General features: G+C 35.1%; 1 protein-coding gene across 3 annotated transcripts; it reads right to left on the bottom strand.

The window, feature by feature from the left end:
- Positions 1-494: 494 nt before the first annotated feature.
- On the bottom strand, positions 495-43,954 carry TBC1D23 (TBC1 domain family member 23). Of its 3 annotated transcripts, none has more exons than XM_056793390.1 (19): positions 43,817-43,954; positions 40,246-40,351; positions 38,538-38,742; positions 35,413-35,536; positions 34,039-34,163; positions 33,894-33,940; positions 32,601-32,704; positions 30,133-30,255; positions 28,998-29,090; positions 28,083-28,253; positions 22,803-22,845; positions 20,496-20,605; positions 18,810-18,952; positions 16,419-16,463; positions 13,113-13,201; positions 12,119-12,254; positions 10,878-11,072; positions 2,125-2,253; positions 495-751 (listed from the first exon to the last, which is right to left on the bottom strand). In XM_056793390.1, exons 3-18 carry the CDS (start codon positions 38,729-38,731, stop codon positions 2,172-2,174), a joined length of 1,824 nt encoding a protein of 607 aa, XP_056649368.1. In that variant the 5' UTR covers positions 38,732-38,742; positions 40,246-40,351; positions 43,817-43,954; the 3' UTR covers positions 495-751; positions 2,125-2,171. The 3 variants fall into 3 exon arrangements, with proteins under 3 accessions (XP_056649368.1, XP_056649367.1, XP_056649366.1); XM_056793389.1 differs by having other exon boundaries at positions 495-1,622; positions 43,817-43,953; XM_056793388.1 differs by having other exon boundaries at positions 495-2,253; positions 43,817-43,953.
- Positions 43,955-60,591: the final 16,637 nt, after the last annotated feature.

The following is a 60,591-nucleotide window of genomic DNA, read 5'->3' as shown; positions in this document are numbered from 1 at the left end:
CGAAAGTCAGAAGAACTGGGTCCAAATTCCACCTTACATGCTTATTAGCTCTCTAACTGTACAAACCATTTAAGTATCCTGGTCTATTTTCCTTTTCTGCAAAATGTGGGGGTTTAGATTTGATGGCCTTTAAAGTCATTTAAATCTATTATTTTAGGATATACAGAATAAACTTAAGCATGCTATCCATTGATGTGATTACCACCCAAACAACACCTATTGTAGATATTAAGGTCCTTTAGGATGAGAAGTTTAGGGTGCTTCTGGATTAAAATGACACTCCTTTGCACAAGTTACATTTTGTTTGGAGGACTGGAATTTATGTCAATAGTTGTAACTAAATTGGTAAAAGTTCTATTTTTTATGTGAATTTTCTAGGTTCTATAACCTAAAAACTCATATTTCACTGGAGGAAGACCAGAAGTTTTAATTAATCTATAATATAGCAACTACAAAAACTTTTTAAAAAATGAAATATCTTCTGGAAGAACAAGTTATGAGCAAATTGTACTGGTTTTATTTACAGTTGTAATTTATAAACAGTAACACAAACATTTTTACATTAATATTATGGAAAAAATTCCATGGCTGAATTAGGCAAAAAGTCAAAGACTTTGGGAAAGTTCTGTAGGGGACCAGGAAAAGGAAAATGTAATACAACAGTCAAAAGGCAGGTTCATAAATACCAAGCTGTGTCCCAAGTGCAATTTCATGCAAATGTCTTCAACAATGCAATTCAGTTGGTTTTTATCTAGATAGTAAAGCAAATTAGTTCCTGAATTAAGGTGCTTTATAACCACTTGATTCCCATTCAAATAACTTAAAATAGTTGATCATTAGATTCTTCTCTCAACCCTCAAAGCACATTAGTTTTATATTTTATAACTTGAAAGACTCTATGGATTTGCTACTTTCCTTTTGAGGGAAAAAAAGATTCCAGAAAGTCATTCATTCCATGGCCCCAAACACATTCTAGGGATCCCCACCAAATGTGTTCAAAATGGATCCAAAAAGATCAACTAAGAAAACAGTAAAATAGAGATCACTTTATGTTTCATTGCACCAAGGAGGAAGGACATTTTTTTTTCAAAACTTTTGGACTTTGAAAAACAAAGTATACCAAAGGAAAATAGCATTACGAAGGAAGGACATGATGATAAGGCATTGCAACTATGTAGCACTCTGATTAGTAGCTTTTATTCAGTCTCATCACCCCAACCTCAAATGAGTGTAAAACAAAGTGCAATCAAACACACAGGTTTTGAAATATACAAAACTATATAATCAATTTTGATGGAGACCAATGACTCATGTTCAGTGCTCCAGTTTTATCCCTTTCAATATGAACTTCAAATTTAACACACTTATCCTCTAATAATGCTTTTACCCATTCCTTATTATTAATTTAAGACTAGAAATAAGTCTTAACTATTCTGTCAAATATTAATTCTGGATTTAGTATTTTAAAAACAGTCATTTATAAGTGTTCAAATTATTTCCCCCAATTGTGCATAGGTAAATAATGTTGTGGTTTAGAAAACATGTTTTTACACTTCATAGCAGGGTTGCATTATTCAATCAGCTGGAATCTCCATATCCACTGCATTGGTTGAATTCCAGTCCTTTTAAGAAGAACAAGAGTAGTAAGCAAAATGTTTACTACCCTGAGTAATATTTTTAGTCTTTGATAATATTCATGGGTAAAACCAATTATATGAACATTAGGTTTCCTAAGCTATTTCTATGAATAGTGTTCAAGGTCACTGAAGACACTGCAATTACACACACACACACACACACACACACACACACACACACACACGTCTAAATTGTTACCTGAAAAGTGCAGAATAGTCCTTAAAATGAGTTGCTCAAAACTGAACTGCATCTTGTATCCTTACTCCATAAAGGCGCAAGGTCAGCTACTCTAAAGCCACTTGATAAATGACCTTGATAATAAATGACTTGTACAAAACCAAAAATGCAAAAGGAAATTAAAAAATTTAAAAACTGTCCTGAAATTGATTATAATAATTTACCCTATCTTAAGCCTGCTACTCAGGCACTCCCATGAGTAAATAAAGTTTCTCAGGTTAATATTCAGTTAGGAAAGTGTGTTCACACCTCTCCTCGTTGCTCCATCTTCTTTGAAAATAACTAGTCTTTTGCTATTAGCTTTCCAAGGCATCCAGAACTTTCATGATTTGTTGTTTTATGGCTTTGGTGGCATCCCCTGCATTTGGAATCAAATACCTACAAAAACAAAAACTAAATGTTAATATAATGCTTTAATCAAAAAATATTCTTCATAATATATCTAATGGCTTAGAGGTTATTACTTTTCAAGGAAAAATAAGGAGCCAAGAAAGCATTAATAAATATGTGTTCAGTTCAGCAGCAGTCTCATTTTAATTACATTACTATACTGCTGAGATAATCCTAGTGAATTAATCTAATTTAGTTTGTCGTACCAATTTCACTATAGGTTTTGGCTGCAATGAGACATTCTAATAAATCCCAGTGAGCTCTAATGTGAAAAGTCTGTATTGAATGCTCAACAGAACTTCAACTGGGAAGAACCTTAAAGCATTTACTATCAGCCACTTTTCTGAAAATATATACTTAGGAAGTCAAAGACAAAAGAAAAGGCATCTGTATAAAAATATACATATATTTTTTATGATGGAAAACAACTAGAAGATTGTGTTTAAAATGATTTTTTAAAAATTTATAAAGGATAAGACTGGGAAATGCAAACTTCCAAGCATAATTATTTGTTAAGAGTTGGCTATTATAACAGATCAACAGTCGTCTGACCTCCTAGTTTGGTCAGGATCAAATGGATGATTTGCAGAGTTTAATTTTATAGTAAAAAAGAACTTACAAGTCATGGAAAATAAAAGTCTTAAGAAAAATATTTTTTTTGGACAAGAAGACACTTTGACCAGGCTGCTTCCTGGGGCTTCTTAAATTCAATTTTTCCATTAGTGCCAACTACTAGAATTTGGACATGATATGGAAACTATGATGGGGCTTGATATAGGCTAGGACTTTTTTTTTAACATTATTTTATTTGGTCATTTCCAAACATTATTCATTGGAGATAAAGATCATTTTTTCCTCCCCCCCCCCCACCTTTCCCCTAGCTGACATGCAATTCCATTGTGTATCACATGTGTTCTTGATTCGAACCCATTTCCATGTTGTTGGTATTTGCTCATTTAGAGTCTTTCCTCAGTCATGTCCCCTCCACCCCTGTAGTCAAGCAGTTGCTTTTCCTCGGTGTTTTTACTCCCACAGTTTGTCCTCTGCTTGTGGATAGTGTTTTGTCTCCTAGATCCCTGCAGATTGTTCAGGGACATTGCATTGAGACTAATGGAGAAGTCCATTACGTTCGATTATACCACAGTGTATCAGTCTCTGTGTACAATGTTTTCTTGGTTCTGCTCCTCTCGCTCTACATCATTTCCTGGAGGTTGTTCCAGTCTCCATGGAATTCCTCCACTTTATTATTCCTTTGAGCACAATAGTTTTCCATCACCAACAGATACCACAATTTGTTCAGCCATTCCCCAATTGATGGGCATCCCCTCATTTTCCAATTTTTTGCCACCACAAAGAGCACAGCTATGGATATTCTTGTCCAAGTCTTTTTCCTTATTATCTCTTTGGGGTACAAACCCAGCAGTGCTATGGCTGGATCAAAGGGCAGTCTTTTATCGCCCTTTGGGCATAGTTCCAGATTGCCCTCCAGAATGGTTGAATCAATTCACAACTCCACCAGCAATGAATTAGTGTCCCTACTTTGCCACAACCCCTCCAGCATTCATTACTTTCCTTTGCTGTCAAGTTAGCCAATTTGCTAGGTGTGAGGTGATACCTCAGAGTTGTTTTGATTTGCATCTCTCTGATTATCAGAGATTTAGAACACTTTTTCATGTGCTTATTAATAGTTTTGATTTCTTTAACTAAAAATTGCCTATTCATGTCCCTTGCCCATTTTTCAATTGGAAAATGGCTTGATTTTTTGTACAATTGATTTAGCTCTTTGTAAATTTGAGTAATTAATTAAACCTTTGTCAGAGGTTTTTATGAAGATTGTTTCCCAATTTGTTGCTTCCCTTCTGATTTTGATTACATTGGTTTTGTTTGTACAACAGCTTTATAATTTGATGTAGTCAAAATTACTTATTTTACATTTTGTGACTCTTTCTGTCTTGCTTGGTTTTAAAATCTTTCCCATCCCAAAGGTCTGACTGACATGTATACTATTCTGTGTTTGCCTAATTTACTTATAGTTTCCTTCTATATGTTCAAGTCATTCACCCATTCTGAATTTATTTATAGGGTGTGAGGTGTTGATCCAAACCTAATCTCTCCCACACTGTCTTCCAATTTTCCCAGCAGTTTTTATCGAATAGTGGATTTTTGTCCCAAAAGCTGGGATCTTTGGGCTTATCATATACTGTCTTGCTGAGGTCACTTGCCCCAAATCTATTCCACCGACCTTCCTTTCTGTCTCTTAGCCAGTACCAAATTGTTTTGATGACCGCTGCTTTATAATATAGTTTGGGATCTGGGACTGCAAGGCCCCCCTTCCTTTGTATTTTTTTTTTCATTATTTCCCTGGATATCCTTGATCCTTTGTTCTTCCAAATGAGCTTTGTTATGTTTTTTCTAAATCAGTAAAGAAATTTTTTGGAAGTTCAATGGGTATGGCACTAAATAGATAAATAAGTTTGGGTAGTATGGTCATTTTTATTATATTGGCTTATCCTACCCATGAGCAGTTAATGTTTTTCCAACTGCTCAAAATCTAGTTTTAGTTGTATGGAGAGTGTTTTGTAGTTGTGTTCATATAATTCCTGTGTTTGTCTCGGGAGATAGATTCCTAGGTATTTTATTTTGTCTAAGGTGATTTTGAATGGGATTTCTCTTTCTAGTTCTTGCTGCTGAGCTGTGTTGGATATATATAGAAATGCTGATGACTTATGTGGGTTTGTTTTGTATCCTGCAACTTTGCTAAAGTTGTTGATTATTTTGATTAGCTTTTTGGTTGAGCTTCTAGGATTCTTTAAGTAGACCATCATGTCATCTGCAAAGAGTGATAACTTGGTCTCCTCCTTGCCTATTTTAATCCCTTCAATTTATTTTTCTTCTCTAATTGCTACTGCTAGTGTTTCTAATACAATGTCAAATAATAGAGGTGATAATGGGCATCTTTGTTTCACTCCTGATCTTATTGGGAATGCATCTAGTTTATCCCCATTGCAGATGATATTAGCTGATGGTTTTAGATATATACTGTTTATTATTTTTAGGAACAACCCTTCTATTCCTATGCTTTCTAGTGTTTTTAATAGGAATGGGTGTTGTATTTTTATCACAGGCTTTTTCTGCGTCTATTGAGATAATCATGTGATTTTTGTTGGTTTGCATGTTGATATGGTCAATTATGTGGATGGTTTTCCTAATATTGAACCAGCCCTGCATCCCTGGTATAAATCCTACTTGATCATGGTGAATGACCCTTCTGATCACTTGCTGGAGTCTTTTTGCTAGTATCCTATTTAAGATTTTTGCATCTATATTCATTACGGAGATTGGTCTATAGTTTTCTTTCTCTGTTTTTGGCCTGCCTGGCTTTGGAATCAGTACCATGTTTGTGTCATAAAAGGAATTTGGTAGAACTCCCTCTTTGCTTATTATGTCTAATAGTTTGTATAGTATTGGGATTAGCTGTTCTTTGAATGTCTGATAGAATTCACTTGTGAATTCATCAGGCCCTGGGGATTTTTTCTTAGGGAGTTCTTTGATGGCCTGTTGGATTTCATTTTCTCATATGGAATTATTTATGAATTCTATTTCTTCTTCCGTTAGTCTAGGCAATTTATATTTCTGTATATATTGGTCCATATCACCTAGATTGGTATATTTATTGCCATATAATTGGGCAAAGTAATTTTTAATGATTACCTTAATTTCTTCTTCTTTGGAAGTGATGTCCCCCTTTTCATCTTTGATGCTGTTAATTTGCTTTTCTTCTTTCCTTTTTTTAATTAGATTGACCAGTACTTTGTCTATTTTGTTTGTTTGTTCAAAGTACCAGCTTCTAGTCTTATTTATTAGTTCAATAGTTCTATCACTTTCGATTTTATTAATTTCTCCCTTAATTTTTAGGATCTCTAGTTTGGTTTTTCTTGTGGGGGTGTTTAATTTGTTCGCTTTCAAGTTTTTTGATTTGCATTTCTATTCATTGATCTCTGCCCTCACTAGTTTGTTACTCAGGGATATGAATTTTCCTCTGATTACTGCTTTGGCTGCATCCCATAAGGTTTGAAAGAATGTCTCACCATTGTCATTTTCTTCTATGAAATTGTTTCTATGATTTGTTCTCTAACTAACCAATTTTGGAGTATCATATTATTTAATTTCCAATTGATTTTTAATTTGGCTCTCCATGTACCCTTACTGATCATTATTTTTATTGCCTTATGATCTGAAAAGGTTGCATTTATTATTCCTGCTTTTCTGCATTTGTGTGCCATGTTTCTGTGACCTAGTGTATCATCCATCTTTGTGAATGTGCCATGTGGTGCTGAGAAGGTGTATTCCTTTTTGTCCCTATTTATTTTTCTCCATATGTCTACTAACTCTAATTTTTCTAAGATTTCATTCACTTCTATTACCTTTTTCTTATTTATTTTTTATTTGATTTATCTAAATTTGATAGTGGTTGGTTCAAATCTCCCACTAATATGGTTTTACTGTCTATTTCCTCCTTCAACTCTCCTAGTTTCTCCATTAGAAATTTGGGTGATATACTATTTGGTGCATACATGTTGATTAGTGATATTTCCTCATTATCTAAAGTCCCTTTTAACAAAATATATTTACCTTCCCTATCCCTTTTAATCAGGTCTATTTTCGCTTTGGCTTTGTCAGATATCATGATTGCAACTCCTGCCTTCTTTCTATCAGTTGAGGCCCAGAAGGTCTTACTCCATCCTTTAATTCTGACCTGGTGAGTGTCTACCCACCTCATGTGTGTTTCTTAAAGACAACATATGGTAGGGTTTTGGATTCTAATCCATTCTGCTATTCATCTATGTTTTATGGATGAGTTCATTCCATTTACGTTCAAAGTTATGATTGTCACTTGTGGACTCCCTGGTATTTTGATATCCTCCCCTGATTCTGACCTTTCTTCTTTAGCTATAACCTTTTAAGCCAGTGATTTACTTTAAATCAGTCCCCCTAGTCCCCTCCCTTGATATGTTTCCCTTTCTAGCCCCTCCCCTTTTGTTCCCTCCCCCTCCCCCCTCTCCTTCCTCCCTTTTTTTGTTCCCTCTCCTCCTACCCCCCTTGGTTTTCCCTTCTCCCTTACCCCGTTGGATAAGATAAAATTCAAGATCCCAATGGATCTGGATGCTCTTCCCTCTCAGAGTTGATTTCACTGAGAGTAAGGTTTAAGTAAAAACTCTCTTCCTCTCCATCTTATAGAATTCTTCCCTTCCCCTTCCCATGTGTATCTTTGTGTGAGAAAGATTATTCTATTTAGTTTTTTTTTTCCTGTTTCTTGGAGTATATCTTAGTACAATCAACGATTCCCCCCTCCATTTTTCTTTCTATCACCTCCTTTCTCCATAACTTCTTGATCCCCCAAACTTTCCCTATGTGTGATTCTTCTTACTACTCTAATGATGCATACAATTTTTGAAGGTTACACATTACATTTTCCCCACATATTAATATATATATATAAATTGATATAAATGTAGTCCTTATAGAAGAGAGTTTGAATAAAAGAAAAAGATAACATTTTTCTCCTTTTCCCTTTCCTTCATATTTACCTTTTCATGTTTCTCTTGCTCTGTGTTTGGATATCAAACTTTCCACAGAGCTCTGGTCTTTTCTTTACAAAAGTTTGGAAATCTTGTATTTTGTTGAATCCCCATACTTTCCTCAGGAAGTATATAGTCAGTTTTGATGGATAGCTGATTCTTGGTTGAAGACCCAGCTCTCCTGCTTTTCTGAATATCATGTTCCATGCCTTAAGGTCGTTCAGAGTGGAAATTGCTAGGTCCTTTGTGACCCTGATTGGTGTTCCTTTATATTTAAATTGTCTTTTTCTGGCTTCTTGTAAGATTTTTTCTTTTGCTTGGAAGCTTTGGGATTTGGCAATTACATTCCTGGGAGTTGTCTTTTGGGGATTTAGTCTAGAGGGTGTTCTGTGAAGTCTTTCAATGAATCTTTTGTCCCCTTTTTCTAGGATCTCTGGGCAGTTTTCTTTGATGATATCATGTATTATGATATCAAGATTACTGTTTATCTCTGGTTTTTCGGGCAGACTAATGATTCTCAAGTTGTCTCTCCTTTCTCTGTTTTCCAGGTCTGTCACCTTGTCAGTGAGATATTTTATGTTGTCTTCTAATTCTTTAGTGTTTTGATTTTGCTTCATTAATTCTTGCTTATTTGCAAGATTATTGTCTTCCAGTTGCCTGATTCTGACCTTTAAAGACTGGTTTTCCTTTTCAGTTTGGTCTGACCTGTTTTTTGAGGCTTGGAGCTGTTTCTGCATTTGCATATTTTGGTCTCTCATATTGCTGAGTTCCTTTTGCATTGTTTCCCATTTTTCCTGCCAGAAGGCTTCTATCTTTTTGATAATTCCAGATTTAAATTCCTCAAGAGTTTGTGGAGAATTTCCATTTCCTTTGGAAGGTTTTGGAGCATTTGTTTGTGTTTCCTCTTCTATATCCTCTGTATTTTGCATTTTTGCTCCATAAAATGTGTCCAAAGTCACCCCCTTCTTCTTGCTTTTCTTGGTATTTGGAGGCTTTTGCCCTTCTGTACTGTTTGCCATCTCTGAGTGAGGAGGACTGGCTCTTAGTGTATCTGTCTGATGGTCCGAGGCTTTTGCCCCAGGCAAATTGTCCGTTCTCTGTAGCTGCACTGTCTTCCCGGGAAAGCCCAGGGTCTGCCCTCCCCTGCCTGCTGGCGTTTCAGGTGTTACTGCTCTCAATTCCCTCCAGTTGCTTCTCTGCTGCCTTACTTCCACGCTCTGAGCCTGGTACAGCACGGTCCGCAAGGTACCTTAGTGCCTTTGCCAGCCCTGAGGTTTCTGTCCTTTCAGAAGACCCTGCACTCTAAGGGGGGAGGGGTCCTGGCCTCCCTGAGCTCTGAGGGCTCCTGATGGGATTAGGTTCAACTAGGTTGGTCTGGATGTGCCCCGAAGCAAAATCCTCCGCTGCTTCCCTGCCCCCCCAAGACTGGCCCAGGTTACTTTCAAGGTGCGCCCTTTAGAGCAACTCCTTTGCAGGCCCCAAGGTTTCTGTCCTTTCAGAAGACCCTGCACTCTGAGGGGGTAGGGGTCCTGGCCTCCCTGAACTCTGAGGGCTCCTGATAAGATTAGGTTCGGCTGGGTTGGACTGGATGTGCCCCGAAGCAAAAAACTCCGGTGAGACTCAGATGGAGCCCCCCATCTCTCTCTGTTTCCCTGCATGTGTTGGACACCCGCGAGACTGGCTCGGGTTGCTTTCAAGGTGAGCCCTTCAGAACAGCCGGCCCTGAGGCCCTTTTGCTGGCCCTGATGTTCCCGCTGCTGCCGTGGGCTCAGCACTCTGGGTTGGGGGGGGAAGGGGTCCTGGGACCTTCCTTCTGCCTTCCTCTTAGACCTGAGTGATCTAGGATTCCGGCTTTTGGGGGGGCGTACCTTTTGATCTGAGTCCAGGAGGAGGGTTCCCCGGCTCTGTCCTGTTGTTAGGTTTGAATTTCAGACCCCTAGGAGCATTCAGTTTGTGATCGGTAAGGAAGGGTTTTCAGAGGTCTGAACTTTTGCTGCCTCTAAGCCACCATCTTGACTGTAAGTCACTGGCTAGGACTTATTGTGGGGGCTTGAGGCTGCTAGTGCAGCTAAAAAAAGGGAAGTCTCTTCTTGGCAGCCAATTATCAGAACAGAGAATTAAAATATAATCTCTATTAATCTAATATCTATTCTTATTCTTATAAAGATATATTTCTTACTTTATCTATTCCTAAATGATTAATTCTTTACTGAGTCTATAGGCAACTGGATCCTAAAGCAAACGGTTATATTAGTTTAACTTAGCTGCTAGATCTGGCCAACAACTAGGACTTTTACTAAATAAGTCATGTTTTATCCATTCAGTGAGTATCCACTGATTGGGCAATAGCTGGACAGACTGTGGTATAACAATGTAATGAATAATATTGTGCCAGTGGAGAGAGTTCAGGTCTCTGAGACAAGAGGTCCTAGGTTCAAATGCAACCTCAGATACTCCCTAGCTGGGTGACCCTGGGCAAATCACTTAATTCAAGTTGCCAATCTCTGACTGCTCTTCTGCCCTGAAACTGATACTGAGTATCAATTTGAAGACAAAAGGTAAGGGTTTAAAAAAAAAAGAAGTTCGTAGGAACTAATACAAAATAGAACCTAGAAAAAAAATTTCCATAATTGCCACATCATATGTAAGATAGTAATACTAAAAGACATCAGAACTCATAAATGCAGTGATCAATCTTGATTGATCAGGATAGCAGGATAGGAAAGAATTGAATAAATAAGCTGCTGTTCCTTTTAAAATGTACAACTCTCCAGACACTGATTTTTATAATTGCTCCCTTAAGTATCTAATGAGCAAATAAAGTTCTTTGGCACATAAGAAATATAATGGAATCCTAAAGTCTACAAACAACTCTGTATCATGGATTAATTTGTTAGAACATATTTGTATCAGTAGTTGTTATTGAAGAAGGAGAGAAAAGCAGGGAGATAGGAAAATAAATACTGATTATTCAAATACTTTATTGAACCAATTTAAAATAATAATTTGTTTGATAATCATATGTCCTCTTACCTTTCAATTGCCAAAATTTCTATCCCTGAAGTACTGCTGTTTCCATACTTGAAGGTAATTAGCTCAGGGTGCTTCTTCTTGGATGTGATTTTAACTACAGAATTTAGTGCTTGCCGAGACTGTATGTAAGCCAATCCTTTTCGTGAAGCAATTTCCCTTAAGCAGTACATGTGTGTTGCAGTAACCAAAAGATGGCTTAAAAGGAAAAAAAAATAACCAAGTATTAGAAAAAATACAGTTTTCATAAATTATACCAAAGCAGATGCGAAAAAGCTTCCCTTTTGCTAATACACTCGTAAAATCTAGGTGAGATTAGTTCTGCATTAGCCAGATTATCACATAAGGTAATATATATTACAAAAACTACATTGTAATTCCTGTCTCCTTAATTTTTTAAATTGATGTTCAGCTACTACTGGTTATTGCTATAAAAAAACTGGACCCAGTATAACATGCAAACCTATGAAAATAAAACCTATTAATTATGCTACAGCTAAAACAGAACTCTTTATTCATAAAGATAAAAATAGAAATGTATCTTATCCACAAGTACACATAAAAAAATATAGTCTATTTTCTGAAACCTTTAAATGATAACTGGTGAACTAATCATGCATAGTTCATAGGTAAAGATATTATTTTCTGCTAGATTATACTTTATATCACTCTTTATTTCTGACTCAGGGAATTAGGATCTCACTATGGCAGTATCAAAGGAAGACTATCATTTAATACACTCTGGCATGATATCAAAAAAGCCAGTGAGGACCACAAATTACACCAAGTTTCCTTCCATGACTGAAAGGAATGCAGTTTTGTTTATTTTTTTATTTAGGTCCCCAAATCATCAGTGTTTATAGAGCAATGATTAATAACTCTCTGGCTCAATTAGCCCTCTGATTGTTTTAAGCCCTTATCTTCTGTCTTAGAATCAATACAGAGTATTGGATCCAAGGCAGAATAATGGTAAGGGCTAGGCAATGGGGGTTAATTGATTTGCCCAGGGTCACACAGACCAATTCACTTTTGATGTATTTATAAAATACCATGAGCAATTTAAAAAATATGATACAGATATTGCAAAAGTTGATGAAAGTTATGGCATTTTGATTTACACAATAAAATTGTTATGGATTTAGGCATTTTTTAACCCACTTCTCATAATTATGAGTATATAATATCATACTAACATTGACAAATTTCATTTTATTTCAGAACAAAAAAAACTCTTGAAGAAATACCTAGGAAACATGTGTCCATTTTCTTTTACTTCGTTGCAAGGAAAATGATGCTTGATGTCTGGCTTATTTATCCAGGTTTGAATGTTCACAACCTCTTTCCGGTCATCATCTGACATTGAGGAACTATCAATTTCATCTATAAAAAATTAAAATTATTACACAAATGGAGATCATGCCTCATATAGATAGGCAACATGATATAGTAGGAAAAGCACTGAGCTTAGAATTATGAGAAAACTGGATTCAATTCCATGCTGCCATTTATAAACTATGTAACCCTGGGAAAGTTACTTAAGCTCTCTGAGCCTCAGTTTACTCATCAGTAAAATAGAGATATCATCTTTAGTTCATAGCTCATAGGCTATTCTGAGGATCAAATGAACTAATGGGAAATAAAATATTTTGTTAAAAACCATAATAGTATGATAAAAATGTGAGCTTTTATTATCATGAACAGTGGGTCCATTTATTTTAGCTAAATTTTATTATCTCCTTGACACCTACTAGATTGCTCAGAGCAAAGTTCAGATGTTTTCATGCAAAGAATAGTTTTGTGCCTTTTCTTTTTGTATTCCCAGTGCCTGGCACTTAGAAGTACTTAATAAATGTTTACTAACTGACTGGGTAGGTCTCTGATGTTTACTGAATTGAAAAAAACTGAGAAGAGTAAAACTAAGATGTTGATGAATAGCTACAAAAGGAAAGAAACAGAAACAAAGAATTGTAAAAAGCAGCACCTCTACCTTGTGGCTCTTTATAGTAACCACTGCTTTGGGCACACATGGTGGCAAAACCTTTTGCTATCAATCTGTTGGCTAGAAGAAATAAAGTTCCCAACCTCTGAATCATATTATGCCTATTAATAAACATATTATGCAAGATTTTCCTACATATTATAAAGTACAGGGCTACAATTTTGACACATCATATGTGGATAATGACATCTAAAGAATCCCACAACAAAAAGGAGTATTCTACAGATAATTGGCTGTACCTGTGTCATATTCTTCTTCATCCCCAATGCTGAATACAGGCTTCACACCACGGTAGGGCTTGCCCACTCTGTCACTGCTACTCACATGTCTATAATTATTGGAATGTGAGAAAGAAAACAGTTTTAAGATAACCATCATGCAATTTCCCCCAAGCACCATTTTAACATGCAAGCAAATACGAATATTATGCACCCAAGAAGAGCCCATAGTTTCAGAAAAGCTATGTTGAAAGTAGATAAGCCAACTATGTTAGTAAAAGTGGAGTACAGGATTTCTTTGCTAGACTAGATGTTCTTAAAGCTGTAAGAATGAAATTTAAAGGAGTTAAACATTCCTCCTAAATGCAATTCCCAGGATTCAGACAATGGAACAAAAGGTTCAAAAGACAACAAAACCAACTGGGCGTTTTTTCTTTCTAAAAGAGGACAGTCAGAGGATTTTGGGAAACTGATTTTATTTTCTCTTTAAACTTTTTTTAATGGACATAAAAAAACTATGAAGACTAAGGTTTTCTCTCAAAACATCTCAGGTTCCAACCCCATAATTTTTTTTTTAAGACAAATAAATGTTGTATACACAACCCAGATGTGTATGTAAGTTACCTCTGAATTGTATGTTTGTGAATATACCTGTTAATATCAATATCTCTGTAAACCATGAAAATAAAGTGAAAACACATCATCAATAATATATCACTCCACATTCATGAGGAAGCTGCATCACATTTTTAGAATAAAAACCAGAAAGATCATTTATTGTCAATGCTTGCTCTACATTTCAAACTATCTTATTTTTGCAAGATGTTCTTATATAGAAAAATTTGAATCATTCTGATCTTCAATTAGTTTTCTTAATTGGGTATGGGTAAATTCTCTAATGAGCATCCTAAATGAAGATCTAAATAGAAATCCATTCCTCTAGTCCCTTAATTTCTCTAAAGAGACTGACATTTTAGATCATATACTATATATACACATACACCCCCCCCCCATGTAAGTAGTTTTAGAATTGTTCCAAATATGGCCAGATATTCACCAAACCTGAGCTTATGTTATAATAACATTCCAAGGAGAACAGAAACAGTTTTAGACTCACTGGCTTCATCTCCCAGGGCTAATGTAACAGCTTTCTCAACCACACCCTGAGGACTTAATACAATCTCCACACATGGGAGTGGAGGAAGCGATCGCTTCTCAGCATACCTAAACTAGTGTCCTTCCAAAGAGGCTTGTAGTTTATTATCAGATTCCATACCATAGACTATGAATACTAGATTAAAATTTTCCTGTGAACTACAAAATAGGTTGTTTAAAATATATGTTATAAAGCTGGAATTTAAGGCAATCAAATAATCTAGAAATTAAAACAAACCTGCCTCCATATTGCCCAGTAAATTTATCAAAGTAGAACACAAATCAGCAAAATAGCTTCAGGGATAAAATCTAATTGTAGGAACATAAGGCTTAGAGCTAGAAGAGACCTTAGAGATTATCTAGTACCATCTCCTCATTTTTTAGATTAGGAAACTGTGGGCCTGAAAGACTAAGTGACTTGCTCATAGTCACATGACTCTGGGCCACATGAATAATAAGCACAGACATAGGATTTAAACTAAGGTCCTTGATTCCAAACCAGGACTTCCACTATACCATACTGTTTTAAGGCATTTAAAACTTTCTTTCTTTTTTTAAATCTCTCTCTCTCTGTCTCTCTCTATCTCTGTGCCTGTCTGTCTGTCTCTCTCTTTCTCAGCATTAATATCCAGTACTGGCTCCAAAGCAGAAAGGTGGTAAGGGCTAAACCATTTGGGTTAAATGACTTGCCCATGGTCACATAGCTAGGAAGAATCTGAGTTCAGATTTGAATTTAGAACCTCTACCCTCCAGGTCTGGCTCTCTATTCACTGAGCAACCTAGCTGCCTCCTAATTTTCTTTTAAGCCATTATGATTTAGAAAAAAAAGGAATGGGATATTTACATGAGTGACAATCAAAAAATAAACATAAGTAACAGTGACAATCTGAAAGCAAATTGTTAATTTGGACTATCAAAATATGTTTTTGCCAAGAAAAAAATAGAACACTTTGGGTAAACTTCAAAGATTTCAGCTATTATTAATTTTTGATTCTTAAAAATGCTAGTTATAATTACTGAAATTTCATAGAAAGGCCTTAAAAAACACATGCCAAAGGAAAAAAAAAAACAGAAAAACCAACCCCCAAAACTGATTTTTAACTCAGTATCTTTACAGAAGAATTTTTCATTAATTTCACTAAAGATAGAAAAAAATAACTCCTGTTTTCACTTCATCTAAATTCTATTTTGCTCAAACTCTTAAGATTTGTGATAGTTTCTCTATGATAATAATATGTTAATTAGGCCTCTCTATTGGAAAAAAATAACAGACAAAAAAAGGTTATAATTTGGATGATAAATTAGGTTAGAACTTGGAAGGAATGAAGATCAGCTAAATAAAATAACTAAAACAATCATTTGATAATAGGAAAAAAATAGAGATGATTATATTTTGGGGAGAATGTCTTTAGGAATAAAAAAACTAACCAATTATACAGTTAAAAAGAAGTGATTTCTCTAGGAAAAGATCTGGGTAAGAATCTCAGAATTATCTTGTACTGGCACTATGCCAGAACAGCTTTAAATGTGAAGTTTAAGCAAGGCGATTAGGAGATTAGCTTCCAAACAGAATGTTTCCAGAAAAGAAGCCAATTCTCTGCTTACATTCACATAAGTGGTCAGCTTTATTATTTAATAAAGGTTAATATTTCTAGAAAAGTATATATAGTATATAATATAATGGAAATGGGAGGGGGGAAAATCAGGCAAAGGCAGAAACAAATCTACATGCTATTTATTTTCTCTACTAGAACTAGGTAAAAGGTTAGACAAAGTCTCTTTCAACTGTATGAGGTTTTAAGCTTTTAAGAGATTGGGATCTCTCTCTCTCTGATGGCATATATAATCACACTGGAGTATTGAGTCTTGAATGAAAATTTTCATGAAAAATTAATTCTTCAAGAAAAGGTAGAATAAAAGGAAGTAGATTGAATCAAACCAAAGGAGCATGCATAAAGTAAAAAATGGAAAGCACCAAGCTAAAAATACAGCCCAAAGAGCAGCACTAGACAAATAAAAAGCAAAATGAAAAGAGGCTTCTGAAAAATGTAGCTTTTTTAATTGCTACCTGTAATCTCAGGACACATCAATGTAACTAATGCTTGCAAACAGGGTGAATCGTGCCAAAAGACAAGCATGGCTTATAGTTGGACTCTTCTACCCATGGCTTACCGCTCTGTACTTGTTTTGTCTGGCCAAGGAAGATTGAAAGACATTCTATAGTAAATTAAGGCAGAGGACAGAACAAAACAATTATAAAAAAATTAAAATCTATATATGTTTTAAGTGATCAATTTTTCCAACACATATCGTCACATGAAGAAATCATTATGAAGAAATTTTTATATTCTCAAGTACTAAGCACAGGAAAGTATGATTGGGTGGGGATGGGCGAGTGGGGAGAGGAGCAAGAGGGGAGGTAACATATTTATTTAAGACAAACCACACCACCAGAGTTTTGACCAACACAAACACACAGAAGGTAGCAATTACATTCCTACACCTAAGAGTACACAAAGAACTTGTGGTGAACTAACTTTGTCATATAACTAGACCCTTGAGAATAAAAGAACCACCATGAGACCCATTTCTTAAATAGCTAGATCTGATCATATAATCATAATATAATCCATTACTCCACATGTATGGATAATTTATTTTTTATTAACAAAAGTAAACCCATAGTATTAACTTCTATTTACATTTATTGCAGAAAAAGTACAAATTTCTATGAAATGCCAATTTTTTTCTTTCATATTTTTTTCTTTTTAAACCCATACCTTCCATCTTATAATCAATACTGTGTATTGGTTCCAAGGTAAAAGAGTGGTAAGGGTTAGGCAATCGGGGTTAAATGACTCATCCAGCATTACATAGCTGGGAAGTGTCTGAGGCCACATTTGAACTCAGGACCTCCTGTCCCTAGACCTTGCTCTCAATCCACTGAGCCACCCAGCTGTCCCCCCACCCCCAATTTCTAATATTCCGTTATATGTCACCGATTTCAACCATCCCTGGACATTGAAAGCAAAACTTAATGATTTATTGTCTATTTTCAAGAGAAAGGATGCTTAGAAACAAATCCTCATTTTTTCTTTCACTTCAGTAATTTTTACATATAAAACCCATGCCCATCATTTGGGGAATATCATTGAAGAAAGGATGGCTGAGAGAGATTCAGAGAAACACAGTAAGAATTATATACATTAATCCAGACCAAAATAAACAGGAGAGCAGTTTACATGATGACAACAATATGAAGAAAGCTAACAAACCTCACAACTATAATCAAAGCAAGAAACAATAGTGGCTTTAACGAGACTGATAATGGAATATGCCTTCTACCTTTTTACTAAGAGGTGCTGGATTAGAGATGTAGATTAACACATACATTCTCAGAAATGCAAAATGTGCTGATCTGTTTTTTTGGACTAAATGTCCAAAAGGTAGTGCTAGAGAAGCAAAAACAGGCTATCAATAAAATAAATTTTAAATGAAAAGAAAAAAATGCAAGAGACAAAAGTTTTGTTGTTTAGTTAAATATATGTATTTTTAGAAAAGAAGTATTATTTTTAAGAAATTTATTCCAAAAAAATTTTTTAAGGAGCAACATCCTCTACCTTACCTTCTGATTCAAAGTTATATGACTTCATATTTATAAAGCAGCTAGTTAAGCACACTTAAAGACAAGTTTCTAACAGCAATGTACTTTATAGGTAACAAAAATTGAAGAAAATAGTTGAGTGACAAAGTTGGGAGAGAGACTTTACTTTCTCCCACTCCAGTTATCTATAATTATTTAAATTCTGTAAAAAAAGTTTTATGAAAAATTAAACTCACAAATTGCAAAGAATAGGCCTGTGTTTTGTTTTTAAGCAAGGCAAAAACTTTATAGTCTAGGTTACAAATCTTGGGTGAAATGGAAAGGGGGAGGGGGATTTAGATAAAGAGTAGGCAAAGACATTTATTTCCCCAAAGGCCAGGCATCTTCTGTTGTGTATAAGACACTGAGAAAATATTCACTACATGTAGTGAATATGCACATATAGTATTAGTAGGTATTATTTTCTGAATGAATAAATGGTACACCAGCTATCTACCCTATTTTCAGGTTTTAAAAGAATGTAAGATACAAGATTTTCTAGTTCTTTCCTGTATTGTACAGTGAGTATCTCATGTTAATTTCTGTTCTTGGTGCTAATGGGGATGAACTTTGAGCCAAAATTTATTCCGTGAAATAATATGTGGAACTTAATGGAATATGATTATTTAACAAAAATGTATTTAAACAACTTTTCTGGAATATCTTTTTTGACTAAGGTATATACATACCAATTACAGGTTATAGATCATAGATATAACTTTGGAAGGAACTTGAGAGGTAATCCAATCCAACTCCCTCACTTTAAATATCAGTAAACGGAGGCCTAGTAAAGTTAATTTAAGTGTGCTAAAATTAAATCATAAACTTAGTAAACAGCAGAGCTGAGATCTGAACTCCAAATCTAGCACATTTCCTATTGCACAATGCTCCTACCTTAACCTTAAATTCTATAAACTCACCTGTCTACTGGAGTGGATGTATTCTCAATAAAACTGATAACTTTTTCTTTGACATTCACAGATTTTGTCTTTAAAGCAACAGTCATTTTGTTAACCAGTGACTTCATTCCTCGACCATCACTTGAACCATTAGGAGAATCACCCTGTAAGAAAAGAATTGATCTAAGGATTAATTGTCCCTAAAACATAAAAGCAGACAAAACTCATGACGAAGTTATGCAGGTATAAACTTTTTTTCTTTTAAAAATATTTTTTCCAATCACATGTAGAGATTATTTTTAACCTTTAAAAAATTTGAGTTCCAAATTTGCTCCTTCCTTCCCATCTTCCCTATAAAATAGGTTATAGGCATAAACTCCTTAAGAGTGGAAGACAATAGTTCAAGTTTTGACTTCTAGTCTCTCTAAACTGCAGAATTTTTAAAAAAGTGAGACTACTAACATGGCAAATGCTTTTTTTTTTACATATTTCTATCACATATGTTCTTGCTTATTTAACTATTTTCTCTTCTTTAAAAATTAAATATATGGACATAATGAAAATGTCTGATTTCAATGGCTAAACCCCCAAATTCATCAAATTATCAGTAAAAACAATCCCCTCAGACTCAAGTTCTTTCTGATTTGCGAATGTTTTGAAGTAGCTTCAGTAAGAATTTTTATTATACACACACATACATGTAAATATATACAGTATGTTCTGCCCTATCATTAACCTTTTATTTTTAGATAGTTGTTAAAGCAAAAGGTTAGAGGCCTTCTATTAGGTCTTTTATCTGTATTTCTCAAATTAGGAGCTAGGATGCTCAAAAGGGCTGTGCATTAGAAAAGCAGGTGAAGATAAGAGATAAGAGCTACTCAGCTCTGAAAAGATGCAGAGTATTGATAGCAGAAAACTGTAAAGCATTTGAATAAGGTGAGTCAGCCTTTCTTCCCAATCTATTGATTTATTTAAAATGGGTTATTTATATAAAATGGGTTATTGGCCCTTCAATAACCAAATCATTAAACTACAAATAAATTCATTAAAGTTATCCTTGATTGACAGGAGGCATCATCCACTTACTAAATGGTTTCTTTAATTTATGAAATAGTTAAAAACTAAATTGGGCTAAGACTAAGATAGCCCTAAAAAAAAGGAACTAGTGGCAAAGAAATTCACTGGTGTTTACAGTTTACAGTTCTACTTTGGTAGATAATCATGCATTAAAACCTGAGAATCTTCAGTCTTAGAGAAGAATATAATCATATTAAAAATAATGTTTTCAGCCTAATGGAATTTTTAGGAAAAGTAAGACATATAAGTCAGACAAACATCTGAAACTTTTCTTCAATTAAAGGTAATGACTAAAACAAACTAAGAATATATCTGTTCTAAATAAGACTTTTATTAAAACATACGTGTGGGGGCAGGTGGGTCATTTAGTGAACAAGACACCCAGGAGACTTGGGTTCAAACCTGGCCTCAGATGCTTCCTAGCTCTGTGACCCAGGGCAAGTCATTTAATCCAAATTGCTTAAATCTTATTGCTCTTTTGTCTTAGAAGTGATACTTAGTATTAAGGAGGTACAGGTTTAAAAACAAATAGCCAACCATGAAAACGACTTAATGAATTGGTTAATATTTGTTCCCCCTTTCTAGACATTCTTCTAGTTTTGGCAAAGCAATCTGTGTATATATACTTACATCAACAGAGGAATTTATACTACTCCTGGAGCCTGAGGTGCTAGCAATCCAGTGGCCATATCCGTTTTCTGGTCCATCCACATTTATGTCTGCTAAGTGCTGCTGGAGTGCTTATGGAAAAACAAGAAATAAAAACTGAGACATCAAAACTTTTTAGACAGTCATTATATAACTAATATTATACAAAATTGGTTCCTTCTTCAGCAGGAAACAGTAAAATAGTATGGCCCACAGTAAAAGGCCATAATCTAAAGAAAGCCTCTTCTTCCCATTAACTTCTTATCCTTGAGACATACAGGAAATAAGAGTGGTTTTAACATAACTTTGGTAAGTTTTACATTTCCCCTTTTCAGTTCTTTTAAGTTATCCATTGGTAATCTCAACTACAATATTATTTTATAGTCCAACATAAAAAAAAATCATGGGACAGCTTTTGCTGCTTTTCTTTGCAAAAGAAAATGTCAAGTCAGCTTTTCGTATAATGACTTAGCACCATTCAAAGTTAATTATTTAAAAAAAGAAAGATATTCATTTCCAATCAAAGCAAAGATTAGTAGGAAAAATAATTTGGCAAAAACTCAGCTCCATTCTATAGAACAATATACAAATGTTCAAAATATAAAAGAGTAGTGTTAATGAACATTTTTATTTAGTCATACAAGTTAATGATGAAAATAATTACTAGATCCAGGACCAATGTCTTTATAAAATACTTACCATAACCACCACATTGATCTAGCTATGAGTCACTGGCTTATCAGTGAACACACTGTGCAAGAGAAAATGATAAGCCATGCTAATATAGAGAGATTTTTTTATCTACTATTTTCTGTCAACTTACCAAGATCCTGAGCCAATTAGAGAAAATAAACTTCATTGTATTATGAAAAGGAATCCATGACTACTACCTGTTCTCTTTAGCATCCATAGGAATTGGTTATTATTACTAATTAAGGCTTATGGATCAACATTTTTCATAATCATTCTCTCTTCCTGATAAGACGAAGGTAATATGTCAATTCTCATTTAACTTTTAGATGTTATGTTAAAGTTTCATGAATTCTCAAAATCAGATAGCTATACATCCTGAAACAACTCTAACCAATTATTTTAGAATCTCAGGAAGCAAGCTAACAGCTTAGAGATATGAATATATCCAGTTTATTTAAACAGTTTCTCATCAGATATGAATTGATAGATGAATAGTTTAGAATTGAACAAAAAACTTTAAGATATCATTTAGCCAAACTCCTAATCTGACTGAGAACCACCAAGACTGGGGAACTGAACCACCCAAGGTAACAATGATGAGAATGCTGAGACTGGAATTTAGATTTCCCAATTCCGAGTTCAGGATTCTTTGACTATACCAGAAGATCTAAAAGGGCCAAGGGCTTTAAAAGCAGTTATCTCAAGAACAAGATTTTGTCCCTAAGGTTAAAAAAAAAAAGACTAATTTTTTCTTTCAAAATTTTGTCCTTTGTCTCTGGGATGACAAAGATATTAAGAGCTAAAGGCACTCTACCTCTCCAGAGAAGGTAGACTATGATTTCTGAGGCTTATACTTTCTTTTCTCTATCAAATATGTAATCAAGTCTTAGGGAAAGACATTTGGCATATTATGTACAATAAAATGTGAAATATTACCATTAATAATAATGAATACATATGCCAGTAAGGGGATCTAGTAGGTAATACAAAAGCATATATATGCATATACAATTATTTTTAGTTTAGAAAGTATAGTACTTTTTTCTGTAACAGTTACCTTTCTATAATTGTGTCTACATTAATATAATTATGAAATTAATTTGCAATGCTAAAATACACAATTGATGGTGACAGGAAGCTAGCCAAGAAAATTACTAATGGCAGGAGAGAACAAGACTGAGATTAAAATAAAACTGTAGACAACACATATATATATAGCTCATAGGTAACTGCAAGAACTTTACAATACAAATAAGGTCAATTAGCTATAGCTGTTTACGAAATTTAGTGTATTATTTCCCCCTGTGCTCCCATATCTTCTTCATAAATATAAATGACAAAAACTAATGTCTGCTTTGTATGTGTCTTGTATATACCTATATATTAATCTCCTGCACTGGAATGAAAACTCCTTGAAAGAAGGAACTATTTCACTTCTTTCTATTCTCAACACTTAGCACTATCTGGCAAAAATAGTAAGCATTTAATAAACATTCAATTGATTGATTAAATTTTCCACCTAAAATTATTTCTGCTGTCACCCCAAGGTATCCTCCTAGCAATGCCAGAGGTAAAGAAATAAAATTATAAACTTACCCATAAATCCTCCACTGGCAATGCTGACATATTCTTTGTTTTTCTGTCATAGGAAATAAATATGCAATGATTTTAAAATTCCCCAGTTTTCAAAATGTTGATGATGTTGGTTACAACTTATATTTCTGGAAACATAATCTAATATTTTTGTTTCATCCTTTTAAAAAAGCATCCAAAAGGCTATACACAAAACTACCAAATTTCTTCCTGAAATTCACAACTTTAGCACAAAGGCTCAGAAATCTGTCTTGAGGGTTCATTCCCTTCTACCCTGCTTCCTCCACTAAAAACAGTTACCTCCTAAAAGGTTAAATAATAGTTCAACATAAACAAAGCTATGATATAAAATACGCCACAGAATCACAATGATGAACAGAAACAACTAAAATGAAATTCTTCCGTGTTTTTAAAAAACCTTTAAAAATACTTTTAAAGAGGGCACAGTATGAACTCAAACCATACAAAATAATTTAATCTCCCCAAATTTCCCTCTAATTGCTAAAGTATGACAACACCAGAACATTTGTTAAACAGGATAACAGGTCACAGAAAAGAGAATAAATATGAGGAAAATGGCCTGGAGCCCTCATATAGTTACTGTGCATCTTACTCTAACCTTCTTTAAGTTAAAGAACTCAGTCCTCTAATCTCTTCCATATAATGCTTCAATCATTTTCTGATTCTACCCTCTCATCATTTCTACACTTTATTGAATCTGAGACCTCAGGAATGTAGCTACTTCCTTTCTCCTGATAGTGTGCTCACTATCTCTAGAGAAGCTCTTCTATGACCTCATCCATATTCTCCCCAGAAGACCCACTTGCAAGTGAGAAAATATCCACTAGGTCTTTTAAGAATTTTTTAAAAATTGTAAACATAATGACTTCAGTAAAAACAACCAAATAAACATACTAACCAAGAAGTAAAAATTTATACAAAACTTCCACTCTTTAGGAAGGCAAAAAACTAATAAAGAACAAACAAGCAAAGAAAATACATGTTCTGGGGCAGCCTTGAAGCTTCCCTAGGTTCCAACTCTTTAACCTTTATTTCCTTTCTTTTTTTTTTCAACTAACCATATCAAGTGTAGATACACTTAAAATCTCACTGATTCTGTTTTGCCATTATTTCAAACAGTTGCTTTTTTTATTTCATTGTGTTATTTCATAGTTCTTTTCTAGGGTAAAATAAATATTTTTTATGTTTTTGAAGACAGAATAGAATCAATAGGTTGAAAGGAAATTATCAGTTTTGTGATTCTTATGAAATATTAACATACTGCTTTCTAAAATGTTTGTACCAGGCTATAGTCCCAATAAAAATATACCAGGATATTGTGAATTTTAGATTTTCTTCACCCCGATTAAATCTTTAAAATCCTAACAAAGAGAAATGTCTACACCTCTACTTAAGGATTAAGTGTTGAGAAGGATGGCCTATGACAGACATGTGCTAGAAAGTGACAAATCAGAAACAACTGACAGACCCCCTGGGCTGTCCTAAATCAAGCATAAGCTACCATTGGTACATGTGAGAATGCAGGAAGTGATGTAAAAAACGGTTTGTTTATATATATATATATATATATATATATATATATATATATATATATATATATATATATATATATATATGTACGTATATATTGCGTCACTTCCTCTCTCTGAGCTCTTTTCGTGGAGAGGTGGCTCTTTTTGGACGGCGGAGGAGTTGAGCTCGGGGTCTCTCTCTCGGAGATGTTGGTTTCGACTAGCGGTTTGGCTCGTGGCAGTGTTTTGGTGTCTTGGCATCTTCCCTGAGCTCTCTGAGTTTAGACTGATTCCTTTTTTTTTTCCTTTACCTTTCCTAAAACGCTATCCTCCTAGGAGGCCCCTCATCTCAGAGGATCAGAAGATCTCTGAACTCCCCTTAGCTCAGGCTAGGTCAGAGAAATCTTATACCCTTTTCCCTCTTCTTCTTAATTCCTTCCCTCTATATTAATTAAAACATCATAAAATTCCCAAACTGACTTGAATATTTTTATTGGGATTTGAAATTAATCCCTGGTGACCATAAGGATAATATATTAGTCAAAAAACCCTAAATTTACCCCTTACAATATATAGCCTTGTCAACATTGAATTTTGTTGTTTTCTTCGGATCTTTGCCTTTCTAATAAATATAAGTTATCTAGTAAGTGAATTAAATTCCATTTGTCACTATTAAGGAGTCTGCATCTTTTTATGTTGTTATTAACAATTTGTATCTCTTCTATTATAGAATGTATGGTCACATCTTTAACCACCTCCTTTTTTCATTATATATTTCCTGGATATATTTTTGCCCTTCATATGCAAATGATTATTGATAATATATTGCAGTCTAGCTGTCTCTGCTCTACCCCCCTCCCCTTCCCCCCATGCATCTCTCCACTGCCTTTTGGGCTATAAAAAATCTGACTATTTGGAGGAAACTGTGTTTATCCACAATCCAGAACTACAATAAACAGAATAAATGATAGAATGATGTCATTGTTAAAAAGAGGAATTTGAAGGTCAGAAATCACTGAAAGTATTGCAATTTCCCAAATGCAATTTAGTCTACTTTCTCTTTCTCTTATTCAATTCTGAACTAGGCTTATTGTCTCTATGCAGTGATTACTCAACATGATAAAATAAATTCAATGGGCTACTTTTCAAAATGCTGTCTGAACATAATCTCAACAGGATTCTTCATCCATTTAGTTTTTCCCTGTGATACTTTTATATTGTTAGTCCAATATCTTTTGGGTAGTCATCGACTACCCAAAAGTCACTAAGGAGGCCCAAGCAGTTACTTTGGATTTCTTGCAATAAACAGTGTCAATAGAGACAAACACACAGACGCAGACAGACAAACATATACGAGTTTTGCAACTATCATGGAGGATATCCTCCACAGAGTACAAATGGAAAAGGGTTTCCTTGAAGAATTTGAATTCATCCAGATGTACTTGTTTATGGTTGAAGTCACAGATGTGTGTTTTCCTATATATACACTCTAGAAATAGTTTCCTACCTCACAACTCTCCTTAAAGATCTCTTTAAGGTTATCAGTGATCTCAACTACTAATTTTAATTGCTTTTCTCAGTTCTCACCCCTTTTGACAATTCTGAAGCATGACACTACTCATCTCTCCTCTCTCTGTTTTGAGATTTTCCTGTCTTGGCCTCCCTAATACTGTTCTCTACTGGTTCTCTTCATGGTTTATCAGGTTCCTTCCACTCCTCTTTTCTACTGCCCTTGACGCTATTCTCTTATCTCTATGTCCTTTCTCTTGGCTGTCTCACATACTATCATGATCTCAAATGGCAATTTAAAAAATCTATGCATCCAAATTTCTTCTCTTTTGAGCTCTGGTTCTTTATTTCTACCTACCTACTACATACTGCACAAATGCATCCTACCACATCCAAATTAGAAGTCACCTTCCCTCCACAATTTATCCTCACTACTAACTTCATTTTTTCTCTCACTGGAACCACATCTTCCCAGTTACTTAAGTTTGGAGCCTCAAAGTATGCCCTTCCTCTTAATCCCTACCTCTATACAGCTGCCAAGTCCTATTTAATCTACTTTTATAAAATATCTTGTGTCTGTCCTTTTGTTGGCCACTAACAATGGCACCATGCTAGTCCAGGTCCTCATCAATTCTCACTAGTACTCTAGTAAGACAGCCTTCTAACTTGTTTCACTGTTTCCAGTCTCTCTTCTCACCAGTATAGCCTGCATTTAAATGACAATTTAATTTTTTCAATGAATTCCTTTACTCAAAAATCCCCAGAGCCTCTCTATCAGCTTTATATTAAAATTCAAAAACATTTTGGTTTTTACATGTTGAGACCATGAAGTCTGGTTCCACCACACACTTCAGGGATTATTTCACAGTATCCAATCCATACAAATTGCATCTTATCAAATTATATCACTAGTTTCTTTTGTATTTCATCCACATATTCACCAATGTCATCCCCCAAATCTGGAATGCATTCTCTTTATATCTTCATTTGTTAAGATCGTTTTTCCTTCAAGGTCCAACTCAAGGTGCTTATATGAAGAATCCCATCCTTGATATCCTCAGTAGAAAGCAATCCCTTCCTAATCAATTTTTCCTTTTTTTTAAACCCTTACCTTCCATCTGAGAATCAATACTGTGCCTTGGGGTTCTAAAGCAGAAGAGTGGTAAGGGCTAGGCAATGGGGGTCAAGTGACTTGCCCAAGGTCACACAGCAATTAAGTGTCTGAGGCCACATTTGAACCCAGGACCTCCTATCTCTCTGGGCCTGGCTCTCAATCCACTCAGCCACTCACCCAATGAATTTTTCTTGAAGTACTTTGCCCCTCTCATTTGTTTTTATCACAGTCAATTTCAAGTCTTTTTTTGGCCTAAATCCTGTTTCCTTCTCTCTTAGAATGTAAGCTTCTCGAGGGTAGGGACTGTGTAACTGCCATCTTTGTATCACCAAATTGTAATGACTAGATAGCACAGTGGAGGGAGCGCTGAGCTGGGAGTTGGGGAGATATATGTTCCAATTTGGCCTCAAACATTTACTAGCTGTGTAACTCTGGGCAAGGTACTTAACCTCTCAGTCTCAATTTTATTATCTGTAAAATGGTGACAATAAAAGCACCTACCTTCCAGGTTGTTCTAAAGGTCAAATCAAATAATGCATGGAAAACACTTTGCAAATCTTAAAGCATAAATGCTAGATGTCATGAGTTGTTATTGTTAATATCATTATTATGTACTGTGTCCATGCTGATGATTCTTAATCTATGTATCCTATCCCAAACTCTCTGCTCATCTCCAATTTCATATATACAATTGCCTTTCAGATATCTCAAACTGCTTATCCAAAAGACATCCTAAAGCTCCACATAAAACTCATGATTTTTCCCCTTAAAGGATCCCCTACCCCTACATTTTCCCTTTTACTATAGACACCACCATTATCCCAGTCCCTCAGGAACACAATATAGGAGTCATCCTGGATTCCTCACCACCACTATCTTTTACCCACCTTTTCGAAGCTATTGCCAAGGCCTATTGATTTCACATTTGCAACATCATATAGATAGATATAAATATAGAGACACACCACGTACACACAACATTAGAAGGGAAATAGTCCATATATTTTCATTTATCCATAAGCAGAAAATGTCTACCAGGCATATATTTTTTACAGCATTCACTTTCCATCTGAAATCAGTGGTCAAGAGAAAATGCTTGCTCAGATACAGTCATTTACATAAACATACCTGTAAAAAGTGTGCAAGCACCATGTTCATATACATGTCTTCTTCTTCTCTGCCACTTCCCATGAAACAGAGGTGCTCTCCTCCTGCAACTGAACCAGACTCAATAGACTGCTTCTGGGCTTCTAGCAGATACTTTACTGATTGTGCAAATTCTGATGGATTCTGAAGCATCTGAAGGGGGAGGAAAAGATAAATCCTGCCAAGCTGATTTTTCATACTTCTTTCAAAAAAGTTATATCTATTTTGCTATCACAGAATGTCAGCATTTTTTTAAAAAGCCAGCAGGAAAGGGAAATAAGTAAAAAACATTTTAACTGAAGAATTTCTCTCTCTTATCAGTTTTGATATATACTAAAGTGTTCAATGAAACAGTATGGAAGATGAATGGCAGCATATGGATAATGAACATGTAAATGCAGATATAATAGCTACTACATAACAAAGCAAAACACTTCTTTAGAAAATCCAGAGTTGACTAATATAGGATACCGGACTATAGTCAAAGATAGTCCAACCAAAAACAATATCATATTTGCACTTTCTGACTGTCTGCTAATAGCCAAACAGGCTCAGAATTGTAATTAAATATTTCTCAGTTACTATTTGAAATGAGCATTCATATTTAAATTTACTTTAAAACTATTATTTTCAGAATTTCTTACTCAAGTATATGAATTTTCTCCTAGGAATAGTTTATCCTTTTTAGTGGAAATACTGTGGAAATACTTAATGCTACAACTTATACGACATTTCTAGAAATTAAGAATTTTAAAATAATAATAATTATTATTATAATAATGATAACGAGACTACCTAGCCACTAATAGGATTATCGTATTCCTTGCTTATAGACTATAAGGGAAAAAAACAGTATTGTTCCTTACTTTGCTTATTTTAATCAGAACTTATACTAACCAAATCTGAATCTAAGTGAAAAGCTGTTGATAAATGCCCAGCATTGTACTGTTCCGCAGGCCTGCAATCCACCACAAAGAATCGAACTCCTTCCTATGAGGAAAACAACATCTGACATGTTAGAATTCTCAGAAGTAAAAGTTTTATTGTGAAACTCATATTCAGTAAACTGAATTCAGAAACTGATCAAAGCAAGATGAACTGATATGATGTGCTAATAAAAACCTGAATTGAATATTATGGAAAAAAAAACAGATCCAAAAAAGGATATTCTTGAGATATTCCAAATAATTTTAAGATTACATAATAAAAATGCCTTGTAATATTCTTTATAATTTAAAAGCTTTAAAGATAAGGCAGTAATTGTCTACGGTATACTAGGTATTAAACAGAACATAAAATCTTCTGAATTGACAATCTAAAATGAAGTTTACATAATCAGTTATTTATTCTGGACTTAATGTCTTTATTTCTTATAAAAGAAAAATCAGATACTGGTACTCACTTTAATCCCAAACTACCAGTCGTGGTATTAAGAGGCAGCGTGATGCAGTGGAATGAGAGCTGGATTTGGAGTCAGAGGACCAGGGTTCGAATCTTGGCTCTGCCATTTTACTACCTGTGTGACCTTGGACAAGTCACTTGACCTTTCTGGGCCTTAGTTTCCTCATCTGTAAAATGAGGGGGGTTGGACTAGATTGTCTCTAAGGTCCCTTTCAGCCCTAAATCAATGATCCTAAAAATCCATTGGGAGAAGGAACATCGTAGCATAGCAATTTTCCATTCCCTTCCCCATCATGTTTTTCTGATTCCCTGAAACAGCATCTAACATGGCAAGACAGTACTTATATTTGAAAAATATGACTGATAAGGAAGGGCTCTTCTTTGGGGTTTTCACACTGATGATAAGTTAAGAACTAGGGGATATTTTTCTCCTCTTAGCACTTATGTTCTTAAAACTTTAATATAAAATTAGCTGAATCCTGAATCACAAAGAATCATTAAATATCAAATTTTATCTTTAACCTAGAACATTAGATTTTTGAGGAAATTTAGTAACCAAAATTTCTTACATTTAAAAAGGTCATTTTTCAGAGGAAAAAAACAACAACATTTGTTTCTTTTATTTACTGACCCCTTGCTGTTGATTTGCTTGAAGAATCTCTGATACTGAAATTGCCAGGCAGAGGGCCTGACTCAGATCTGTGTCGTCATCCTTAATTCCCAGCAAAGGACTGCCAAATAAACTATGATTGTCCTAATTGGTGAGAGAGAAGGTTTTTTTTTTTAATTAGAAAATAAAACCAAAATCTGAGCTTTGTTTCTTTCATAGAATCTTCTGAATAAACCAAAATCAATACTTAACATATTAGGTACAATATGTTTTTTTAAACTGATTTTATGTAGGATCACTGCAGATTTTTTTCAAAATCAACAAGAATATACTAAATCTCACAATCACAGTGCTTACAACTAAAAAGCCTAAATAAATAGGATGCTATGTAAGACATTTGCCTAGTAATGGTAAAAATCAAAGCTGTTATGCTTACAATACCTCACAATTTAAAAAAGAGATGCAAAGAGATAATGCTACATACCTCTTTCCCCTTATGTTCTTTCTTAAGATAAACTAAAACACCATAGTTCTTCAAGCAAGTTAGGAAATTCAAAATTCTTTAAAATAGATAAAACTTAAAACCACTTATTTTTTTACTTCTACAATTACCAAAAATAAGAGTGAAATGACTACTTTATATTTCACGTGAGTTTTAGAAAATTAAAAAAAGATATATTAATTATATAAAATAACTGATATAAAGATACTTAGTGATATTTAGTCTAACATAACTAAAACATTAATATAAAGCAGAGGTTCTTGACTTTGGGCCTGGAAACTTACTTTTTAATTTTCTTTCATATTATTGGTTTCCTTTGTGAGCCTATCTATATATTTCAAATCACTTGAACACATGATTAACTATTCCGAAGAGTGGAAAGTGATATCAGGTTGTGGAAGAAAAAAAGAAAGCGACCTTCAACAAGAGTCTCCACAAGCTGAAACAATTATCTGGCACACTTAAGGAACAAAATATTCTGTAAGTTTTTTTAAGATAAATATATTTATCTTTTAAATACAAAAAAATGTAATCTTATACACACACACACACACACACACACACACACACACACACATCTCAACTATTTTAGTATTTTTAGTTGATGAAATTTTTATTTAACTGAGATTCCTAACTGTGTGGCCTGGGGTAAGTCACTTAACCTCAACTGCCTTCTGCCTTAGAACCAATACTTGATATCAATTCTAATTCGGAAGATACGGGTTTTATTTTTTTTATGTTAACTGAGAAATGTTTAACAAAACATACAAAAGTCCAATACCTCATAGATATTGTTGATTTGTGGTTTTCTAAGTGAATATGCCTTGCTAAGGGATAGGGCTCTCTTTCTATGAGTTTAACACCACTGTTCTAACCCCTCTAGTTCTTCTTTAAGAGCTGTTGAGAGGGCTTTGGCTGTTTGTTTAGCCCGCAGGTGAGTGTAACTTCTGCCTTGTACTTCCCGACTGATATCTGCTATTTTTTAGTGTTCAGGCTTCAAAGAGGCTTTAACATGATTGCTACTTTTAAGCTGCTATCTCGAAATTATATAATTAAACTTTATTTCACACACAATTCTAGCCTTGGATTTTGCCTCAAGAATTTGAGGTCTCATCTCCCAAACAAAACTCCCAGACTTTATTTATTCATTTATTTGTTTTTTAACCCTTACCTTCCATCTTAGAATCAATAATATGTATTGGTTCTAAGGCAGAAGAGTGGTAAGGACTAGCCAATGGGGGTTAAGTGACTAGCCCAGGGTCACACAGCTAGGAAGTGTCTGAGGTCAGATTTGAAACCAGGACCTTCTGTCTCTAGGCCTGGCTCTCAATCCACTGAACCACCTAACTATCCCCAGCTCCCTGACTTTATAGCACTTACATTGCCTAAAGACTTTTTTCCCTTAAACTTAATCCTGGTTTAATGACTTTTAATGACTATGCTGTGGAAGGCAGAGATGGTCAAAAAGCTGACCTTTGAATAAATTATTTTTTTCTCCATCATTAGTGTTCAACACAATTTTTTAAAAACTCAGGTAGGCATTGATCAGCTGTGTAGCTCAGTAGATTGAGAGCTAGACCTCAAGGCGGGACATTCTAGGTTCAAATCTGGCCTCAGACACTTCCTAGTTGGGCAACCCTGGGCAAGTCACTTAACCCTCATTGCTAGCCCTTACCACTCTTCTGCCTTGGAACCAATACGCAGTACTAATTCTAAAATGGAAGGTAAGGGTTTAAAAAAAAAATCAAGTAGGCAATATTTTGGGAAATTATCAACAATTGATTTCTTGATACTTACCTACCTCCTGTCTTTTCCTTTAGTTTTTGTTCTTTCACTTAAGAACATACACACAAAGATCACATAATGTAACAAATTCAAAAAAGGCAGAAAAAATACGGAGCATTATGAAAACTAAAGTAGATAAAAGACAATGAAGCAATTCATACAATGGAATATAGTATATGTTCATTAACATCTTGCTAAGTACCTTTCTAAATGAAGCTGGAGTTTTACTGTAATAATACTGTGCCAGAGAAAATAGATCTTCAATATCTTCTATGTTCAAACTGGAGGGAGTATTTTCCAAAAACTCTAAAATACATAAAGACCAAGAACACATTTTTAAAGTGTGTATTAAAGAATAAACTTTTAATAAACACAAGTTCTTTTCAAGTATAAATATCTTAGGGAATTTAAAATACATAATATTGTAAAAATAGCATTAATATTAATTATATGAATTACTTTTTCAATCAAATGCCCATTTGAGAGGCATGCAGAATTTTACTGTAAAGTTGATAGTCATGCTGAAGAAAATAATTTTTGGCTACTGAATAATGATGCTATTTGGATCGGTTAGTCTTCAAAGCTATAACCTTTAAATCTCATGGTTTCATGATTTATATGGAAAGGCCTTTTTTTTCTAAATTGCATGTAAAAACAATTTTTAACATTCATTTTTTTTTTAATTTTGAGTTCCAAATTCTCTCTCTTTTCCTTTCCTCCCCCTTCCTTGAGAAGACAATTTGCTATAGATTATACAGACGCATTCATGCAAAACATATCTCCACATTAGCTATGTTTCAAAAGAAAACAGACAAAAAATCCAAGAAAAATAAAGTAAATAAAGTATGCTTTCATCTGCACTCAGCCTCCATTTCTTTCTTTGGAGGTGGATATTATTTTTTATCATAAGTCTTTTGGAATCATCTTAGATGACTGTATTGCTGAGAATAGCTAAGTCTTCATGACTGATCATCGTGCAATATTGTTATTACTGCATACAATGTTTTCCAGATTCTACTCAATTCACTTTGCATCAGTTCATATGTCTTTTCTGGATTTTTGTGAATTTCTTATAGCACAATAGTATTCCATCACAGTCATATATGACAATTTGTTCAGCCATCCCCAACAGATGGACTTCCTCTCAATTTCCAATTCTTTTGATACCACAAAATTTGAGTTGCTATAAATATTTTTTTACATATCGATCCTTTTCCTTTTTCTTGGGTCTCTTTGGGATATAGACCTATTAGTAGTAGTATTGCTGAGTCAAAGGGTTTGAACAAATTTATAGCCCTTTGGGCATGGTTCCAAATCTCTTTCCAGAATAATCAGTTCACAACATGGAAAATTAGTAAGTCAGAATTCTGTTCTTGGAATCAACAAATGCAGAATTGGAAAGATATCACCCTAGCCCAAATCTCTAATTTTACAGATTATAAAAATAAGGAGATAAAATGGCCAGCATTTTTTCCCTATATACAAAGATACTTACGAATAATTTCTTCTTTACTGTCAGATTCTTGTGCTAAAATAACATCTCTGTAATAGGGAAAAGAGATACAAATTACCAGTTAAAGTTAAACAAATAGTGATCAGGAAAAAAAGAAAAGAAAAATTATAGCTAACTTGATACTCACTTTGTATTGACAAGGATTATTAACATTAAAAAATAAATAAAGAATGGATCCGCTTGCTGTAGGTATCCATCCCATATTGCCTGAGTGACTTCAATAGAACAGAAACATGCAAAAAGGCTTCCAAGCTGTAATCAGAAAATATAGCAAAAGAAGCAAAGTATTAGAAATAGCTAAATGTAGAACATAAAACTGGTTCTGAAAAACTAATTTTAAAAGCTAATAAGAAATATGTAAATCACATTAAATAAAAATCATCTACACCTGATAGCTAAACTTGTCCGCATCATTATAAAATGAATAGCATAACATTTATTTTTACATATTTATCCATTCTAAAAAGACTTCATAGGGCAGATAGATGGCACAGTGGATAGAGCTCCAGGCCTGGAGATGGGAGGAGTTAGGTTCAAATATGGCCTCAGGCATGTGATCCTGAGCAAGTGACTTAACCCTAGTGCCTAGCCCTTACTATTCTTTTGCCTTGGAACTGATACTCAGTACTAATTCTAAGACAGAAAGTAAGAGTTATAACACTTAAAAAAAAAAAAGACAGACTGAATCAGAATAAATCTTTTTATCAGCTTTTATCACATTTAAATGGAACACAAAACCCTCTGATTTGTAAAATACTATTACAAATAGAGATTGTTAACATCTTTAACAGATGTTCCATCAAAAAGCATTAAAGCTGTCCAAAAGGACTGAATTTTCTTTTTCTCATGATTAATCAAAAAGTTAGTAATTCTGGTGACAGAAATAGTGTCTATTATGAAAACAGAATAATTTAATAATAAATTTATACCACTAGATTTCCTAAAGAAATTAAAATGTTAGCTTAGTATTATGGGTAAAATAATAGCAAGGACAGGGTCTGTGTGAGCTAGGTTTGAAGACAGCAAAATTCTGTCACTGTTTTTCTACTCACTTTTTCTGCCCACTTCTATCCACTTTCTACCCACTCTGACAAAAAAGCTGCCCAGGAAAACAAACTTCCTATTTCAAATCTCTGAAAAAGATGATTAAATGTAAAGTGCCTGGACATAGAGAGAAATTTAACTGCTTTAAGTCCCTAGAGTCAGTTTCCTGGTGGATGAAATATTAACACAAAATGTTTTCATGCATGGCATCAATTATTCAGATACTGAAAAATCTTTTAATAAGTCTAGTTTACAAATAATAATAAATATATTAAACTTCAAAATGAAATATTATGGAAAAAGCAAGAAAAGTACTTTGGAACACAAAAATTCTAATCTTAATTTAAGTAGTAATGTTTTATAACAGCACTTTTCTTCTTCTTCCTTAAAAAAATTGTACTATATATTTTTAGATAAATCTATTTTTCATTAAATGTCCCTACTTTCACTTTATTACCCAGTTGAGTGCATAGGAGTCTGGAGTCATCTTCTTTGTATCAAGAAAGGAACACAGTTCAGGCTCATGATATTGAATAAGTAATCGAAAGAGATGAAATGGTCTCCCCTTCAGGAAACAATCCCTAGAATGCAAAAGAGGCAGTTTTCATTAAATGCACTATACGGATATTATACGAGATATTAGAATAGCAACTCTTTTCTGTTGCCCCTTTCTAACTCAAGGAAACTAAAATATTATAAAGAGCCAAAAGTTCCAAGACATTGAGCATAGCCAACTAGCAATACTGAATGATGTAATACCTCCAGAAACACAAGGTTGGCTCGGGCTCTGGGGCCCAAATATATGAAGGGTAAAGAAGTCTAGATCTAGCTGTAGTCATTCATTGTAGGAAGGATTTCCTATGTGAGTAACTTTCAATCTAGAGGAGTCTGGGGTAGAGGACACACACTAGGATCTCTTTTGATCAAATTAGCTTGGAGGGGTAGAGGGGAGAAGTGGAGAATTTGGAAGACGCTAGCAGTTCCCCAGCACAAGTAAAAAGGGAGCCAATTAGGATTTCCTTATCCATTCACTTAAGAGAGTCTCCTCAGTATTCAGAGTTGCCACAACAAATTCATAGATTCAATGACCATAGAGCACTATGTATACCATATACTTTCCTTGTTATCAATTTGGTTTCTAAGTAGGACCAGGAGGCTGGAAAGCTCTGAAATTGGCCAGAACTATTTAGATGCAGATCAGGTAGTACCAAACAGAATCCACACTATGAGTATAATGTGCTAACCGAGACTAGTATTTTATTGCTCCATGACAGACTAATGTACAAGTCAGAATTCTAGAATCTCCTTCATGTGAAAGAGATAGAAATACCACACCTACTTTAAAGGGCTGCTGTGAATATAAAATGATATGATGCGTGTAATAGCACTGCTAAAAGCAAAAAACACAAAAAAATTCAAGGCATCTTTATTATTATTTCTACTTCTATTAATGAAGAGGATTCACTCGATTGTTACACTTAAACTATCAAAAATTTCATTACCAGGTTAAAGAAATAGAAACAGCAAACAAACATGATCTAATATATGGATTCATTCCCTACCTCCTACCACTAAGTAAGGCAGATTACAGCACTCAAGCCCTTCTGGCCCTTTCAGGGACCAATTCCTCCTCCCAAAGGACTGGTACTATCCATAAAGCAATAACTATGAGAAGTCATCAACTATTTACTAAGCATGTACTTTGTGCTAGGCCCTATGCTAAGCTATCACCATCATATCCATTTCAGTTAGTGTTACCAACACAAAATCAAAAGAACAGAACTTTCCCCAAATTTTTCTGTATCCAGGTATACCTAGTTAAAAAGATAAACTTTGCCAAATATTAATAAATTTTATGTAAGGATTGATTAAAGGCATCACTGTATTTATGACACATCATATGTCAAAACAGTATCTCACTACATTAACTGACAAAAATTAACAGATGCTTAATAATGTAAAATACTTTAACAGGACACAGTAAAATAAATACTTTTCTACATTAAAAATCATCACTGTAAATTATACCATTTGTGTCCAGTTTAACTGATTTGATTAGCATGTTACCAAAGAGTGAACTGTCATTTAAGCCAGCAAGTTTATCTCATTGTTCAGAACTAGAGAAAAATCTCTAAGTTATGCACCCCATTGGTCACTTAAGTAAAATAGTGTATAGAAATGGATCAGCAAAAATCTATCATCAGTGGAACAACTTAAAACATATTTCCCACTAACTAAGAAAATAGAAGCATTTTCATAAAGAAAATATAGTACATTTTGATATTTTAACAAGTCAGACTTTGGCAGACAAGCTAGAGAAGCCAATTACAAAGCAAATCAAAAGGAAGGTTTCCATGCAAAAACTGAGTGAAGTGCATGTATCATAGCTTTATCATGACAGAAGTAGAACAAGAAAACATTCAGAAAACATTCCAGAACTAGAAATATTAAAAAGTAGTTTCCATAGTAGTAAGAGTCCAAAAATCAATCTAAGGAATACTTCAGTTAAGAATGTTCTTAAGATTTCCCCCTTTAAGGAAGCAAAGATGGTGATGACTGCAGAAATCAGCACTAGGGGCCAGTGTTATTACAGCTATTAAACTAAAGAATATATCCTTCCTTGGGAGAGAAAACATTTTAATCTCTTTAAACACTTCTGCCTATATTTAAGCTTGAACAATTAGTATTCTTTTAATTTCTTCCACAAGAATTTTGAATTCTCATCTGTGAAATAAATGTGGCATTTACATTTGAAAAAACTATCTAAATTAATTAAATACCAGTTCTGTTGATCTAAGGTTTCTCCATTAAAAAGTAAACAATCTTTACCTCACATGAAATTGGGTATAGCTGTTGACCAAAAGAATTTTTTTTAGATCACTACTTCCTTTTCTATTTTATTTCATTTTTTTATTTTAAATTTTACTTTAAAATTTTCCATGGTTACATGATTCTTCTTATCTCTCTCCCCTCTTCTCTCCCCCTTTCCATAGCTGACAAGCAATTCCACTAGGTTATGCATATATTATCACTCAAAATCTATTCCATTATTATTCATTTTTGTAATAATCTTTTAAAACAGAAACCCCAATCATATACCCATATAAACAAGTGATGCATCATATGTTTTCTTCTGGATTTCTACTCCCACAGTTCTTTTTCTAGATGCAGATAGCATTCTTTTTCATAAGTCCCTCAGAATTGTCCTGAATCATTGTATTGCTATTAGTAGCAGAGTCTATTACATCTGATCATCCCACAATGTTTCAGTTACTGTGTATGTTTTCCTGGTTCTGCTTTTTTCACTCCACATCAGTTCATATAGGTCTTTCCAGTTCTTATAGAAATCAATCAATTCATCATTCCTTATAGCATAAAAGTACAAAAGAATTTGTTTAAAAGCCTGAATGCTTGCACTTTTATAACTTTCACAGGGAAACACAGGTTTATGGCAAAGTACTAGAACTCTAAACTTTTAAATGTCATTCTAAGTCTTTAAAACAATTCAGACTTGAAAAAGTTTTTATTTAGATAGATATTCGTTTTTTTTAATTAAGAAAAATAATGCACACATTATTTTACCTGGGAATGTACTTATTCATGATAGCATAAAAGCAGTTGTATAAATCACTGCGTGGAAGATGAAGATTCACCAGGGGCTTAAGCAAATGAATCCAGCCAAGAGATGTGTTATATTTAACATTCCGTGATTTACAGTAAAAGGTAATTACAGATTCAACATTCAAGAGTAATACATCAGCCTTTTCCTCTGGCATTGAAAGCTGGTCTAGAAAACAAATATCAAAATAATTAGTAAATTAGCATTAAAAAGCCCAAAGTATCAAAATTACTAGGTAATAATAGAAAAATGAAAAAAACTTAGGTGGAAAATGGATTTTGACCCCCATTTTATGCTAAATACCACAATAAGCTCCAAATGGATAAGTAGAATAATTATAATAGACAATATCATGAAATAAGCTGGAAGAGGATGAATGGAGCTCCCCTTTTTAAGCATGACCAAAGGGAGTTTTCTTAAACAACAAAAAAAGGGCAGGAGAGATTTAAAAAAAAAAGAGGATGAAATAGATAACTTTGATCATACAAAATTTAAAATTTTTTCCATAAACAGAAGTCAATGAAATAGAAAAAAATTGTTGACTGTGAAAAAAATTTTGCATTAATCATCTCATAAAAATCTAATATTCAAGATATTCTTGGAAGTGATATAACTCAATAACACTAAGAGACAGTGCTGAACAGATGCCAGGACAAAGAATACAAACAGAAAGGGCTGAAAAAAAGAAATGCAATCTAACAACAAACTTATGAAGAAAGTTCTCCAAATAACTAATAATAAAAATGCAAATTAAAACAATTCTATAGTACCATCTCATCTATAAAATTTTCAAAGACAATCTAGGTCTCAGCTCTTTCTTAGAAACATAGGGCTGGAGGATTTAGAACTGGAAGAGATTTTTAAGATCACATAATTCAACTCTTACATTTTACAGCAGAGAAAAATGAGGCCTACAGAGGTTAAGTAACTTGGTCCAAGGGTCACAAATCTTGTCTTGCATGAGAAATTTGCCATTGTGGCTGAGGCAGTGCCTTGTATACCCAGGGCCACCATTCTGAACTAGCTACATGAAATCATTCCTCAAACAGACCATGTTATCTGCAGAGTCAGGCTTTCATATGAGTAAACAATAGTCTATTTCATGTGTGATGTCACTGAAATAATAGGAAAGGATAAACAAAAAGAAGATGCCAAAAAAAAGTAAGAGTAGTTAGGGTCATCTCAAAGGGAAGCAAAAATGAATTACCACACAAAGTCAAACCAGTCTCTATGAGATAGAAGCACACTAATCATCAGTTCTAACATTGTTGCTATAAGTACACATATAAGTATTTCAAGTTCCAAATAAATATCTTAGTATACAATTTATTTGTAATTGGGGACTTCTTATATATGTGATCAAAACACAGATTAAGTTGCAACAAAAATAAGAGATAATAAAAATGTGGGTACAGGAACATGAAAAACTAAGCATATAGTGTAAAAGGGCAAATACTTTTAAGAGTTTTCTCTCCCTCAAAATCATTAAAGATTTCTGAAACTTGATGCAACTTTTTTTTTTCACATAAATTGCTATTTTAAAAAGGGTACTTTGTAACCTGAATAAATATCAAATTTTAACCAGATTTTCTAAAGGTCAAGTCTCTAAAAATACTTTTTTATGATTTCAAGATTTTATGTAGATAGCTTGAAAACAATTCTCATACTAACCAATGAGCTCTTGGCAATCCTTGTGAATTGTAGTCTGTTCTGGCAGATCCAAATTACCATCCCAAGATGCTAAACTGTCACCTTTCCCTGCAACATTTAAAGCAATCTAGAAGAGAAAAAAATGAAATCCAACAGTTTCAGATTATTCCTCATACTCTGAAAACATGATATATTTTCAACTGAACAATTCTGAATTAAAGAAATGGATACATATTTTTAAAATCCAGGAAGTAGTAGAATTGTATTTTATCAACTAACATGTGCTTTCATTCATACCCTAGTAATTATTATTCCCTGTGATCTTGACTCTTTTACTTGAGTTGTTATTAGCTCCAAAATTTATCACCTTAAAACATGTATTAAGTGTTATTGAGAAAGCTATTTCAATATGCACATTTTTCCCCTTCACAAATTTCACAGAAATGGTGCTTTTAAAATCATAAATCCATAGTAATGAATATTTGAACACAAAAATGATTTTATAGTCCACAGCAGAGGCCCCCAAACCGCAGCCCCCTGAAGCCATTTATCCAGGCCCTACTGCACTTCTGGAAGGGACACCTCTTTCGTTGGTGGTCAGTGAGGAGCTCTGTATGTGGCGGCGCGACAAAGCACGGTGTCACGTACAGTACTACTTTCAGTGACATAATCCTTTGCCTTGTTCTGAGAGTAACTGAACAAGAATGAGACACCGTGCAAAGGATTATGTGGTTGCACAATGGAAGATGTCAGCATGGTGAGCAGCAATCTGGGGGAGGGGATTCTGCACTGTGTATACTGTTACCTGGTATAGTGGTGACGGTGATGGGTCTGTGCAAGGTGTGACAGGCCCACCACAGCCAGAGCTGCAGCCTCCGCTATCCCAGACAACGGTATACAGTGTCACAGGCCCAGCACTGCCTGGGCCCTATTATATGGGCCATTATGTTGTGCATCTGGGGGAATGTGGTTGCCATTGTACGATGGGGGAAGTGAGGCATGTGTTTTTTGTATTTCGGTCTATAATTACAGATCCATAAATATGGACCACAAGAGGACACACACTAGTGCTGTGCCTTCTTTTTTCCTGCTGTGGAATCTGATCGCATGGGTCTTATCCATGCGATCAGATTCCTGTGTGAGTTCACAGATCACAGTGCGGTTCGCACAGGGTAGTGTGAACTGGAAAGGTGGTGGAGGACCAGCTCTGTAATCATGCCAGTTCCCACACGGCACCAGTGTGAGCCTGAGGTAAAAGTGGAGTTCCACCAATATGGCCACTGGTGAGGCTGAAATGATGTGGACTGGGAAGGCTGCATTGATGGACACAGATCAGACTGCAGTGATGGGCAGTGCAGTCTGTATGCCTCTGTGTGGGCAAAATTATTGTTGGTATATTGTTTTTGTAGGGGTGTGTATATATATATATACATATATATACATATATACATACATACATATATATCTGTGTGTGTGTGTGTGTGTGTGGAGAGAGAGAGAGAGGTATTTTACTAATAGCAATTTGGAATCCCATGGGAACAATGACATCAAGAGAGAAAAACTGACTCAGAGTGTAGGATATTCAAAGAACAGTGGACTTATGATTACTTTTTCATGCAGTACAAGGAAAGAGCTGTGTTTGATATGCCAGAATATAGTGTCTGTGTTCAAAGAATACAATTTGTGTCGACACTATCAAACTCAACATAAAGATAAATATGACTGGTTAGAGATGTGAGAAAAGATAAAGTATTAAAACTGAAAAATACATTGACAACTCAGCAAAATACTTTTGTGAAGCAGAAGAAGCTAAATATTTCATCACAGTGAGCAAGTTTTCATGTTACCAAGCTAATAGCATGCACTGGCAGACCATTCATAGAAGGAGATTTGTTAAAGAGTGCCTTCTTTCTGTTGCCAAAGAGATGTGTCTAGAAAAGGCAGACTTATTTAGTACAGTCAGTCTTTCAGGATCAACAATTACATGAAGGACTGAAGAACTGGGAAACAATTTGCATCAGCATTTGCAAAACTCTGCAAGAAAACTTTCCTATTTTTACTTGGCACTCAATGAGAGCAATGATGTTCGTGATTCTGCACAACTTCTAATTTTTATTCATCAGGCAAATGAAATTTCGAAGTCACAGAATAACTTAATGCACTGCAAAGCATCAAAGGAACAACTACAGGAGAGGATATCTATGAAAAGGTTTCCCAAACTGTGAAGGATTTGGAGCTGGACTGGGCTAAACTAGCCAGTGTGACAACCGATGGTGCTCCTAGCATGGTGGGGTTTAAGAAAGGAGTAATTGCTCACATTAACCAAGAGATGGACAAATGTAACCATTCTCATCCAATAGCCATACACTGCCTCATCCACCAACAAGCGCTGCTATGTAGTAAATCATTGAAGTGGGACTCTGTTAGGAAAATTGTGGTGTCTTGTGTTAACTTCATTAGAGCTAATGCACTAAACCACGGGCAATTTCAGGAATTTCTGTCTGAGCTAAATGTTGACTATGAAGCTGTTCTGTACCACACAGAAGTCCATTGGCTGAGTCAAGGGAGAGTTTTGAGACATTTCTATGATTTACTTCCACAGATAATAGCTTTTATGCTTTCAAAAAACAAAGAAGTACCAGAGCTCAATGATGCAAAATAGAAATGGCACCTCGCCTTTCTGACAGATGTAACAGAGCTACTCAACAGTTTCAATGTGTAACTTCAAGGAAAAGGGAAGCTCATCTGTGATATGCAATCACATATGAAAGCATTTGAAGTAAAACCAGGCCTCCTTATCAAACAAGTGAAGGAGGAAAATTTCTGCCATCTCCCCTAACTCAAAATCTGTCAGCCGAAAAACCCTTGATGGCTTTCCCAAAAGAAACATGTGTGGATTCAATGGAAAAGTTGCAAAAGGAATTCTAAATCATATTTAAAGAGCTTCATATTCATGAAAAAGACATACAGCTTTTCTGTAACTCATTTTCTATTGACATTGAAAATGTGGATACAATTTACCAAATGAAACAAGCTGAACTGCAGAATTGTGACTCTCTGAAAGATGCATTCGAGTCAAGCAGCTTGCCTAATTTCTATGCCTCTGAGACATATCCTAATCTCAGGAACCATGCACTAAAAATGGCAACCATCTTTGGCAGCACTTATGTCTATGAACAGACTTTTCCAGAATGAAACATCTGAAATCTCCAACCAGATCTAGACTAACTGATGCGTACTTGCATCACTTGTTACAGCTAGCAGTGACAAATATGGAACTGGACACTGACCATCTCATTAGCCAAAAGCAGGCCCATTGAAATACTGGTCAGTTTGTTGATATAAATTTACTTGTTCTTTATTTTAAATATTGTATTTGTTCCCATTTTGTTTTTTTACTATAAAATAAGGTGTGTAGTGTGCATAGGGATTTGTTCATAGTTTTTTTAATAGTCCGGCCCTCCAACAGTCTAAGGGACAGTGAACTGGACCCCTGTGTAAAAAGTCTGGGGACCCCTGGTCCACAGCAATGAAAATGAAACATCCTTCAGGCACTAAGTTGTTTTTCAATTACATTTTCATTCCAACTTACCTTCCAAACTTTTGCTCTCAAATCAGCAGGCAGTGGTCTCCCCTGAATTATATTCCTCAAGGTTTCAAGATCACAGCCTCCAGTTTCCAAAGCTTCTCCAAGATCTTTTTCCCTAGGAAGAAAAAATGTCCTTTCCAATTAATAAAAAAAAAACTTTATTTCACAGACTCCACTTGGAATCAGGAAACCAATATCATTGCTAAAGTCCTTTGTGATGTTGAGAATATATTTTTCTTATTCTTATCAATGTCTTATTCTCATCAAGAAAACAATGCTAACCTTTTCCTATCTTGTTACATTGTTCTGAGGAAACCAAATGATTTTCCAAAATATTAAACTCTTTGGAGAAAGATTATTAAGTGAATACTATGATTTGCAAAATTCTAATAAATTACTTGGCTTAATATTCATTACATAATTAAGTAAGTCAACAACTGTTACACAATGAAGAAGAGGCTAATGGTCACCAACATAGATTATGAAGAATACATTTGTTAATCCTACAGCCAAAAATAGGGGAAAGAGAGAAAAAGGGAGTTTGAAATGCATTAATTAAGAGCTTAAGATGTCAGTTTTGTGTTTATATGATCAAAGGTACATATCTAAAGAAAAATGAATTGGGATTAGAACTATGTACCATCAGTGGACCTGGAATATAGTATGTATATTTAATTACCTGTCACTTTAATACCTACCATGCTAGAAATAGTGTGTATCCCCCCCCTTAATTCTAGGTAACCTCTACCAGTCAACTCGATTCCTCTTGGGGTGCTGAGCATCAAAGGAAGCCACAAAGCTGAATCCATTTCAAATTGTATAAATAGAAAATGTTAGGTAGACCCTCAGTGCTATTGGGAAATTTTTCTCAACTCTTATCAACTTCCTATTACATTCTTCACAGTAATTTCTACAAAATTTTATCCTCTTTCCCCAAGTCCCCAACTCTATTCCCACAACAGATGATCTTGCCTCTTATTTCACAAAGAAGAATGAGGCTTGTCTGCCTGACAAGAACTTTCAACTTTCCTCACTAAAACCTTTTGAGTTTCATTACCAACTGTCTCCTTATTTCTTGTCTCAGAGGAAGAGATGGTACCTCTTATTTCTTGTCCAGGCTAATCTATCTACCTGTGCCCTACATTTTATTCTCTCATCCCAGACCTTGCTCAAAGAAATCATCCCACTTATCTATAATATCTTTAAGCACCCCCTCTTCACTGGCTCCTTCTCATTTTCCTATAAATAAACCCTTAACCTCTCCAATTCTTAAAGGCTTCTTCTCTTCAACCCTTCTATTTCATCCAATTACTGTCACTTTTTCCTACTATTCCCTGATATATTCTTCAAGATCTCAAATTCCTCACTGCCTACAAATTAGGTACCTTCAACTCCTAATAATTCCTTCATTTAGGACTAAGTATAATTCTTAGCCATGCAGGTTTACTCTCTATGGTTCTAATGAAATTGCTTTCCTCCAAAGTTACCAATACCTTCTTATTTCTTAAACATTTGGCTTTTTTTCATCCTTCTTGACCTCTCCTTTTTATGCCACTGATGCCTCCACTTCGTTCTCTTCCCTTATTTTCTGATACCAAATCTCCCTGGTTCTTTCAGTCTCTCTAATCCATTACTTTGTGTCACTCTCCTCCTCTGGAGCCCCTAAAACAGATCCCCCAAATTCTGTTTGCAGTTCTCTTCTCTTTGTTTTGTGTATGTATCCATTCCCTTGACAATCATATTCATGCCTACATCTTCAATGACCAACCATCTCTAAACCAAGACTACTTCCAAAATCTAATGAAGGCCATTTCTCATTTTTTACCCTTCTTGACCTCTCTTCAGCACTTGATACTGCTGGCATATGATACTGCTCTGATTTGTAGCTTGATTTGTTGATGGATATCAACAATCATTTATTATTGATTTTGTTGTTGTTCAGTTCTTTTTCAGTTGTGTCTGACTCTTCATGATTTTATTTGGGGTTTTCTTGACAAAGAAACTAGAATGGTTTGCCATTTCTTTCTCCAGATCACTTTACATATGAGGAAACTGAGTTAATCAGGGTGAAGTGACTTGCCCAGCATGAACTTTAAATTACTCCACCCCACTTAGATCTTACTTTATGGGAAGATAAAGTTGTAAACTCTTGATTGAACAATGAAGATACTTAGCTCTCACCTTACAATGAAGCTAGAACTTTAAGCTAAGTCTATTTTTAGATCTTAATACAAAAAGGTGTTAAGTAACTATAAAGGTTAAATTAATCACAAAACTCAGTCAAGTAACTAACAAAAGGTGAAATTAACAAAGAAGTGTTAAGTAACTCTAAAGATAAAATCTAATCAAAGAAGATGAGAACTAAAGAATGGGCATTTAGAGGAGGGGACACAAGGGTGAAAGGTCTATATATTGGCTCACTTCCTCTCTCCAGTACCTTGAGAGTTGGCTGATAGCAGCATGCTGGGCCTTTTGGCATCTTAGCATGGCTACAAGCTATTGTCTGGTTCGGTGGTGAGTTTCTGGCTGAGTTTTCCTCCTTTACTTTCCAACTTTATCCTCTTAGAAGCCTCTAATCTTCTTCAGAGACCTAGAGGTGGGGATTTTAAAACTCCCCCTAGCACAGGTCAGGCAGGAGAAATCCTATATCCTCTTCCCTCCTTCTCCTTAAATTCCTTCCCTTTATATTAAATTACCATAAATTTCCAGACTGACTTAGGTATTTTATTTGGGATTTTCCCCGGTGACCAATTAAATCTAGATTTTAAGTCACAACCCTAAAATTATCTTTATACCAGGGTCACAGCTAGTATGTGTCTGAGGTCAGATTTGAAGTCGGAAGATGAGTCCTCATGACTCCAAACCACCAAAGCACAAGGAACAGAAATGATCCCCTAAAGCACTTAACCCTGCCACCCTCAAAACTATCACACTGGGATCCAGATATAGAGATATACAAATGTAGTTACCACTTCATCTAGGCTCAGATTCAGCCATATTTTCCTTTATTTCCCAATCATATTTCTTCTATTAAATTTTTTCCCCATTAAAAAAAAAAACATTTACTTTCTGTCCCTATCATTGCCACTGTCTTCACCCATTTCGAAGGGAAAATATTTTTAAATGCCTTGTAACAAATATATGCATTCAAGCAAAACAAATGCCTATACTGGACATGTCCAAAATTCTGTGCCTTAAGTCCATCACCTAACAGAAGATGTAAACTATTTCTCATTGTTCATCTTCAGGATCTTGGCTATTCATTACATTTGCCAGTCCTTAAGTCTTTCAAAGTTGTTCATCTTTAAAACATTGTTATTGAATAAAGTGTTCTCCTGGTTTTACTCATTTCACTGCATCAATTCATACAAGTCTTCCAGATTTCTCTGAAACAGTCTTTTACATTTCCTACAGCACAATAATATTCCACTGCTTTCATATTCATTCCATTCTCCAAGTGATGGGCAGTTCTTTGTGACCACAAAAAAAGCTACCACAGATCTTTTTGTACATATGAATCCTTTTCCTCCTTTTTTGGTCTCTTTAAGGCAGGGGTCCCCAAACTTTTTACACAGGGACAGTTCACCATCTCTCAGACCATTGGAGGGCCGGACTATAAAAAAAACTATGAACAAATCTACATATTGCTGTCTGAGATAGCGGAGGCTGCAGCGCTGGCTATGAGGGCCTGCCACACTTTGCACAGGCCCATCACCACCACCACTATATCAGGCAACAGTATACACAGTGTGGAATCCCCTCCCCCAGATCACCACTCACCATGCTGATGTCTTCCATTTTGCAGCCACATAATCCTTTGTGGGGCACCACTTTCTCGTTCAGTTACTCTCAGAACAAGGCGCCCTGCAAAGTATTATGTCACTGGAAATAGTACTGTAGGTGAGCAACGCCATGCTTTGCGGTGCTGCCACATAACAGTGCTTCTCTCTCTGACCACCAATGAAAGAGGTGCCCCTTCCAGAAGTGCGGAGGGGGCCGGATAAATGGCCTCAGGGGGCTGCATGTGGCCCTCGGGCTGTAGTTTGGGGACCCCTTTGAAATAGGTGTAGGTGTGACACATAGTTTATTAACTTTTTAAAAGTTGTTTTCCATTATGGCTAGATGAATTCCCAGATTCACAAACAGTGCCCTGGCCATCTTTATCAGTGTGACCAGAAAACTGTATTCTGGAGAATTTAACCTTCTCATCCTAGAATCTCCTTTCTCCTCACTACTTTTTATTCTGGAACTATAATCATGTCAACTTTGTCACTGCTTCTGGAAGGAGTATAACAATCAAAAAGAAAAAAGGAGGAGACAGGACTAGGTTGCACAATAGATAAAGCATCAGGCCTGGAGTTGGGAGGACCTAGGTTCAAATTTGGCCTCAGACACTTCCTAGCTGTGTGACCCTAAGCAAGTCACTTAACCAATTGTCTAGCTCTTACCATCTTCATCCTGGGAACTGATAATTTAGTATTGATTTTGAGACAGAAGATAAATTCAATTAAAATTTTTTTTCCATGGTTACATGATTCATGTTGTTTCCCTACCCCCTTTCCAGAGTTGCCAAGTAATTCCACTGGGATGTTATCACTCAAAACCTATTTCCATATTATTTATTTTTGTAATAGAATAATCTTTTAAAACCCCCAAACCCAAATCATATACCCATATAAATAAGTGATAAATCATACATTTCCTTCTGGATTTCTACTCCCTTGGTTTTTTCTCTAGATATGAATAGCATTCTTTCTCATAAGTCCCTCAGAATTGTCCTGGATCATTGCATTATGATTAGCAGCAAAGTCTATTATTACATGTGATCATACCACAATGTTTCAGTCTCTGTATAATGTTCTAGTTCTACTTATTTCACTCCACGTCAATTCCTGGAGGTCTTTCCAGTTCTTTTCCTTTTTTTTTAAATTTTATTTAGTCAATTTAAAACATTATTCCTTGGTTACAAGAATCATATTCTTTCCCTCCCTCCCCTCTCTCCACCCCTTCTGTAGCTGGTGCAGTTCCACTGGGTATTACATGTGTCCTTGATCAGAACCTATTTCCATGTTGTTGTTTGTACTAGGATGATCATTTAGCGTCTACATTCCCAATCATATCCTTCGATCCATGTAATCAAGCAGTTGTTTTTCTTCTGTGTTTTTACTCCCACAGTTTTTCCTCTGAATGTAGATAGTTTTCTTTCTCATAGATCCCTCCAAGTTGTTCAGGATCACTGCATTGCCACTAATGGAGAAGTACATTACATTACATTCGATTGTACCACAGTGTATCAGTCTCTGTGTATGTTTTCCTGGTTCTGCTCCTTTCGTTTTGCATCACTTCCTGGAGGTCGTTCCAGTTCACATGGGATTCCTCCACTTTATTATTCCTTTGAGCACAATAGTATTCCATCACCAACAGATACCACAGAGTTTGTTCAGCCATTCCCCAATTGAAGGGCATCCTCTCATTTTCCAATTTTTTTTGCCACCACAAAGAGTGCAGCTATGAATATTCTTGTACAGATCTTTTTCCTTATTATCTCTTTGGGGTACAAACCCAGCAGTGCTATGGGTTTGATCAAAGATCAAAGGGCAGACATTCTTTTATCGCCCTTTGGGCATAGTTCCAAATTCCCCTCCAGAATGGCTGGATCAATTCACAACTCCCCCAGCAATGAATTAGTGTCCCTACTTTGCCACATCCCCTCCAGCATTCATTACTTTCCTTTGCTATCAAGTTAGCCAATTTGCTAGGTGTAAGGTGATACCTCAGAGTTGTTTTTATTTGAATCTCTCTGATTATAAGAGATTTAGAACACTTTTTCATGTGCTTATTAATAGTTTTGATTTCTTTATCTGAAAATCACCTATTCATGTCCCTTGCCCATTTATCAACTGGAGAAAGGCTTGATTTTTTGAACAATTGGTTTAGCTCTTTATAGATTTGAGTAATTAGATCTTTGTGAGAGATTTTTGTTAGGAAGATTATTTCCCAATCTGTTGCTTCCCTTCTAATTTTGGTTTCATTGGTTTTGTTTGTACAAACCCTTTTTAATTTAATGTAGTCAAAATTATTTATTTTTCATTTTGTGAATTTTTCTAACTCTTACTTGGTCTTAACATCTTTCCTTTCCCAAAAATCTGACATGTATACTATTCTGTGTTCACCTAATTTACTTATAGTTTCCTTCTTTATGTTCAAGTCATTCACCTATTCTGAGTTTATCTTGGTGTAGGATGTGAGATGTTGATCCAAACATAATCTCTTCCATATTGGCTTCCAATTTTCCCAGAAGTTTTTATCAAATAGTGGATTTTGGTCCCAAAAGCTGGAATCTTTGGGCTTATCATAGACAGTCTTCCTGAGGTCACTTACCCCAAGTCTATTCCACTGATCCTCCTTTCTGTCTCTTAGCCAGTACCAAATTGTTTTGATGACCACTGCTTTATAGTATAGAGATCTGGGACTGCAAGGCCACCTTCCTTCACATTTTTTTTTTCATGATTTCCCTAGATATCCTGGATCTTTTGTTCTTCCAAATGAACTTTGTTATGTTTTTTTCTAAGTCAGTAAAAAAGTTTTTTGGTAGTTCAATGGGTATGGCACTAAGTAAGTAAATTAATTTGGGTAGGATTGTCATTTTTATTATGTTAGCTTGTCCCACCCATGAGCAATCAATGTTTTTCCAATTGTTTAGATCTAGTTTTAATTGTGTGGAGAGTGTTTTGTAGTTGTGTTCATGTAGTTACTGTGTTTGTCTCGGCAGATAGATTCCTAAGTATTTTATATTGTCTCAGGTGACTTTAAATGGAATTTCTCTTTCTAATTCTTGCTGCTGAGATGTGTTGGAAATATATAGAAATGTTGATAACTTATGTGGTTTATTTTGTATCCTGCAACTTTGCTAAAGTTGTCTTTCCAGTTCTTATTGAAATCAATCAATCCATCATTCCTTATAGCACAATAGTATTCCATCACCATCATATACCACAATTTATTTAGCCATTCCCCAGTTGAGGGACCTCCCCATATAAGATAAGGATTAAAAAAAAATAATAATAATAATAAGAGCCTCAAGTTACAAATCTGAAAAATTCTAGCAGATGGATCAGTAAAGTAGAAGACTTAACCTTCCCCCTAGTCTCCTCCCTCCCTAAACTGTTGTATATTTTCTTTTACATAGACTTATATACATACATATATATACACATACATATGCATACATCTCTTTCCCTCTCCCTTTGTTTTTGCATCCCTTGCATCTAGCATAATGCCTGACATATGTCTAGTGATTAATTATAATTTTCAGAAAGCTTCACTGAGTAAGAAGAAAAATCAATAAATCATGAATAATTCAAATAAGATGTACATAAATGAGCTAAAAACAAGAGAGGTCCAAAAAATGTTTAGAAATATTAGAAAGGAGAAATCACTTTCAGTTGAGACAAAAGATAAGAAAAGGTAGATCAAGAGCAAGGACACAAATCATAGTTTGGCAGGAACACAGAACAGATTAAGGCAAAAATAGTTTAAGATAAAACTGGAAAGTGAGCTGGAGACAAATGGTACGTTATCCTTGAATGTCAGGATAAAATTTTACAGTTTATTTAGTATGCAATAGGAAGTCACCAAAAGTCTAAGGCAAAGTGTGCCATGATCAGATAGGTATACATAGTAGGGTTATTAACAACTACATGAAAAATTGCTCTAAATTAAATAACTCTGAAATTTTACTTTACACTCAATGAATAAAATATAACAAAATAGGGAATAGTCCATGCTGAAGTTGCTATGTAAAGACTGGCATATCAGTGCATAGTTGGTAGGGCTGTGAGCTAGTCCCACTGTTTTGGTTTTTATTTTTTTCCATTTAAGCACTAAGTCAAATGAGTATTTCCATATACAAGAACAACAGGAGGCTATACATGAAACTGAATATTATATAAACTTGCTTTTCCTTTTAAGTATTTTATATTCAACATGTAACTTTTTTCAAGCTAAACCATTTGGCATTCATTCTGTTATCTTTTGTACATTTAAAAAAGTTTCAATTCTTTTTTAATATGAAAGGAAAAAAATCACCTGTAAAATATATTGAAACTTAAAGAGACTAGTCAGGAATAGTAAAGGGAAAGGAATGGAAGGCCCAAAGTAGGGTGCTTACTTCAGTGACAGAAGGGACACATTTGTGAGTTAAGCAATGACCTGTGAACTGACATAGGGAGTGAAAATGGGAAGGAAAAGGGAAGAGTCAAGATGATTCAGTGCTTTCACCTGACTATTAACAAGGAGATTAAAGGAGTCAAGCAACAATGCAGACTAAAGAACAACAGAATGAAACTGAATTTCTGCTGTATTTACAATGACCAAGCTTGCTCCTAGAGAAAAGTTGAGCACAAGTACCTTCCCCTTCAGGGGCACTAAGGGAATTAGTAATTGGAGCAGTGAACTAATCCAATCACCTAGAAAACAATATGGACTACTACTAGGTCTATACCCAAAGAGAGCAAAGAAAATAGACAGTAAGAAAGGCATTGAATAAAGATTAATTTTTTCCAAGAATTTGGCCAGTAAAAGGGAGAAGAGAGACGGCAATAGCTCTACTGAATGATACAACAAGAAATGCTTATCTCAGGAAAAAGGAGTCCTAGAATTACAGGGGTTTCAGGAGAATGGGACCTTGGATGTTACCTAATCTAATCTCCTTATTTTATAGACAAAGAAACTGAAGCCAAGAAAATTAAATGACCTGAGGTACTAAGTAGGGCATCGGAAGGATTCAAAACCAGAAGGTCTTCTGATTTCAAATCCAGTTTCCTTTCTATTCCACCACAATGTTTCAATGAGTATTTGTTGGAAGACAGAAAAAAAAAGAGAGATATAAAAATCGATAAAGATCAAGAATATGGCTGATGAAACAAGGTCTGGAGGAGGTGTAGAGGATAGGATGGAGCACACTTGTTGAAGGAATCCTTGGAAATAGTTACCTGTGATCTGAGATCCTCAAAGTACCTTGATCTCCACAGTCTAGACCTGTGTTGGAGAAGGTACGGCACACATGCCCCAGTGTGCCAAAGGAGGCTGCTCCCCATCCCCTCTCCACATATGACTAGACAGAGAAGAAAGTATGAAACAATAATGTCCAAGGCCCTGTGCTAAGCTTGGGGATACAAATAGAAAACCCCTGATTTCCAGGAATTCATATTCCAAAGGAGGAGACAACCACAAGCAAAATGATCCTCAAGACACCACGTACTTCAAGGCAAATGGTAACACATCTTTAAAGTGTCATTTCAATTGATAAAACTTAACTGTTGGGTACATATAACATCTTACCACTTTATGGTAAAAATGACAAAAAATATAAAGTAGTATGACATGAAATGATGCTGAATGAAGAAAGCACAATTAGAAGAACAATGACTTCAATTATAGGAAAATGACTATAGCAATAAAGCTTTATAAACTACATAAATGGAAAAGAAAAACAGAATGGGTTGCCGAGCAAACAAATTAGTTACTATTTTGTTCAAGTTAATATTTTCCTTTAGCAAAATGGGATTATTTTGAATTTTTATTTTAGTTATTATTTTCCATATTTTATTTATGTTTCTGAAGATTATTAAATATATAATAAACAATTATTTTATAATAACTATTTTATAAGAGACATCTTTGCCAACAAAGATCTGCATAGCTATTGGTTTTTTTCAATAGCAATTCATGGCTGTAAGAGTTAAGACTATAAAGGAAAGCTGACCACCATAGAATTAATTTTGTATTATAGTACTGAAGACAACTTTTGAGAGTCCCTTGGACAGCAAGCAGATCAAAGCATCCATCCTTAAAGAATTAATTCAGACTATCCATTGGTCAAATACTGACACTGAAGCTTAAATATTCTGGCACATAATAAGGACACAAGACTGAATAGAAAAGATCCTGATGTTGGGAAAGACTGGATATAAAAGGAGAAGGGACATCAAAGGCTGAGATAAATAGATTGTGTCATCAAACATGAACTTGGATAGACTCTGAAAGATAGTGAAGAATAGAAAGACTTGGTGTGTTATGGTCCATGAAGTCACAAAATCAGATAGAACTGAACTGAAACACAATATTTTATAAAAATTTTTTTATAGAGAAAGATTCCCAATCTTTTGAGAGTTGTGATATTTCAACACCACTGGATTTTATATCCTGTCTCTTCTTTTATTTTCTCAGTTGGGTTTAAGCTCTTAGCTCTGACATATTTTAAGGCCTCTATAATATGCTCCAAACTGTTCTCTTATGTGAATCCAGGTTTCTTCTAAAATGGACTTCTTACTGTTGCCCCAACCCTTTCTCACCTTCATGCCTTTGCTTCTGCTTTTCCTCTCCCTGTGCAATAAGCTCATTTTGTAAGAAGCACAGAAACCTGCCAAAATCATCTTTCTAAGCCATGGCTCTGACTATGTTACTTCTCTGCTCAAAATCTTTCAGTAGTTTTCTCTGGCTTCAAGGATAAAATTACAAACTCCAGTTTGACATTTACTGCCATACACAATATGGCTTCATTACACTACTCTATTTTTTTTTCCCAGTTAAACTGGCTACCAGATACTTCCTGTATGCCATATCCCATCTCCTACCTTGGTTCTATCATTCGGGACACAAGTTTCCCTCATGTTTATAATAAAGTGCTTCTTTATCTCTTTCCAAAATCTTCAACTTTCTTCAAAACTTCCTTCAGGTCCCACCTTTTCCATGAAGCCTTCCCTAATCCCTTCAAACTCATTAGCACCCCCCCCCCAATTCCATTGTATTTACTCCTCTGCTTATGTGTTATAACTGTAGTAGAGTATAAGATGAAGAGCAATTTGATTGTTGTATCCCTAAAATCTACAATACTTTACACAGGTAAATATTTAATAAATGGTAGTCCAAATTAAAGGACACCTCTCTATAACTATGTACATAAACTGCGTCAACTAGAAGATATATGGATCCAAAAAGCAATTTCTTTGTAACTCTCATGGAGCTCATGTTCTCTCTTAAGCTACAGTATTAGTACACTTGGATTTTACCCCAGTAAATTACAAACTCCATAACAACTAGTGGGCCTATACCTCAAAGATATCAAAAGCAGAAAAGAATTTTGTTTCCATATGTTCAAAAATATTTATAGTAGCTCTTTTTATAGTAACAAAGAATGAAAACTAAGGAGGTGCCCATCAGTTTAGGAATGGCTGAACAAATTAGGGTTATACAAAAGGTTTTTTGAGCCTTGTTTTCTTCTTTTTTTTAATAAACAAAATCTATTTTCTTCCTCTTATCTCTCCATTCCCATTTAAGTAAAAGAAAAAAAAACAAAAACAGAACTCTTGTAATAAATATACGCAGTCAAGCAAAACAAGTTCCTATGCTGGCCATATTAAAAAAAAATTCATTACTTCTCTGTCAAGAGATAATATAGCCTCCTCATTCTCTGGAATCCAGGTTGGTCATTACATTAATCAGAGTTCTTAAGTCTTTCAAAGTTTACAATGTTATTAATGTATAAAGGATTACCCTACTTACTTCACTATTCATCAGTCCATACAAGTCTTACCAGTTTTTTCTGAAATGATCCCTTTCATCATAATAATCATATACCATAATTTGTCTAGCCATTGGCCAACTGACTGGCATCCAATTCTTCACTGATACATATGGGTCTTTTTTCTGCTTTCTTTCACCTCTTTGTGGTACAGGCCATTGCTGGGTCAAAACATATACACAGGTTAATAACATTTTTGGCCACAGTTCCAAATTACTTTCAGGAATAGTCAGACCAATTCACAGCTTTACCAACAATATATTAATGTGCCTGTTTTCCCATACTGAATATAAATAATATGGAATACTTCTACTTCATTGTAAGAAATGACAAGAGGGATCAGTTCAAAGAAACATCAGGGAAGATAGTATTTGTAAAGCATTTAGCACAAGTCTTAGCACACATGAGGTTCTTAATAAATGCTTATTTTCTATTAGCAAAACAAGATTCCAAGGGATTCATGATAAAAAATGCTATCCATAGCCAAAGAAGAAACTGTTGGAATCTGATTTCAGGTCAAAGCACACCATCTTTCCCTTTATCTCTTTCATGAATTTTTTTTTTTATTGTGTGATATATTTCTTCTGTCAGAGCATGGGGAATATGGAATTATGTATCGCATGAAAGCACTGGAAAGTACTAGATAGAACATTTACCACCTCAAAAGGGGGGGGGGGAGTGAAGGAGAGAATTTCAATCACAAAATGTTATAAAACAATTGTCCAAAATTATTTTCATGTCTAATTTTAAAAAAAATTTTAAGTTAAAAAATGCTTATTCTCTTCTGTTTCAGAGAAACCAAGGAATACTTGCATTATCAGATGCAGAGTAAAATATGAAGAACCCGGAGAACAATACATTAACAACAACAGAGTAAGGAAAAACAAATTTGAAAAACTTAAGGCTAATCAATGTAAGAACTAATGATTCTGGAGAACTCTGATAACCTCCTGACAGAGGGGTATAATGTTCATAATGAGATATGTATACTTTTAGAATGGAACAATCATGGGAATCTGTTTTGATTGACTATGCATATTTGTCACAATTTTTTTTAAATGAATAATATGGAAATGGGTTCAAGTGCTAATATATACATATATAACTGAGTGGAATTGTTTATCATCTCTGGGAAGGGAAAAGGATGAGGGGAGGGAGAAAACATGCATCATGTAACCATGGAAAAAATTTAAAAATAAAAAGAACCCCCCAATTTTTTTTTCTGATTAGAGTGCTTTCTATAAAAGAAAAGTACATTTGATGTTGAAGTTAAGTATTTAAAATGTTTTAACCAAAACAATTCTGAGGTATCATCTCACACCCATCCAACTGGCTAAAATGACAAAAGGGCAAAATGATAAATGTTAGAGGGGACTGGAAAAGTGGGAATGCTAATACACTATGTGAACTGATTTAGTCATGTTGCAGAGCAATTTGGAATTACCTCCAGACCTATACTATTAGCGGGTCTATTTCCAAAGGAGATCAAGGAAAAAGAGATAGAACCTCTTTGTTCCAAAAAATTTATAGCAGCTCTGTTTGTGGTGGCAAAGGACAAGAAATTGAGGGGATGTCTATCAATCAAGGAATGCCTTAACAATTTGTGGTATAAAGACGCATTCCTCTCTGCACTTAATGTAAGATACACACACTATGTGTCTGGAGACTGCACTCTCCCTTCTACATACGCCTCTCTTCTCCCTAGATTTTTGCGACTGTTTTCTTCCTACCTGTCGGACTAGTCTTTCTCAGTCTTTGGTGAAGGATCATTACCCAGGTTGCAGCTCTTAATTCCTATATCCTTCTATTTCTGTAATAGAAGGTTCAGTCTTGGGTTGCCTTCTCTTCTCTCTCTACACTTTCCCTCCTGGTGATCTTAACAACGCCAATAGATTAAAATATCTCTATACAGATGATAACCAAACCCTTATTTCTCTCCTGATCTTCAGTTCTACATTTTCAACTGCCTGGTGGACATCTCTACCCAAAATGGCTCACAGGCATCTCCAAGAAATACCACAAAACCCAAACAAAACTCAGGAATGAGTATTTCATATTTGGATGTGTGGGGAGAGGTCCATATAAACCTTTGATTTCCCACTCAAGTGAATGACCCAAAGCCATTCATAATTGGCATATATCCCCAAAATGTTAATTATTCCTGACTTTTTGCAGCTGAGGTCTTCCCTCTTTACTAAATGGTAATCTCACACATAAACTGTTCATCTGGACCAGAAGGCCAGATAACATCTGACATCATATACAAGATCCTCTAAATTTCCCTTGTTAGCCAATCTTCTTTTTTTTTTAAATAAATTCTTACCTTCCATCTTAGAATCAATACTGTGTATTGGTTCCAAGGCAGAAGACTGGTAAGGGCTAGGCAATAAGGGTTAAGTGACTTGCCCAGGGTCATACGGCTGGGAAGTGTCTGAGGTCAGATTTGAACCCAGGACCTCCTGTCTCTAGGCCTGATTCTCAATCCATCGAGCTACTCAGTTGCCTGATTCCCCCCCCCCCCCCCCCGTTAGCCAATATTGAGTAAATGAGGGAATATTACTTTCAAATTCTCATCCCTCTTAACCAATTACTGAGCTGAAAGATCCGAGAACACAGACAAATATACAGGCCATCTTGTCCTAGGAGTATTCATCCTGGAATCCAAGAAAAAGTGGAAATGTTTCTAACAGAGAGAGGTTTTCCTACCCAAAAGGAAAAGCTAGGAAGCCATCTTTGGAACTACCAGGTCTGAAGACTTGCTCCACCATAGCCAGAATCTGGGCAAAGACTTGAGATCTTCAGTATACCTGCGGCTCGCTTTAACAAGTATCCTTTGGACATGTAAGTCTTGTTCATTTTCTTTTCCTCTCCTTAGTTCAGAGACAGAGTTATTATATAACTACTCATTTGAAAAGGCACTTACCATTAAATGACGGAATTGGGAAAGGGGAAAAAATATTCAAGTATTCATTTGTAATTCCTCAAATTCAAACTCATTCCAGTTTTTACAATGAGAGATCCTAATTTACCTGGACTATATTGCAAATGTCTCCTAATTGGTCTTCCTGCATCTAGCGTCTCCTTCTGAATTCAATCCATCCTCCACAAGGCTAGCAAATATCTCTAAGGCACAGGTCTGACCACATCATTCCCTTACTCAAGAAACTTTAGAGACTCTCTTGCTTCTCAAATAAAATACAAATTTTCCTTTGTTTGGTCTAGCTGGTAACAGCTAGGTGGCCCAGTAGATAGTGCTAGCCCTGGAGTCAAGAAATCCTGAGTGCAGATATGCTTTCAGAAACTTACTAGCTGTATGACACTGAGTAAGTCATTTAACCTGTTTGCCTCAGTTTTCTCTTCTGTAAAATGAGTTAATAATAGCATCTACCTCCCAGCATCACTGTAAGGATTAAATGAAATAATAATCGTAAAGCTCTTAGCACAACACCTTGCTCACAGACATTTAATGATTCTTGTCCCCTCCCATAAAGACAACCTTCCATCTATTATAGGATTATTCCCATTTCCTAGAATGCTCTCCACATCTTCACCTCCAGGAAACTCTTAAGAGGACAAATTCAAGGTTTATCTACTTAAAAGGCCTTTTTTGATCTCTCTCTGGGTTAGTTAGTTTTGTTCCATTTTGTATTCTTTTAAAGCCTCTATTAATTTATTCTAGTCAAATGTAAGCTCCTGAAGGACATGGACAGTTTTTTAAAATTCATATCCCTAATGCTTTGTATAGCTTCCAGCACACAGAATTACTTCCAGTAAGAATCTTTTCATACTTGTACCCCCAGCTCTTTCCATGGTGTCTGATATATAACAGGCACTTAATAAATACTTGTTGATTGACATAGAAAGCACTTAATAAAAATAAATGCCCATTGGTCTTCTCAATTACATTATTCGTTCCTTAAAAAAAAACAACAAAAAAAACTATTGGGGGCAGCTGGGTAGCTCAGTGGATTGAGAGCCAGGCTTAGAGATGGGAGGTCCTAGATTCAAATCTGGCCTCAGACACTTCCCAGCTGTGTGACCCTGGGCAAGTCACTTAACCCTTATTGCCTAGCCCTTACCAGTCTTCTGCCTTGGAACCAATACACAGTATTGATTCCAAGAAGGAAGGTAAGGGTTTAAAAAAACAAAACAAAACAATTTTCTTCACAATGACTAAACTTTTTTTTAGACCCTTACCTGCTGTCTTAGAATCAATACTAAGTATTAGTTCCAAGACAGAAGAGAAGTAAGGACTAGATTCATTTTGTTTTGTTTTTTAATGGTAAGGTGGGAGGGGGTGTTGGTTGTTGGGAAGTAACATGTATCAAAACAAAAGCCATAAACTTTAAAAAGTTAACAGAATGGCAGCATGCTAAGGCATTTGATATGGTAAACCTGTAAAGTATATTAGATCTTCAGAAATATTTAAACTAACCAAGCCATGTAATACCATAAGTTTGGATCATCTGTAAACATTCCAAGTGCTCCTGAGTTTTGACTATAGGAATGCCCAATATTAGATAGCAGTTATACTGCTGATATACTGCTGCAGTAGTGATGTGTGCACAAATCATTACTAACATAGACAACCTACTCAGGGAAATTAAAGATACCAGGGTACTAATTAATCTTAGAAACTAGCAAACAACATATGTTTGAAATATGTTTTTGCAGTGATTCAAAACTGTCATGCTCATGCACAAAATTATTTTGGTGTTCATGCAGCAAATAAATAAAACCTTGACTTCTGGGGGAAAAAAAAAACCTAGCAAACAAACATAAATCACCTAAGCAAAAGATACAGAAGAAATACAAATATTCACAGATCTTACTCATTTTCGTGTGGTTCAAAGCTAATGAAAGCTGGTGGATTGGAAGATAAGAGTGAAAAGAAACTGGACTAAGCCCGGTGAAGACAAGACGAGGTTGAAGTGATTACCTTTGGGTCCAGCTACTGGTGTTCAACTAAACACCACACCTTCTAACAGTACAAAGGAGAAGAAATTCCTCATTCTCAGACAGAAATAACTCTGCACAGGAGGCGAGGCCGTGGTTGGGTCACAGTACAGATTTCAGCACCAGCCTCCCCAGAACATCAGCTGATACTCTGAACCCTCCACAATAGGATCTAGAAAATATTTCCACTCGCTATCACATTTCTGACACCACCTGTCCTGGGGTCCAACAGTGGATA

This window comes from Monodelphis domestica, chromosome 4 (assembly GCF_027887165.1).
Source record: "Monodelphis domestica isolate mMonDom1 chromosome 4, mMonDom1.pri, whole genome shotgun sequence".
Lineage (NCBI taxonomy): Eukaryota > Metazoa > Chordata > Mammalia > Didelphimorphia > Didelphidae > Monodelphis > Monodelphis domestica.
Note: the sequence above shows the minus strand (reverse complement) of the source record. Positions and strands in the feature narration are given on the sequence as shown.

Bases quoted from the DNA above. Each gene is read 5' to 3' on its own strand.
- TBC1D23 (XM_056793390.1), bottom strand. From the start codon at position 38,731: ATGCCAGAGGAAAAGGCTGATGTATTACTCTTGAATGTTGAATCTGTA. The intron at 33,941-34,038 runs GTGAGTATCAAG...TCCCTATTACAG, and splicing joins ATAATCCTTGTCAATACAAA to AGATGTTATTTTAGCACAAG. The intron at 11,073-12,118 runs GTATTTCTTCAA...TTTCCTTTTAAG, and splicing joins AATGGACACATGTTTCCTAG to CCATCTTTTGGTTACTGCAA.